Here is a 72,089-nt window from a genome sequence, read left to right as displayed (position 1 = left end):
AAGATATTTTATTACTACTATCAAATCAAAAGCAAATCAATGACACTCACTTCCCTGCTTTTCAGAGATGTATAAAAGATAACTTATGTAGGAATAAGAAAAATTGACATGTGAAATGAATGGACCCATATTGCAGATCAAAAAGGATAGTTAAGGCATTTGTAAATCTCAACTATTAGATCTTGGAAATCTACAATTATTGTTGTCTTGCATGTTGATTAATATAGTTAAATATAATGTTTTGAAGTCATGGAGAACTATAAATAGTCAATGTCTAATGGTCATCACATGATCGATGGCTAGAAGACATTCAAGAAATGTTAAGTTGCAACTTGGCAATTATAGTAATAGTTAATCTTAAATGGTCATCACATAGTTGCAAGTTAGAAGTACTAGTTAAGTTTAATGTTGTGAATGTGTGATCATAGTTAATATGCAGTTGTAACCAAGTCATTAAAGTTAGTAGAATAAAAACATATTAACCTACAACCTACTAAACAGGATTGGTGTCAATCACATAGTTGCATGGTTAAATGCAGAGTTAAGTTTCAAAGTCGTGATTGAGTGAAAACAAAATGGTCACATCTTCATTGAGGGTTAAGAATGACCTATGGTTAAGGTAATGACTGAGAAAATACATAAATATCACATCATTACATTAAATAAGGATAAACTCAAAACACCATTTTTTGAAACATTTGATACACCCTAGATTCTAAGTATACTAGAAGTGCCAAAGAAAGATGAAGAATTGACAAAATATACGAGGAACTCAAAAGGCCAACTTCCCTATTCTAGGAGATATTTGTAGACAAGGAAGAACACATGCAAGAGAATCTATAGTCAAACAAATCCAAGATTCTCACTTGCCTATAGTTAATCCTAATAGAATAAAGAGAAGTCATTCTTTCTCTCCTCGTATTTCTAGGAATTCTATTCCTCCTATAATTGATGCTTTGTTGTTAGATGGTACTGCACTTCATGTTTTTGTTACTTTTCAAGAAAATTAGAACATTATACAGTAGCTATGGTAGACCCTTGCAGAAATGCTATTGTTCCTCTTATCTTAATAGAAAATAAAGATTTTCCAAGAGCATCAATGAAAAACTTTCCAAAATTTAATGGTGATGGTATTATCTTAGTAGAATAACACCTAAGTGTTTTTCGTCAAGCATGTGGTGTAGTGAATCATCAACATGAGGATGTGGCTGTTAGAATGTTTGTGGATACTCTTGTAGATAATGTTGTTGATTTGTTCCAAGATTTACCTATAGGATGCATCATACATTGGAATAGTATGAAACAAATGTTTGAAGAACATTACAAAAGTATAAAGTATGCATAAGTATTGTTGCTACAATTGGCACAAATAAAGAAAGAACTATTAGATCTATGAGAGATTTTAATGTAAAGTTTAATAAACTCATCAAGAGAATACCTACTACTAGTTCACCAATAGATGATAATAAGAAAACCTTCTACATTAGCTCTATGCCTCTTGATCTGGGATATCAAATGAGAAGATAAAATGTAACAAACTTACAAGTTGCCCAGACACTAGCTATAGAAATGGAGGATGGCATGATAGCCTCTAGAAAATGAAAAGAGAACTTCAATCAGGAACCATGGGAAATATAGTTAGTACTACAATAAATATAGAAGCCATGCTTCAAAATTTGTCCAACAAGTTCATTTCATTAAAGAAACAAATCAATAGGCCTACTCACTCTTTTCATCAACCTCATCAAGAAAACTCTAGATACTCAAATAGAGGTAAAGCATTGCAAATACCATCTATTCAATATAGATCAGCAATTGAAGGTGTCCCAAAAAGACAAAATATGTGTGTTTTTCACTTGAGGGTAGATCATGATGGAGATACATGTGTTGATATGATTAGATATAGACATATGGTGGATAATAAAGAACAAACAATTGAATATCCTAAAAGTGAGGATGATCATGCTCTTCATGGTGACTTTGAAAACCCTTTTTTTTGGAGAATGAATCAAATTCAAAGATAAGAGATGACTACTTTGAAACTATAGAAGGACCTCAGTTGATGGTAATGACTAGAAGTCAGAAGAATAGAAATTAAATCAACAATTCAGTCCTTGTCAAAAATAATACACCATCAAACAAAAATGATAAAGACAATAACTTGGTACCTTCAACTTCACAAAAGGATCACAATGGTAAGTCATCTAATTCTTTTGACATAATACAATGTTGTGAAGAGACAAGAATTTAGATATCTCCACTAGATTACTTGAAAGCTAATCCTGATCAATTGAAAAGGTTAGTTGATCATTGTAATAACAAAGATAGAGGACAAGTTATTATTAATGCTATTGTTGATTATCTTAGTAAAGCTAGCTGTAGTGGAAATTCTTTGACTTATGAAGATTTGGCACTTCTTAAGTTGTTTCAAGAAAAAGAACCCCTTGTCTTGGCCACTTATCCAAATCAAAACCTAGATCCTTTTTATATTTATTTGTTTATCAATGGGAATAGATTGAGTAATTGCATCATAGATTCAGGAGCTTTTAATAATGTAATGCCTACATCTATAGCTAAAGTTCTAGGTCTTCCACTGACTAAAACTTTGGTAGATGCAAAACAAGTACCCTTGCTAGGACAAATAAAATATGTTGAAGTTTCCCTAGCTACCTATCCTTCAAAAATACTCAAACTCACCATATATGAGTAGAAATACCTACAAGCTATGGAATTCTCCTAAGAAGAAGTTTTCATAAAGACATGAGGGGAGAGATAAAACTAGATTGGTCATGTGCTACTATCAAAGTTAAAGATAAAAAAGTGAAGTTATAACTAGAGGAAAAGGTAAAGTTTACTGTCTTAAAATCAGATGATCCTAGATCTCAAATTTTATATCATGAGATGTAGTTTGGTAATTATATGCTATTCTCTAATACACTTGATATTTAAGAAGAATCAGAACAAAATAAAGATAATCAATTGTGGACTTTAGAATTTGATGGAAGTTGTGCTAATGTTGGTTCAAGTGCAAGGGTGGTGCTGACATCACCTAGTAGGGAGATGACTTGGTTGACATATAAATTAGATTTCAAGAATACTAATAATACTAAAAAGTATGAATCCCCTCTCCTTGGTATAATGAAAAACCAAAAAAAAAACAAAAAGTGGTCAAGTTACTCAAGGCTCAAGAAGATGCAGAATTGGTGATAAGACAAGTCAGAAATCAATATGCAGTAAAGAACTCAAAATTGAGGAATTACCATAACATATTGTGGAATGAAATTGATATTTTGGATTCTTTCTCAATTGCATCAGTACTAAGGGAATTTAATTCAAGAGTTGATTCTTTAGCAGTCTCTAGATCATTACTTTTACCACACCCTAATTTTAAAGATATGATCTACAAAGTACAAGTTCTTTTCAGACCAAATTTTCCTAATAATGAAAAGTATTTCTAGGTGTTTGAGGATGAAAAACACATATGGCAATTCATTTAAGGGGAAGAAACTTTTGAAGGATTGTATTGTAAAGGAAGCACTAATTCAAGTGGTGATCCAGTGATAGATGATAAAAAGAAAATAGAGCCTGATATGATTCAATTGATATGTGATAAGATTCCAACTCATCTAATTTCTTTAGAAAATATTTTTGATAGGCATGATTCCTACATTAAGAAAGAAAGAGATAAAAAAGGAAAAAGCCCATGGTAAATATGACGGAATAAATATAGGGACAAAGATCAGTCCAAAAATCATAAGCATAGGAAAGTGTTTTACACAAGAGGAGAGGATAGAGATCATGAAATTACACATTGAATTTCAAGATGTATTTTCTTGGATCCATGAAGACCTAAAAAAATTCATGGGTGGGAAATTCAAACATGAAATCGCTCTTAAGCAAGAAGAAACACCATTCAGATAGAAAAAAAGGAATTGTAATCCTATAGTTGAAGGGGCAATCTTCAAGGAGATTAATAAAATGTTGTAGGCTAAGATTATATATCCTATACATCGTTCTACTTATGTTGCTAATATTGTGCTAGTAAGGAAGAAAAATGGAGAGATAAGGATTTTTTTAGATTTTAGAAATCTAAATTAGGTCCCACTCAAAGATAATTTTGCTCTTCCCAATATGGATCATCTCTTACAAACTATTGTAGAGTCAAAGATGATGTGTATTCTAGATGGCTTTATAGGATATAATCAGATTCAAGTGAATTAAGAAAATCAATTCAAAATTGCATTTACCATACCATGGGGTACTTTTGCTTACAATAGGATACCTTTTGGCTTAAATAATGTAGGTGCAACCTTTGAGTGTGATATGAATTTAGCTTTTGGTGATTTGAAAGATAAAATTATCATCATATATCTTGATGATTTGATAGTCTTTTCCAAGAAGAGAAAAGATCATTTTAAAGATCTAGAAAGTGTGCTACAAAGATATCGAGATCATGGTATCTCACTGAACCTAAAGAAATCAGTGTTTTGTGTGAAAGAATGTAAATTACTTGGTCATATTGTATTCCAAGGCATTAAGATTGATCCAAATAGGGTTAAATCCATTCAGCAATTAAGTCTACCATTGAGAAAAACTAGAGTGAAGTATTTCTTTGGTCAAGTCAATTTCTTGAGGAGATTTGTTCTTGATCTCTCTAAAATAGTCAAATGTATAGTTGATATGGTGAAAGGTAATAAGAATTTCAAATGGAATGATATTGGGAAGAAGGATTTTGAAGATATCAAAAGTTCCATTGCTAAAGCCCCTGTTTTGGTCCATCTAGATTACACTAAAGAATTCATCATATATTGTTATGCCTCAAAACATACTATGTCAGCTATATCAATGCAAGAAAACAAAGAAGGAATACAAGCTCCAATTGTTTTCATGAGCATACCTTTGAAGAATCAAGAATTGAAATACTCATTGATGGAAAAACATACATATGCATCAGTGAGAGCCCTAAAGAATTTTAGGTTTTATGTGTTGCATTCTCATTCAGTGATATATGTGTCAGATCCTATAGTAAAAAGTATTTTGACTCAACATGAGATTGGTTGTAATAATAGAGTTTGGATAGCAAGAGATCAAGAATATGATATATAAATTAAAACAACCAGACTTATAAGAGGTAATGCACTCTATAAAGCTTTGGCATAGGATGCCCAATTCAAGGAAGAAGATGCTCCAAGAGCTCTTATGGTAATTATTCAAGATCCCTAGTTTTCAAATATTGCTTATTTTTTGACATATGGTGAATGCCCTAATGGATTGACTACCAAGCAAAGGATGGATCTTAAAATAAAGGCCTTGAAGTATGTGATTCATGACGATGTCTTGTATGAGAGAGAAATTGATGGAACATGTTTAAGATGTGTGGATAGAGAGTAGCAAGTAAAGTTGTTAATATCTTTTCATAATTATACATGTGAAGTACACTTCTCTTCTATTGTCACTGCTTTTAAAATTTTAAGGCAATGTTATTATTGGCCTAGCATGTTTAAAGATACATATAAATGGGTTTCTAACTATAAGAAATGTAAGATTTTTATTGGTAAACCTCATCTTTCTATCCTACCTCTCTGACTAGTGGTAATTGAAGCCTCTTTTCATCAATGGGGTTTAGATTTTATAGGCCCAGTTAATCCTCCTTCTAGTCAAAGTCATTCTTATATACAAATTACCACAGATTATTTCAAAAAATGGGTTAAAGCCAAGCCAATGAGTAAGACTTCATTAGAGGTAGTATGTGAATTTCTCAAAGAGCATATATTGGTTAGGTTTGGAGTTCCTATGAAGTTGATAATGGATAACGTATCTTATTTTTCTTATTTAGAAATTTTTAAATTTTTCTATGATAATGGTATACAAATTGGGCATTCTTTTGATTATTTTCCCCAAGGAAATGGGTAGGCTAAATCTAGTAATTTAAGAATTTGATTAATATTCTAAAGAAATTATTCTCAAATAATCATTAAAGTTTGCATAAGAAAATACATGATGCTTTATGGGTTGATAGAACGACACCCAAAAGAGCCATAGGTATTTCACTTTGTGAATTGGTATGTGGATTGGAAGCTAATTTTCCATTACCTCTAGAACTTGTTGCAAGTAAATTAAAGACTATCATTAAAGAAGATGTTTTCAAAGATGGATTAGGGAGGAGAATCATGTATCTCACCAAGCTACAAGAAGAAAGGGAAAAAATGGTTGATAAAATCAATGAACACCAAGGAAGAGTAAAGAAGTTGTTTGACAAAAGGGCAAGGCCTAGAAGATTCATGGAAGGTGATTTGGTATTGCTATGGGATTAGAGAGATGAACCAAGAGGTATGCATTCAGAGTTTCGATCGTTTTGGATAGAACAATTTCAAATCATAAAAGAAAACTAGAATAATTCTTTCAATTGGCATATCCCACTAGAGAAACTTTGCCATGTTCTTATAATGGGCAAGATTTGAAAATGTATCAAATGTAAAATTGAAAGCAGGTAACCCCTACATAGTAGTAAGATAGGTAGGTTTTCCTTTATGAAATTTTCTTTAACTTAGTTGCTTGCTTTCCTAGGTAGTTTGTTGTTGTTTTGCTAGTTTAGTTTGTTCTTTTTGTTTCCAAGTTGTCACCTTTTGTGTGAAACTAGATATTGCTAGAGTTCCTTCAAGCATTATCATGCTTAAATCCCTAGATAGAGCCATCTGTTGCCCAAGTTTCAGTTCATATCATTTTTCTCTAGGATTATCGATAGGATGGCCATTCTTCTCATCATACCTTTGAGCTAACCTGATGTGGGAAATCATATAAGAAATGCATTAGTCCAATGGCTGGGTGTTTAGGGTTTGGAGGATTTTTTATGCATTCCTCTAATGAGAATAAAGTCTTGATATCTTCATGATTCATCTTTCTCTATTCTTAATCATGTTGGACATAAATATTTATGTTATGCTATAGTTTTCATGGAAGACATTGTAGGTGATCAAGATAGAATGTAGGAGAAGCAAATAAATCATCAATAATGGTGAAATAGCCTAGTCAAATGTCTCTATATAAAGGAAGGACACATTTAAAAGAGATCATAGGCATATTCAGAGAAAATAGTAGTGGAGAACATCGAAGACCAAAGCTAAAAGATTATATACAAATCATGAGAACTATCTAGAAATAGTATTAGATGAATTTGATGTACAGTAAACATAGAAAGATGTAGAAATGATGAAGAACATAGTCAAATTTTTCAAGAGCTAAGTTGCAATCAAATTGATAGTCAAAAAAACATCTAAACATCCATGTCATCGAGTTGAATAGTGAAGTAACCTTAGATATAAACCTTTTCCATGATCGTTAGATCTTAAACAACCTATGCTCATCACTGTGTCACTTTCCCAAGTTGCACAATGAATAATTACAGTGACATAGAGATGAGTTGACATCTATCTATGGGCCCCAACTAAAGGTAAGATCGTCAGAAGAATTATCACTATAGATCAAACTTGAAATCAACACTTATTGTTATATTTCTATGGAAAGTTGCTTGATTATTAATTATAGTGACATAATGAAAGTTCACACATTTCCTAATGAGCCCATCATACTCCACAAGATATAGTTAGAACCTAGTCATGAAGTGCCATGAAGAAAAGAAGTCCAATATCAGATTCTCCAAGTAATGGAATAATGCCACCTGTCTACCACGATGTACATAGTTGGAAATTGGACTTGCACTACACTATAAATAGAGAATTACGATATTTTATCACCATCATCAAATCAAAAGTAGATTAATGATGCTTTATTTCCCACTTTTTAGAGATGCATGAATACGAGAACTAGATATGTGGAATGAATAAATCCACACTAAAAAATCAAAGGATAGTTAAGGAATTTATAAATCTTAGCCATTAGATCTAGGAAATCTACTATTATCACTATCAGAATGGGGTTTCATTTGCATGAAAAGACCAATCTATCAATGCCCAATATAGCCACTCAAATTATAGTACACAAGAGGTGGTTTAGCCCTTGTCATGAATCCTAAGGGAAGCACTAAAAATATTTCTAACAATCTCCCCTTTAGTGTTACCCAAGGGTCTAAGGGTTCAAACCTATGACCAAGCTTTGATACCACTCATTAGAGTGAGGTTATCATTGCACCAAAAGGCTGATCTTTCAATGCCTGATATAACCACTCAACTTATAGTATGTAGGAGGTAGTTAAGCCCTTATCACAAATCTCGAGGGGGAGTCATTGTATCACATGTAGATTAATATAGATAAATATAATGTTGCAAACTCATGAAGAACAGTAAATAGTCAATATCAAATGGTCATCACATGATTGTAGGCTAGAAGACATTCAAGAAATATTAATTTGCAACCTGGTAACTATAGTAACTGTTAATCTCAAATGGTCATCGCATAATCGCAAGTTAGAAGTAATAGTTAGGTTTAATGTTGCAAAAGCATGATCATATTTAATGTGTAGTTGTCACCAAGTCACTACAGTTAGTAGAATAAAAACATATTGAGATATGACCAAATGAAAGAATTAGATTCAATTGCATGGTTGTAGGGTGAAATAAAGAGTTAAGTTTCAAAGTCATGACTGAGTAAAAAAAAAATGGTTACATCTATGCAAAGGGTTAAGAATAACCTATGGTTAAGACAACATCTAAGAAAATGCAAAAATATCATATCATTGCATCAAATAAAGGAGTAACAATTTAAAGATGAGATAACATATTATGTTTTAATCATGATCATTGAATAACAAATTGACGGTGAGAATTCAAAATTGTAGTAACTTTTGGAATATAAACTATATAGACTTGGCACCAAAGGAAAAATATAGAAGAAATGAATATTTTTATAGGGTTTCCCAAAGTCACATGAAGATGAACAGTCATCATGTGCTTTCAAAAGTTTTTATGAAGCCAAAATCATCAATAGAAAACATGCCACGTGTTCCTACCATGTTCCAAATTAGATATTTTCATATTTTCTTCCTAATGAATGATTGTTGGTTTGCTAGAAATGAGAAATGATAGAAAATTATAAATGTAATTTCTTTTGATACTACAAAGGTTGGAAAACTTCATGGTGAATTGGTCTTTAATTCCATTTACCCTATTTGCTTGTCATGTTTTGTTGCCCATTTTTAGATTAGTTTTGTATTAATTGTTGAAGGACAATGATGTATGATCCTATGATAATCAGGTGGATTCCATTTCACTTTGATATATGCAGTATAGTTAATTATGTTTACTTTTTCATGTATGATTCTACTTTAACTTCATTGGAAATTGAAGGATAGATGTGTATGAATCTATTAGTAACTTATTGAATTCCATTTCATTCAAGTCTAGTAGTCAATGAAATTTTATTTTCCCTCAAGTATATTTCCTCTTCCATTCCTCTTTGCATTTAAATAATTTAAATCTACATTTAAAATAGGAGTAAGAGTCAGAAATCTCAAGATAATCTCCATAGTCATTCCATTTAGTGTGATAGGTTATTCAAATCCAGCTTGCCTAAATTATTTGTGTCTACAAGAAATTTGATTATCCTTTACTGCTCTTAGGTCAAGACATTAATTCTATCAAAATGTCTAATCTAATAAAGACATATTCATTGCACATCATTGAAATTCTTTGGGGAGTTGTACCTTGTAATTTAGAAGGAATTGATAGAGCACATAGATGGACCCATTTGTTGGTAGCATCCTTTTGTATCTCTAAAACATTGGGTAATAAAAAGTCAAGATTATAAATCTAATATGAAAATAAACTATCAACCAACACTATGTTAGAAGAAATAAGGACTGTTAAGTCCACCTTGTTAAAAGATTGACAAACATATAATGAAGTAGGCATTTAGTTAAGAGATTTAGAAAAGATTGTTAATTCTACCCTAGTAGAGTATTTAACTAATACACCTATTAGGATGAACCAGTGGTTGATCTATGATCTGCAACTCTTATTTGCTAGTTGAGATTCCTTATAATGCAATGATCACTTGATATTGGTAGATAAATATATGTTGTCCCTTATACTAATTTTAGCCTTCTTTAATTTGTACTTCTACTCATCATGTTCACTTTTCATTCATAGTTGGATATAATACAATGTATTACATATATACAAATCCAAATCATAACTTACTAGATTTAGCTAAATACAAATTTCATCAAAATTCACAAAGTCGGTCCAACTACTATAACTCAGGTTTTGAAGACAAAATTGGTGATGTTTTGATACTCGAAAATCACTATCAACTCTCAATAATCTTTAACACTTGGTTGAAATTAAAGCTTGCTCCATAATAATCACTTCCAAGTATCTTGAACTTGGTCAACACTGTATGAATCAGTGAACTTTGAGAAACTCGATAGAAACTAGAACACTCGGTTGACACTATATGACTCACTCAACACTAGATCCATTTTTTAGCCTTGTGAGCTTGGTAGACATTTTTGGAATTGGTTAACACTATGATCTTCTTCACTTCAACTGACTACCTCAGTAGCCTTTGCTACACTTAGTTTTCACTATGCCTTGTCTCTGATGCTGGATAAACACTCTATAGCTTAGTAGACACTACAAATTGACTTAGGTGCTTGGTAGATACTGTATTCTAACTACTTGGATCAGAAGAAACTAAATTACTTGGTTAACACTAAAAATGAATGATAAGCTCGGTAGCAACTGTAACCAATTGACTAAGTGTTGAGTCACTTATAGACAAATTGACATAGTCATCACATTGGAAAAAGGTTTAGATAGTTGAGTATATTAAAAATTAAGATTAAATATAGAGGCAAAAGTAGCTATACCTCTAGATGAAGTAGCCACTTGACCATCAACTATATTTGTAGACATGATTTTGATGAAATTGTTAGGTATAGAGAACTTGTTTGAATTTTTAGTGGAATCACTCTTATCACTAGAAAAAGGATCCATCAAAGTATATCTATGAAGTTGAATCACTTGTAACTAGTAGTTGTGAATTACTACACATAGGTGTGAAAAGGAGGTATACTTGTTGGTATGTTTGTCATTGGGCCAAAAGCTTAAGCTATCACTGAACATCACAAACACCAGGCTTACCTATATCCATGAGAGGTAGTTAAACCATGTCATGAACCATAAAGGAGGTACTAACCACCAAGTCAACAATCTCCCACTTAGCACCAACTCAGGGTTCTGCACCAATGGAATCAAGGAGAAATCCTGAGATTCAAACCTTTGATCCAAGGTTCTCATACCAATTGTTGGTATATTTCTATTGTGCCAAAACCTCAAGCTATTAATGAATTTTACAAACACAAGGCTTCCACACATCCAAAAAAGGTAGTTAATCCATGTCACAAAACCTAAAGGAGGTGTTGACCACCAAGTCAACAATACTAACTAAGGATAATATTATCCCTAATTTCCCTTTTTAAATTATAAATAAAGATACATTGAATAGCATGATGAGGCACATTATAAGATATCATAGTGTAAAAATATTTAAATCTTCCAATAAATTTAGTAACTTTCTCTTTAGCATTCTTATTATAATGCATTAAATCAAATAAAGAAATTTGAGGACCAATATTATTCTAAAGTTTTTGAATGAAAGAATTAGCAAGAGTTTAAAAAGAATCAATAGAATAAGGAGGTAGAGAAAAATACTTTTGCATGGCTCTATCCCTAAAAGTACATGGGAAAAACATATCCATAAGCCTATAGTCATGAGAAAAATCACTATATATAGTCTAGAGAGTTTTAACATGAATCACACAATCTTCTGTATCATTACAAGTTGCAAGACAAGATACCTCAACATGTTGCGAAATAACATCACAAAGGATATCTAGGAAAAAGGGATTAGAAAGATCACATGTAGGAATATTGTACTTGGATTGACTTGATTAAACAATTTTTTTTTGAAAATGGACCATTTGAACCAATGTACTAATGATAGGATAAGAAGAAACAGTAGTAGGTGTAGGTATGCTACATGAATGAGGAATGTTATAAGAGGAAGAATGAACATGTAAATTTGTTGGTGAAGGATCAAATAGAATAGGTAAATGGTTCAAATAAGTAAAATAAACTACATTATATGAAGGTAATGAAGAAGGAATGGAAGTAGGAGAAACACTCATGGGAAGTAAAAGTCTAGGAAGATTAACACTTAAAGAAATGGAGAATTGGTTAGAAGTAGTCATGAGAGTTATGTTACAAAGAGTGGTTTAATTTTGGATAGAGGGTTTGACCATTGTAGAAGGAGGAGAAAATTTCATCTATTGAACACATTTTGTAAAAGAATAAGCATGAGCACTAATAAGGTGAGATTATTTTCATCATGATTAAGAATACTTTTAAAATTTTCAAATAAAACAACACTATCAAGATTTTAATTTTCTTGAGCAAGCCAAGTTTCCAATTTATCAAATTCACTAGAAATCTTATCAACTTACAAAGAAGTAACTCTTACAAAATCATCATCATCATGGGATGAGTGACAAGAGTTATGCTCCATTATAGGATTAAGATCATGATAAAAAATGTGAGTGTCATCATGAGTGCTAGAAATAAAAGAGGAAGCATGATTAAACAAGCCCATGAGTCTATGACTTTTCCTAACAAGAATGCTATAGGTTGGACTTTGTACAAGTAAGCTCATAAAAGAGGAGATCAAAAAAGGAAGCCCTAATGAGATCTAATCATGAAAATATAACAAAGAGATAAAAGAGAGATTTAACCACAAGATAGAAAAATTGAACTCTAAATAGAAAAGGGCACAACTCGGGTTCACAAAAAAAGCATAAACACCTAGAATAATCCAACACCAAAAGAAGGGGAGACTAGTCATGTTCACCAAAATTAATAGTGGTAAAATAGAAGCATTTTAATAGGATGTAGGCCTCCACTTTACAGGGTCACTAATCCATTCAAACATGTCTATGACGGAAAGAGGGAAATTTCTAGGTATGATTCCACTTATTATCCAAATTAGATTAGCTAGGACCCAAAGGAATAAGGGAGTTAATACTAAATTTAAATTATAAAGAAGAACACAATACAAGTAAATGTACTCTCTTTGACCCTTAATAGGATAATGTGCATGTGGAATTAAAAAATTTCTTAAATAATGTAAATCCAGATACTATGTAAACCCAATTAGCCCAATTGAGATGTAAATCTAGGGTAAAGATATGAAAGGAAATTAAATATAAAAGAATTACCTTGAAATATGTAGAGGAAGATGTATTTTTTCTCCAAAAATCATAGATATGAACTATATCTAATTATCCCTTTGCATACCTTTGAATGAAATGACAAAAGGAACAAAACCCATAAATATCTGCAGAATCTAAGACTAAAGGACTAAGTCAACTTAGGACAATTTCTTATGACTAGGTTGACATATTTTGGTGATCTGCAACTAATGACTCCAAAAATATTGTGAACAAAAGGTTCCAAATCGATAATCCTTTTCACTACCAACCTACAAACCAACATAGAAAATAAAGGTTTGGGGGTTGAGGTGTGATTAGGGATTGCTTTGGTAAAGGTTAAGGATTTAACCATAATTGAGAAATGTAAATGTAAATGACTAAAAGGAAAGATAAATTTTAAGATTCACCTTTATTTTAGGTATGTAAATGTGATTTAGATCTTGAGTTATGAATGTAGGGTATGTCTACTCTTTGCAAAAAATCTACCATAATCCCATTATTGTGCAAAAGATATAATAGTGCATCAATGAAGAAAATTATGAATGCTTCGATGTAGATCTCCTCCCTTGATGGGAAATAATAATGTAGACTTTGAATAGGAAATTCTCACAAATGATTCTTCAATTCTAGATAGAAATTGCCTTGCTTAGATGCTTGAAAAACTTGAATACTTGAGCTCCTTGAATGCAAAAGGAAGAAATCTTCACTTGAGAGAAAGAGCTCAAGTGTATGAATGAATGAGATAAGATTGATATGATAATAAAGCCTCCAAGCCTCCTTATATATGAGTTTTTGGGTGGGAAAAAATAGAGGCCACCTAGAAATAGAAAATAACTATTTAAATGCCCAAGGCCTTTCAAAGCCTAAGCTCTAGAACTACCAAGGACTAGTTCAACCTTATCTAGGACTAGGTCAACCTGAGTCAACCTAGTCCATACTAGATCGACCTAAGTTGATCTGGTCCTAGGGGTCAATTTCTAGATGCCATACAAAAAGGGGTAGGTGCTAGAAAGCTAAGGGTGGAAAGAGGAAGAAGATAGGACAAAAAGAAGATCAAGCATAGGCATATTCATGGTCCATACATGAAATTATGAAGAGGGATCTAAAAGGTCTTCAAAGGAAAGTATGTCCATTTTAATATGGTTATAGCCTTTACTGCATTAATACTAGATGTAGGCACCTGAGCATAATAATCTAGAGTAATTGGTCTAGAGTGATCTTGAGATCTTAGTAAATTATGCATTTTGAGTGTACGCCTTTGTAGTATGCCAGGTGTGGAGATGTCAACCTTGATCACATTGTGATTGTTGGAGGACTACACATATATTTTTTGTATCCTAGGAACATTTGAAATGTTAGAGAAGAATTAGTTGGAGCCATAGGAGGCAATGGATTGTTCTTGGTGCATAGATTGGTAGGATTAGGATGTAACCCATGAGGAACACCATCTATAAACTCATCTTTATTATTTTCATATTTTATTCCTCTATAGATTTCTCATAAGATTTAAACAACATAATATTAAATTGTAAAGGATTTTCTATATCTTGTACATGCTGATTTGAACTATCATTATTGCTATACAAATTTGTTGGATACAGTTGATTAATTGTGTATTGTCTTTGATGTTACACAAATGTCATATCATTATCTTTTAGTATATGTTCAGCTCATTCAAGCAGTAAAGATAGTTTTATGTGTCTACCAAGAGTTCATGTGATTGTCTAGTTTACAAGACAGTGTCTATCGAGTTCACTTGAGTGTGGAAGGAAAGTATGCAAAAGATGAGTGTAAAACGAGCTCACTCAGTTAATGAAGGAAAGTTGGAAGGAACCAATGCTAACCAAGATCACTTGGTTACCAAAGGAGTTTCACAAGTTTGCAGTGTTAATCGAGCTTCTATTGGTTGACAAAGGAAATTGTTTTTGAGTTAGTTTCTACTGAGCTGGGTTGGCTAATGAAGGATTTTCTTATTTTGGCATATTAAGCTTAATTGATTTATCTATTGATTCCAGCCAACTAAGGTGATGAATATTAATTATTCTAAGTTATATTTGAGCCGACTTGATAAAGTGAAAGATATAAGTATAAAGTCAATTTGATATTTCAAAGTCTGTATGGATGTGAAAGTATGAAGATGTTATTAAAGATTTAAAGATGAGAAGAGAGTGAATTTGAAGGATAAGCATAATATCCATGTGGAGCAAAAAAGCTATATGTGATCAGGAAGGATCAAGTACAAGCCAGAATAGAGATCTGTAATAAAAAATTAAGTTGCATTCAAATCAGGTCATCTCATTGTTACTCTCTAACCATTCTAGCAGTGATCTAAATATCTTAATAAAGTTGGCTTAATAGCTATTTGCAAATCCTCTAACAAGATAGCAGTTCTATTGAATTGTCTAAAGACCTCTACCAAGGCCACTCCTAATAGGGTGATTAAATCCTCTAATAGGGTCACACCTAACAGTGTGTTTTGTAACCTTTAACAGGGCTCACTTCAAAAGAGTGAAAATAGTAACTAGTTGTAATTGGTGGTTTTCCTAGATTGGGTTTCCACATTAAATATTGGTGTCAAATGTGTTCATGCTATTTTCTTGTATGTTCTTTCAACTAAGTTAAAGTAATGGTAATCATAGATAACATCTATATTTTATATTTTAAGCATTTACTAAGCTCATTTAGTTATTATCGAGTTACAACATTATGTATGTGTTTATCGAGCTTCAGCAATATTTAGTTTTTAGTTTGTATTTTTGTACTAACATCTAATGGATCTAGGATTTTTTTTAGTAGTAATTGATTCACCCCTCCTCTCTCAGTTACTCCTCTTATATTTCCAACAATTAGTATCAGAGCTTTTGGTGCTTGTAGAAGTTTTAAGGACCTAAGCTAAAGATCACGATGTCTTACAGAAGAGAGATTCCCAAGTTGAACAAAGATAATTTTTTAGCATGGAAAGGACTTATGAGGTTACACTTAGCTACCATTAGTGACTCAGGATGCAAGTATCTTGATGCCAAATACAAAACTCCCACTGTAACATTATTAGTTGAAGATATTGCTGAAAAGAAGAATCATAACATCATAATGATTGATATCACATCTGCTCTTAGTTATGTTAAATTTGATGAAGTCAAAGACTACAAGACATCTCATGAGATGTGGATCAAACTAAAAGACATATATGGAGGAGATGACAATGTAAGGAGAGAAGATGAAAACATTGCAAGATATGTGGAAAGGATAAAAGAAAATGCAAGTGCAATAAAAGCATCTAGAGGAGACATTGAAGAGACAATAGTTTTAAGCAAGGTCCTTATAACTCTTATTCCTATTTATGAAATTATAGTATCTTCTATTCAAGAAATGGGATGTGATCCAAATAATAAAATATGTTTAGATGCTCTAGTTGGAAGATTAATAGCTTTTGAGTTAGATAACATCGATAACTATGTTCCCACTTTAAAGATTATTGAATCTACTTTTAAAGCTAAAACTCTCACTCAGGGAAAAGGGTAAGAAATCAAAATCTAGTCAATTAGGAAGTGAAGAAGAAGGAACATCAGAAGAAAGTTTAGATAATGATCTTGAAGTTGTTGAAGCCCTACTTGCAAGGGAGTATTCCAAAGGAAGAGGAATGTACAAAGGTAAAGTTCCTTTGATTTTTTTTTCTTGTGAAGAAGTTGGTCACTTTGCTGCTAGGTGTCCAATTAAGGAAATCAAAGATGAAAAGAAAAACAATAAGCATAAAGGCAAGAATTATTCCAAGAACTAAAAGAACTACACGGTCAAAGGTAAGAAATCTTGTTTTATAGCTAAAGATTTTGATAACAGTGAAGACGAAATGGAATATATTATTGTGAAAGATGAATCTGATGATGAAGGAGATAAGATAACACTTATCTCTCATGTTAGAAAAAATGATATATGGATTATTGAGAGTGGTTGTTCACATCATATGACTGGAGACAAAAAAAAAATTTGAGCACATGGAATGTAATGATGGAGGTAGTGTGAGATTTGGAAATAATGAACCTTATAACATAAAAGCAAAAGGATGTATTTCATTGACTAAAGAACTTATATGTGACAATGCTTATTGGGTTAAAGGACTAAAGCATAATCTACTAAGTGTGGCATAGTTGAATAACATTGGATTAAGGGTAGAATTCATGAATGGATAGGCCAAACTACTGGATGGAAAAGGAAATTTGGTTGGATCTGGCAAGCAAACAAAAGGTAATCTATTTTATCTTGATCTTACTGATTATTCATGTTTTATTTCTCAAGTAGAAGAAAGCTAGTTATGGCACAAAAGGCCATGTCATGTAAACTTTGATAATCTAGTTAAGATAAGAAAACATAGAAGAGTAAGAGGTATTCCTAGTTTGAACAAGCTTGATATGGGTCTATGCAAGAATTGCCAAATTGGCAAGATGAGAAAGACTAGTTTCAAAAGAAAAAACTATCATATAGAAGAAGTCTTGGAAATTGTTCATAGAGACTTATGTGGACCTATTGGAATAGAGAGTTACTAGTGGAGAATTTTTTTTCATTTTTTTTGTTGACGACTATTCTAGAATGATGACTATAATGTATGTAAATGAAAAATTAGAAGCCTTTCAAAAATTCAAGTGTTATGTGGCAAGAGTAGAAAAAGAAATTGGAAAAAGGTTGAAATGCTTAAGATCAAATAGAGGTGGTGAATTCATCTCCAATGAATTCAATAATTTATGCATTGAAAGAGGAATTAAAAGATAAGTATCAGCTCCTGGTACACCACAACAAAATGGTATAGCTAAAAGAAGAAATAAATCTATCATGGATTGTGCAAGAACCTTAATGATTGAGAAGAATGTTGCTCTCAAATACTAGAAGGAAGAATTATATACTATAGTTCATACCTTGAATAAAGTATAGTTTAAAAAAGACTCAAACAAAACTTCTTATCAGCTATGGTATGGCTACAATCCTAATGTAAGTTACCTGAGAGTAGTTGGTAGCAAATGTTATATCTTGAAAGAGTCTAGAAAAGGAAAATTTGATGTAAAAGGTGATGAAGGCATATTTCTATGGTAATCCTATAGAAATAAAGAATACAAATGTTTGAATTTTTCTACTCATAAAATAATAAAAAGTGCACATATTAGAATTGATGAGTTTGCAGAAAAGAGTGAAGAAGAAAGCAACAAGGAGCTAGAGGATTATAGAATATTTGTTTATGATGAACTTGATACCCTACCAAATCAATTTGAAAGAAAGGAAGCTTCATCTCTCAAGTCCCCAAAATCTCCAATAGTTACTGAGTTGCAAATAGTACAACTTGAGTTATAGTCTGAAGGACCCGAGTCATAGTCAAAGGCTACTGAGTTAGTTCAAATTGAGCCTAATAGACTTGAGCAATAGACAGAAGAACTTGAGCTTGAAACTAAAACTCATGATTAAGATGGTGGAACTCATTCAGAACCCAAAGAACCTATGTTGGCAAGATATGTTAGAAGGCATCATGTACCTAATTAGATCATTGGAGATAAATCAGATGGAACAATGACAAGAAGAAAATTAAAAGCTACATGTTTTCTTGTTGAATTTGAACCTAGAAGTGTCTAGATAATGAAAGTTGGATTGAAGAAATGAATGAAGAGATATAATAGATAAAAAGGAACAACATTTGGACTCTTGTTCCCAGACCCAAGGATAAGAATGTAATTGGTACAAAGTGGGTATTTAGAAATAAGCTTAATGAAGATGGAAAAGTTTCAAGAAACAAAGCAAGATTGGTATGCAAAGGCTATTCTCAAGAAGAAGGTATTATTTATGGTCAGACTTTTTATCCCATGGCAAGACTAGAAGGTGTTAGAACTTTACTAGCATATGCAAAACATATAGGATTTAAAATGTATCAAATGGTTGTCAAATCTGTATTCTTGAATGGAATTCTTGATAAGGAAGTCTACATTGAACAACCAGAAGATTTTGTAGATCGTAGCAAAAAGGACATGGTTTGCAAGTTACACAAAGCACTATATGGTCTATAATAAGCTTGTAGAGCTTGGTATGGAAGACTTTATAATTACTTTGTATAGAGTGGCTTTCAAAGGACAAATGATAATAGTAGTCTGTATATCAAAGAAGGACAAGACAAGAAAATTGTGTTGGCAAAATATTTGTTGATGATAATCTATTTACAAGAAACGATGACTTGTGCAAAATTTCTTTAGAAGAAATGAGTAAAGAATTTGAGATGTCCATGTTTGGTGAAATAAAATTCTTTGTTGGGTTATAGATACAGTAGAACAAAAATGGTATCTACATCATTCAATCTGAGTATATCAAGGAGATTCTAAAAAAGTTTGGAATGGAATATTCAAGACTAGTTGGAACCCCTATGTCTACTAGACATAAGCTCTCCAAAAATAATGATTACAAAGTAGTAGATCAGGCCACATATAGATCAATGATTAGAAAATTGCACTATATAGTACATACAAGGCCTAATATTGCTCTAGTAGTTGGAATAGTGGCAAGATTCTCAGTAAATCCTAAGGAAAATCACATGATGGAAATCAAGAGAATCATGAGATATCTAAAAGGTACTAAAGAATATGGCTTATGGTATAAACTTGGAGGAAATTTGGACTTAAAAGTATTTACTAATGTTGATTGTCAGGAAGTATTGATGACAAAAAAAGCACTAGTGGTGGAGCATTCTTTCTTGGTAAAAGACTAGTGTCTTGCACAAGCAAGAAGAAAAATTGTACATCTCAATTCACAGCAGAGGCAGAATATGTGGCAGTAGTATTTAATTGTTCTAACATTGTTTGGTTCAAATAATTGTTGGAAGGAATGAAGATAGAGATCAAGGATCCAATAGTCATATATTATGATAACACAAGTGCAATCAAAATATCAAAAAATCTAGTGATGCATACCAAAACAAAGCACATTGCCATAAAAACTCACTTCTTCAAAGAATTGGTAGAAGATAAAGAAGTCAAATTGGAATATGTTAATTCAAAAGAACAAATTGTATACATATTCACCAAGCCATTACCCAAGGATGCATTTCTGTGTCTAAGAGGTAAGCTAGGGGTCATTTCCCTATTTGATGTTCCCTAAATAAAGTTTAGTGATGTATCAACAAGAGCTAAGTTGAAGATCAATCAGTTGGTGTAGAATTGGCAAGGGCATATTGCAAATGAGTCAATCCTTAAGGTACATTGGTATTAATAGAATTTTCATCTTTGGCATGTGTTGTGGAAGAGGGAGAAGTTTACTGTCATATCTTTGAGAAATTTTTGGAACAAGAATAAAGTAAGGAACTAAAAGAGGGACAAGTTTACTAAAGAGAAGTTTGCTATAAGAGGGAGGAAGTTCTATGAATGAACTTGGAAGTAGTTATTGTAGACAAAAAATAATTCAGTGAAAGGAAGAGCTCATACTAAAAAATGAAGTTCTCAAGAACAAATACAAAATTTCATTGTGCTATGACATCTTGTGTTGTCATCAATGCCAAAGATGGAGATTTTTTGATACAATTGATTAATTTTGTATTATCTTTGATGTTACACAAATTTAATATCATTATTAGTTAGTATATGTCGAGCTTACTCGGGTAGTGAAGATAGTTTTCTATGTCTACCAAGCATTCTTGTGCTTGCCTAGTTCAGAAGACAGTGTCTATTGAGTTCACTCGGGTGTCAAAGGAAAGTATGTAGAAGATGAGTGTTAACCAAGATCACTTGGTTAATGAAGGAAATTAGGATGGAACCAATGCTAACTGAGGTCACTCAGTTGCCAAAGGATTTTTGCAAGTTTGCAATGTTAACCGAGCTTCTATTGGTCAGCAAAGGAAATCGTTTCTTAGTTAGTTTCTACTAAGCTAGGTCAGCTAAAGAAGGATTTTCTTATTTTGGCATATTAAGCTTAATTGATTTATCTATTGATTCTAGCAAACTAAGGTGATGAATATTAATTATCCTAACAAGGCTTACTTTAGAAGAGTGAAAATAGTAACTAGTTGCAATTGGTCATTTTTCCCAAATTGGGTTTCCATGTTAAATCTTGGTGTCAAATGTGTTGATGCTATTTTATTTTGTGTGCTTGCAACTAAAGTAATGGTAATCACATATAACATCTAAATTTTATATGTTAAGAATTTACCAAGCTCATTCAGTTATTACCAAGTTACAACATTCTGTATGTGCTTACCTAGCTTCAACATTATTCTATTTTCCATTTATACTTTTGTATTGACATCTAAGGAATTTGGGATTTATTTTAGTAGTAACTACTTCACCCCTACCCTCTCAGTTACTCCTCTTATATATCCAACAAAATTCTCATTATGTCTCATACATTTAACATCTACAACATTGACATCAATAGATTCAAAAGAATTCATATTTTTAGTAGGTGAACTAGATTGATAAGGCCTAGTGCTCCAAATTTAGTTTTCATATGGTACTTCAAATTATTTCTTGTAGGAGGGTGTGTTGTTATTATTTGGGGTAATTATTTGGTGCAATAAACTTTTTCTTGTAGCATTAGAAGTTGAATTCAACATCATCCTAATAAGATACTTTGCTAATTCAGACAAATTTATCCTTATGACTTCAAATTCATTAGCTATGTTCTTTTATAGTTCAACTATGGTAGGGCCACTTTCTACTTGAGAAATGTTGTTTTTTACAACTTGTAACCATGCTAGGTAATTTTTAGTGGAGGGTTAATAGTTTGGGAGATGGGCACTAGGTTAAAAAAATGTATTTGATTATTCATTAATTGATTTGTTTCTAAAAATTATCGAGTGAGAAATTTTACCTAAAGTGTATGAAGTTCAAAAATTACCTCCTTAAGGATCTATATTTCATGTGAAAATAATACTTTCATCATAGACATTTTCTAAGGTGTTGATATCTCTAGCTGGAAGTCTTCTTAGAAATATAAATATAAGAGGATAAAGATATTTGAGGTATATTGAAATAATGGTTTCACCTTCTATGTTGTAGGAAGCTTCAAGCCTCTGGTGTAATCTATAGAAATGATTAGTAAACATCATGATAGATTCCTATGAACCCTTCTTTATATTGATAAACTTGTGGTGCAAAGTAGTGAGATACACATTAAGTTTGATTTCATTAAAGAATCTATTTTCAAATCCCCCTAGTTGGAGATGGGACATATGAAAAATTGAGATACCATTTATATGTGAGCTCACCCAAGGGGTATGGAAATACACGATAGAACAAGTTTTGATGTAATTTGCCTATGATTATAGATTTCCTTAAAGATATGAATGTTCTCTTTAGTTGTTCTTGATTCCCCATACACGAATGAGGTAAACATTCTCACAATTTTTGGGTATGATTTGGACATTAGGAAAGAAGTAAATTGGATGTGGTTGTGGTGGTAGGTTATGACTAGCTAGAGTATATGTAGTAGAAGATGATGTTCACCTATGCATATTGTGAAATGGACCTATAGCAAATAAAAGCAGGATTTTGGGTGATCCTGTTGTGAGGGCTCCCTTAGTGTTGTGATTTCAACAAAAGTTGGTAAGTTACGAAAAATCAGCTATTTTAGGTGAAGAATTTAGTACTCACTCAAAATCTCATGGAGGCTATACTTGCATAAGTGCACCAAGATGTTGTACAAAAAGGTGGGTATAAGTGGACACCTTTTTTGTTGAAATTAGGTAAACCCAACCTTGGATGAGATGTTTAAGGGTCATCCACTCAAAATGACATGATGTGTACAAATATAAATTGTAGTACTCTAAATCCACTTTCTAAAATACTAGAATATTTAAAAAACATAAGATAAGGTGGGTCAAACCCTATGCACATAAAAAATAATTCCTAATTTTTTAAGAAAATATAACATAGCCATTTTTCATGTGTACTATGTAAAATATAGTTATATTCAGTATTTTGCAAATCCATTTTTTAAAAGCTATTTTAAAAAGGTAGACATATGTTTTTGAGGACTGTCAATACATTGCTAAAAATAATTAAAGTTTACAATGTTCATGTTGGGTTAAAGCACAGATCTGTGTCATCGTTTACGATACCAAAACCTGTTTTGGTCAAACCTCATTTCTCTATCAAAACTCAATTTTTTTTCAAAAAATAAAAATACCCTTTTATAGATCTCATATTCAATATCATCATTATACAAATTTTGAGTGTGTTGATTACTTATAATATGTTATAATCTCAAAATATTATAAGTCGATATTTCAACATTTTAGAAGATGCTCCCTCAAAAAAGGAAAAAAATAGTAAATCATATCAAAAAAAATTAAAAATCATATTTATCTCTAGAGGACAGAATCCTCTTCATGAATATGTAATTTTTTTTCAAGAAGGTATAGATTTGATAGGGAAGTTTTAACGGGAGGAAAAAACTATTGGATTCTTATAAGGTTGAACTTGAGTACTTATAACAAAGAAAATATACATCAAAAATACTTATTTCTTTTTTTTCCCCTAGCTATACATGTCATCTATAAGATATTTTTAAATCAAAATAAAAAAAGATGATTTTCATATACTTGTTTGACAAGAACTACACCCTATATTTTTTACAGTTAAAAAGGGACTTCAAAATAAAATAAAATGAATAAATTCTTATTCAAAAAATTATTAAAATTATAGACATAAAATTCATCTAATTCTACACATTTCATTGGTTCACATCAATTCATATTCTAAACACAAATACCATTTTTTGTCATTAATGTTGAACTGTCGCATTCTGATATCTCATTTCTTTATAAAAGATAAGAAGATATGTAAGATTATGATGGTTATTTTAGAGGTGCCCACTTCACCATTAGCAAAAGTGATGAAGGAAAATATGAGAATTTATCTTACAAATTGAACAAACATCTAAAGAAAAAATGATGGAGGGAAAATGGTCTCCCAAGCCTTTGGGTCATTTCCCTAGGCTATTACCTAGCCATAACTTGATTGGGTGTCTAGGATGTAAATTACTCAAAAGGGTTATGAAAAGAAAAATGTGCATTCAAAACCCTATTGGGTTACGAATTCTAATTGGGTTATGAAACCCGATCAGATTTTGAAGAAGTAAAATTTTACTTATTCAAAAAGAGATATAACTAGTCTATACTTTAGAGGCCATAACTTTCACATCCTAAGTCCAATTGACTCTATACAAAATGTGTTAGAAATATACTGAAGAGTTATACAACATTAAGTATAAAAAACAAGCCACAACATCAAAATTCTATTTTCCATCTATTTTAATTAAGCACGGTTTGAAATAGGTAGTCATTATTTTCCAAATATGAAACCAATAGGTAAACATGAATGGTAACATCTCTCTCTCTCTCTCTCTCTCTCTCTCTCTCTCTCTCTCTCTCTCTCTCTCTCTCTCTCTCTCACAAATAGACACACATACTTACAAACTAAATCACTCCTAATACCTCTTTGTTTCTAAATCTTAACCTCTCTCATTCTCTCACTAACTCATAACCTCTTACTCTAACTTGTTTCCCTTAAAATTTGTCTCTCTTTGAAAATACCTGCATCCCCCCTCCCCCCCCCGCCCCCCACCGCCCCCCCCCCCACCTCTCTCTCTCTCTCTCTCACACATACAGATTCAAAATAAATTTCTATATGTAATGGGGATAGATTCATTTATTTAAAGAAGAGTTCCTATCAATTTATTTAGAAGTTGGATTAAGTTTTAATGACTGTTCTGATGTTCAACATGGATATAGTTAATTAACTCCATCAAGTGGGTCCTATTGTAATCAAAGATGATAACTTAAAGTTCAAAATTTATCCTTGATAAATAGATCTACACATGAAATAAAATAATCCATTATGCCTAAAAATCTATTAGTTTCAGGAAGAATTCAGACAGGCAAATTGGTTACATTTTTTTGGCCTATAAGTTTTTCAAAGCTGGATCACTTGTCTGGTATCATTTATTGCAACAAAGATTCATATTATAATTTACCTATTTTCTGGATAATGTTTCAAGAACTTCATTATTTCATGCAGATTACAGTTAAACCACATTTTTTCACAACAAGAACCATTGCAAAATAATTAGAACACTTGATCTCTTGTAGGCTCTTTGTGAGCCTTTCAACTTCACCAATAGACCAAGGCCCATTTGACATGTTCTCTCTATTATGCTAAACATATACAATGCAATTTTATATTTGGGGAAGTCAATATTGAAAATGAGTCAACTTACATTTTTTTGAACAATTTATTTTCAAGTTTTTATCATTTGGTTTAACTTTTTTCAAGCTTCTATATAGTATATCTGATTTTGATGATATTTAATTGCTTATAGATATCATTGTATTTCCTAAGTAGTATAGGTGAATATGATTTTTTTTGGTTTGAAAGCGTAAAAAATTGACCATTTCAAAGTGTTGTCGATATTTGTTTTGCAAAACCAGAAAAAGTGTACAATTGATCCAATACTTAAATTGAACTATTACAATAATTGTATATTGTTAGAATCAAAGTTACATAATTGAGCTAATTAATAAACTTTTAGAAAGAGAAAGTAATTTTTCACTTAGTAAATAATTTCTAAATAAAATTTTAATTAATAAATGAAGAACTCATAAAAAAACAAGTAATAATCAAAAAATCATATTTTCCTTATTTCTACATTCTTTTTGCAAAAAAATCTAGGTATGTGAAGTTACTTTCTCAACTCGACAATTCCAAGTTTTTGGCCTTTATTCATAGCTAGCTTCTCTTATCAATTAAACTATTATTTTTATTTTCTTAAAATCCATTGTTTCCTTTTCACAAAGAGCATTAAAATAACAATAATGTTTACATATACAATATTGAGTTTACTTTTCATAGATTTCAAACTAAATATGGAATTAAGATGATAAGGTTATGCCAAAAAAGATATAGAGATCAACTTAATAAAATAGACCATAAAAAGACGTGGAAAAGATATCAAAATAAAACTATCATATCCAAAAAAAAAAGTCCATATATCATAAATATGACAAAATATTTTAAATATTAGACTTATAAGAAAAAAAGAAAATAATTTAAACTTATCTGATGTGTGGTGTGAGCATGTCAAAACATACAAACGCAAGCTTAATAGATTTGTGAAGTGGGCATATCAAAACATGCAATCTCAAAGCTCATAGAAGAGGCAAAATGCTAACAAGCGGATAAATAGTGAAATCTCATCTAAAACAAGTCATCTAATTGCATGTTATTTGGAATTGATTAAAGAGACCATGTGGTAGTGAATATTTCGATATAGAATGGTATTTATGTTTATTTATGTTTTGTTTGAACATATTAGCACAAATTCATTTTTTTTAAAAAATGGGAAACATTAGAAATAGAAGAAATGGGGAACAAAAAACATACTCCTCTTTATTTATGATCTCCCCAATATTGTATGAAACCCTTTTGATGGCCTTCTTCCACTCTTCAATATTTTCTGAGCTATAATAACACTTCTTTTTGTGTAGGGAGAACACATCAACATGACAAGGGAATGGGTATGACAAAGAAATTGTAGAGAAAGGGCATGACGTAGATCACACTAGCATCTTTAAAAAAATTTCGCAACTTTCCACACTCTTTCACAGCTCTCCATACTCAATTTGTAGCTCTTGACACTAAGTTCATAGCTCTCCACAATAAATCAAATGGGGAATGATTAATGTCATGTTTTCATTTCTATTTTATTTTTAATCATGCAAGTATTGCAATTAAAACACCAATTTTGATATTACCATGGTGTCATGGACATTCATAAAAAACCATAAAATCACACACAGATCACATTCTCATCACAAATTACTATGCAATTTTACCCCAAATATTGTAGTGTACTCTTGGATTCTCCATCACAGGTAGATAAATAAATTATATTTTCCATTTACAATTAAAATTTACTAAATTTCATATTCATATTCATCTCTAATGTAAAAAAATTACTTTCTTGTGCAGGTAAATTAGGATATTGCAAATTACTCAAAATTAATTCAAAATCAACCCACACCTTAAGCTTGCAATTGTTGCTTGCTATTTTTTTATATACATGATGCAGTGAGAATCTATGGGTACCCCTACTGAAGGTAGTCTGGATCCTTGTAAATAACCACATAGTGCAAACACAATGCAAATTGCAAGATATGATACCAAATGCAATGCTTTATTCAAAAGTAATTATTTATATGCAATGTGCTTGGCTATAAGGCCTTTTGGGTTAGGCCCAAATACAAAAGCAATTGAAAACAATCCTACAAGATCCAACTCAGAATCCTAATCCTAGCTAGTCTAGATCCACACTCTAGTTGAAAACCCCAAGGAAATCTCAACCTTTTCTCGCAAGCCATAAAACAATCTCCTTGTTTACCAAGCCTCAGCTATGAACCCTTCAAAGTTTTCTCCTACACTTCATCCTCTTCTCCAAGCTAGATGATCTACAAACTATGACTTAAGCCTTCACAAAAAAACCCTAGTTATACCCAACTAAGCCACAAGTCAGCATACCCCATAACAAATTTAGATAAACCCTTACAGTAAATTCCCATGCAAAGCACACATTGGCTGGAATAAAAATTAAATACCCATATGTAAATTAAATGCCAAAAGCTAGCTCACTTTTAACTCGAGCACTACATGAACCAAGACCAAACCAAGTGTTAGAGAAAACCATGCCCAAGTGTCAACATTCCACTAGAAATAATGGAGTTCCTTCACTAACCATGCACAAGCATGTGCTGAGTTGTTCATAAAAAACTGAGCCACATCATCATCCCATCTCCTCAAGAAACACTATCATCAAGCTCCCAGAGAAAATTGATTTTCTAGTATCCACTAAGTACCCCAACCATCATCGAGCATCTTCATTAACCAAATCACTCAATTAACACAACAATCAAAACCAACTCAGTGTCAACTAAGTCCCCTTCATAATTTGACTAAGTCCTCCAACTCCAAGGTCAAACCACATCAACATGCATGATTTCTAGACAACCAAGGATGCTCCTGCATAAGACACCCTAGGTTTGAAAAGATGTTCTTAATAGCTGGAAGAACATCTTCTAGGATTCAACACATAAATTTGAAATTGGTTCTTCACATACATATCTTCCAAGTCCTTAATTTGTACATTCTTTCTGTTGATGTTATTCTACTTCTTCACATCCATCCTCAGTGTACTATAGGTCTACTTTCCATGCTGACCCTCTCAAAATCCTTCAACTGAACTCAGTGCCCAATACTTAGGTTCCTCCTACAAAGCTCTTCATTCTACAAAGGAATCAAGGAATGCTTCCTACCACCTTTCACAATTGAAAACACATTCTTGACACACTCAATCATAGCCCTACAATCATATTACCAAGGTCTACTAGACAACACATGACAATTTTTCATGTCCACAACATCACACAACACTTGATCCTTATATTGCCCAATCTAGAAATCAACAAGGCAATGATCCCTTACTTGTAAAGCATGCTCATCTTGCAACCAACCAATCCTATATGGATAAGGATATCTATTCTCTTCAAACCAAGATTCTAATCCATCTCCTTAGGAACAAGGTTATCAGTACTACCACCATACAAAATCACATTGTAGACTTTACCACCAAACTTACAATGAGTCCTGAATAAACTAGTACTCTGACAAGATTTCATTTTCCTCTGACCAATTAGTACTCGTCGAGCTAGCAAAGTTTCTCCTTTCTTAGGTTGGCTTCCATGATTTTCAGCCTCATTTACAACAACAACTCTCTTGCCATGAAGACATTACAAAGATCTATGCCCTGCTTCACCATATTTGTAGCAAGTACCTTTAAACTCACCTATACCTTTCCTTCTTTTTTGATCAATAGGTTTTGGTTTATCTTCATCACTCGATTTAGCTTTCATTGTCCTCTTCAACTTATCTTCTACCTTTAGGGCATACTGATAAGAAACCTCAACCAAATTAGTCTTCAAAATACCAACCTCATGAATCTCAAACCATTAATGTACCATGCTACCTTCTCTATTGACAATTCACTATGCCCAGATCGAATAGTCAACTTGTAGAACTCCTCCATATAATCTTTCACAGTCATATCTTTCTATTTTAAATTATGCAACCTTTTCAACAACTCAAGTTTATGATCAATAGGAAAAAACTTAGCCTTCAACTTGGTGACCACCAACCTCCATCTAGAGCTCTTCATTTCACCTTCCTCATCTTTGTCTCATTATAGTTCTTTCCACCAAAGAGCATCATGTCTTTTTAACTTACTTTGTACCAACCTTTCTCTAAGTAGTTCTTCAATATCCACAAGCTCAAAGTAGTCTTCCAATTCACCAATCTAATCAATCAGGTCTTAGGAGTCAAAGTACCTAAGAAATTAGAAACTTCCATCTTATGCTTCAACTTTAACTGAGATCTAGGCCTAACAAACAGATTAGCCCTAGTTCTAATAGGTCTCTCCACATGATCAATTCTATCCTCACCACTTGATCTAGCAACTTCACTATCTTAAACAACCTCTTCATAACCATTTTAAGTACTTGCATCCTTAGGTACACCACCTAAACCACTAACAATTTTAGTAATCATGTCTAATGTAGGAGGATCTTGGGTGTAAGGGCAATCTTACATCAGCCAAAAATATTTTATTTTCAATCTTTTAGATATTTTAATAAGGATTAGTAGATAGGGTGGTTACTATTAATGGGAACTTGCTATTTTTAGTAAGTTTGTCATATGAGCTTACAATGTTCTCATTTTCTATAAGAAGGTTCATCTTAGAGATATAAGTCCACCATAAAAATCTCATTACTCCAACTTAAGTATCAAAGAAGTTATTGCAAATTTTCGGTAGAAAAAATTATAGAAAAAATATTTAGGTTCACCGTTGGAGGCCTTAGATTGCCTAGATGACATCTAAAAACTTGATGGAAGAGTGCTAGTGTGGTTCTAAGCCTATAGATCAAGAGCTAGCATTTTTGAAAAGTGGTTATAATAGCCACATGGAGCAGTGGTTCATGAGTTATGGCCTTTCGAAGTTGGGTTACTTGAAACTTCTAAAATAATTGCCAAAGATGTATTTAGCTAACTCTATATATTTTGTTAGGGTCTGTTGGCCCTAGGTATTAAGTCTAAGCATCTAGAACCTTGCTAAGTAGCATAAAAAAGCCTATTTAAGAAAGGTCCAAACTGTAATCACCTAAAAATGGTCATCTAGACTATTAGCCCCCTTTTCAACATTTTGGCTAAATTAATTTAATCATTTACCTAGACCAAATTGCTAATAATCAATTTATTTGATTATAACCTATAGTTTGACTATGCTATCCTAAGTTCATTATTTGATTAAAAGAACATGTCCCATTTTAATTAAATAAAAGACCCCATTCTTCTAACCCACTTAAAGTGCACACATAAAGTCCTTTTTCTATTTTACAATTAGAAGAAAAGGCTTGTGAGACTTTTGTCTTATGTGACAAGTCAACTTATATTCTATTGGTTGACTTGTGTGTGCACATGGATCACACCTATTTTTGAATTCCATCGTTGATCATCCACCATCTTCATCTTGATCTCTATCTTCCGTATGACTTTAAAAGGGAGAGAGCTTTCCCCTCAAAGGATCCACCCTCATTTGAATATTGTTATGCTGCAAGTTTTCTAATAGATTTCTTTGGAGCTTTGTGGAGAACTTCTCTTTCTTGTCTACATTCTCTCATCCATGGCATTCTAGCTTAGCTTAGCTTTCATTTTTACATGTAGCTTAATCTCACATAGCTTAATAATGGTATTGTAACACTCTCATACATGTTTTAGCATAGCTCCAATTTGCATCTCATTCTAGTTTAATCTTTAGTTGCATTGCATTCTTGAGGAACTCCTTGGGACATTTGCATTCTTGCATCTTGTCTTTAGAACCTCCCATTGCATTGTTTAATAGCAAGAAGATTATCTCTAAGGCTCATCTAAGAGCCTTCTTATTCTTGAAATATACTCTCTTGCACTCTGTGGATAGGGAGCTCTAAGTCGGCATCCAAGCATTCCGAACTCATGGAATCGTTTGGATAGAAGGGTTTAGAGTGGGACACTTTTGAGTGTACATTTTTGGCACCCATCGTGGGGCATGAATTAATTTTATAGCTCCATTTGTTTTCATTTCTTATCTCTAGTTTTTTTATAGCAGCATATTGGATCTAATCAAGTGCTTTTGTAGAATTATCACTTTGGTTTTAAGGCCAACCCATAAGTAGATTGGTTTGAAGACCAAAAATCTAGTTGGTTTAAATATTTGATCATATCTTTTAAAAATCTTTGAGTTTAGTTTCAAAATTTTTCTTAAAAGTTGAGTATGTGTTCAAAATGTCTCAGTCCAATTTTTAGAGCATTTTGACATGAGTTATAGGAGTTATGATTTTTTCTTTGTTTTTCATAAAAATCCATTTTTGATTACAAATCAGCACATTTTTCAGAAAAACTTATTTTTTTGAAATATTTTTTAATTCTAAGAGGGGTACTCTCTTTGTGTTTTTACTTTTGAGGTCATATTAGGGATCAAAAACCCGATTTGATAAATCTGGCCTATTTTGACAAAATTGGTCTCTAGGGCGCAAATGAAGAGATTTTTTTGAATTTCTTGCATTTTTTGGAAAGCTCTCTAATTTTCAGTAGTGGTCTCTTCTTTTTATTTCTATTTTTGGATCCAAAATAATAGCAAAAAGGTCTAATCTTGTTGACTAGGTCAAAAGCAAAGAGTAAAAATGAGAGCATTTATGATTAGTTTACACTTTCTTTGCATACACTTGATTGGAATATAACTTGGATATTTGAGGCAACTAACCACTTTTTATTGCAGTGTTTTATATTATTTCACACTAACTTGTGGTGCTAACAAGTTGTGATTGCAGGTTGTCATTCTTGTGAAAAAAAATCAAAACATTGCATAAAAGGAACACATGTCAAACTTTGAATGCACAAGGGCTACTAATGATTGTTTTTAGGGTTGCCCAATTAATAAAAACCCAATTTTTCTTGTTATTTACTTTTACATGTGTGACATATACTAGTTTTTTATTTTTAGGCATATTAAAACTAACAATTGGGATCTTTTGGTGATAGGAGAGTATGCTCTTCACCCTTGTGGTGAATCAGAAATCTTGACTTACCATTTGGTTTCAAGAGTAAGAGGCAACTAAATCTTCCTAGCGTGTTTGGGAGAAAATGATTGAAATAGGAGAGTATGCTCTTCACTCTTGTGGTGAATCAGAAATATTGACTTCTGAAAGTTGATCCACTCTTTGTGTAGTTAGAATCCTTTAGAGGGCCTGCTCTCGGACAACCTGAGAGGAACGACCCAAGTGGGGACAAGTAGATTACCCGACTCTTCCAACCCACTATAAAATCAAGGCTATCAAGGACACAAAACCTTGGTAGACATAGTGTTTTTCTTCGCCTAGTGTGATCACTTATGGGATTTCAACCATAGGGAGATCACTAGGCAAGAATGCTTAAGGTACTCTTGTGGTCGCGAGATCGATTACTCATCGCACGGTGAGGTGTCCCATAATTGGGAGCAAGAGGAACACTATGAACGAAAGCCCTATCTAAACATCCTAAGTTAGTAACTACCCTTTTTAGCCGCTCAACTTCTTGGTGCAAGGATCGATCCTAGTGGACTACTCGAATCACCCCAAGATTTTACACTCACCATCTGTGTTCCCTTGGTTATGCTTATGGTATTTCCATGACAAAGCCAATATCTCTTGTGGGAAACCACTTGGTGTGAGCAAAAGGAGCATCAAGCATGGGCCAAGTTGTTGAGTAATGAACCATGTCCTTTAGGTAGATATTGCTTGATGTGTTCTTGAATGTGGTATACCTATGAAAATCTTTTGAACATACACATGACGATAATTCTAGGGAATTCTTTTGAGACCTTAGATATGCTTGTATCATGTAAGGTTGCTTTGTCCTTTGCTTTATTGTTTGAAGACTACTTCATGTGTCACTATCTTGCTTGGAAATAAATTATTTTTGAACATAAAACTTGATATGCTATCAACTATTGTCAAACTTTGTCAACCAAGTCAAAGCATCAAGTCTTAACATTTTTCTTGTGTTTCTTGCTAAGGGGAGACTCATCATTTGACTTTGATTTGCTATGTCTCTAGTTTTTGAACATGCTTAAAGTGACTTTTTGGTCTTAGTGCTCTTGGTCTTTCTTACTTCATGGTCTATGTCCACTTGCTAGTTATCTTTTTTCTGAAATGGTTGCCTTCATTCTTGACTACACTCTTGGGTTGGAGAGTTGTTCACTTGTCACCCCGCTTGCTCTATCTATTTGGCTATTTGGGAATCTTGCCTAGCTATTGACTTGATTCATTCATGTCATAAGTTTCTTGGACATATTGTTTGACAAGTTGCTTTAATCTCTCTCTACTATCTTGGCAAGTGAACACTCTACCTCCTATAGTTTCAACATCAAGTTATCTTGTAGGCTCTTTTATGCTTGGCTTTGCATCTAAAACTATGGGATCTAAACCTTGTGCTACCAAACTTCAACCGAATCTAGATGATCATGATATCCTCCATGTCACTAAAGAGTTTCAAGATCTATATGCACAATACAAAGAACTAGAAGAGACAACTAATCTTTCTTACCTTCATCTCTCTGAGCGCATGACAAAAATGAAGTCTAAACTTGAGAAAAAGTTAGGGGAAGATTGCATCATTACATGAATCTTCCTTAAGGTCTTTACATGCATGTGATTCACCTTCTTTGAGGTCATCCTCTTCTTCTAGGTCTACATGCTCTACTTCAAGACATCAAATGTCTTCATCTTGTAGATCTAAAGACCTCTTTAGAGGACAAGCAAGTGATACCTCCTTTGAGCCTAGGCCAAAATATCATGATAAACCTATCTTTGACCAAGAAAATGATGAAGAAATGAATGCATTATATTCACTTGAGAAACAAAAAGAAGATCCTAGACATGTTTCTAATAGAACTTTTACTCCCTTGGAAAATTCTTATGATGACACTTTGCAAAAACTTCTTGGCAATAAGATCATCATGTTGCCAAAGTCTAGCTCCTATGGAAATCCTTTCTTGGATGATTATTGTGCTTATCATCAATCTAATAACCATGCTACTTTTGATTTCATTGAGCTAAAACATAAAATCCAAGATCTTATTGATAATGGAATTATGGATACCTCTAATGATTCATGCGATGAGGATACTTTTCTTGAGCAAGATTACATTAATAAACCTATGTCTAGTAGCGGCTCTATTACATCTTCCACTTCTTCCAACACTCGTGCATCTCCCAACACTTCAAATCTTTCCAACATGCCTCCATCAAATAAATAATCTAATTCTTTCCACATTGACTACGTGTATCCTCAAGGGCTATCTCTAAAAGAAACTCAAGCTAACCTTCACCTGGTTGCAAACCTTTTCTATGCTACTAATCCTAAACATCCTCAACCTTCATGCACTACTATACCTAATCCAAGCACTACTCCATTCACTCTTCATTCTCCCTTGTCCTTAGAAGTGGCTCCATGTCAAGAGGACTCTCAAAAAGAAAAAGCTATAAATGTCAAGAAAGATCAAGATCAAGCACCCTTTCATCTCTTTCAAGATTTTTCCCCTCCATATCCTATAACTTGTCCACCTCCTAAGTATGATGAAGATACCACTTCCATTATCTCCCTTGAGCTTACTGAAAATTATGAGAAAAGTTCTCTTCATATGCTATCCAAGGCTACTTGTCAAGATCAAAGCATCCCCTAATGTTCTACTTCTCCATATCCACTTCAAAATTGTGCTCAAGCTTCAAGTGCTACTGTTAAAAATGTTGTTCCTATCAAAGGTACTCATGAGTCTATTGATGGCTTTGACCATGTTGCTCATTCTAAAGATGTTGATACCCCTTCCCACTATCCCTTTGCATCTTCTAAATCTATCCTTGGTCCTTATCCATTTAAGCTAAAGCATTCAAACCTTCCATCCATTTTGGGGCCTTATGTTCCTCCATCTCCTACATTCACTCCTAGCTCATTCCCTAGCTCTCCCATCCTACCTCAAGATCAACAAAGACACTCATCCTTGATGACTTTTCACCCATCTATACATCTAAATTAGTCATATCATCCTTATTCATCCACAAATCCCAATTCCTTTGAAAGTGAGAATAAACATAAGAATCCATTGAAAAAGAAAGATCACTATGTCCCATCTATTCGACATGTGAATGCTAAGAAGGAGAATGCACAAAAGAGACCGCAAAGGTCCACTACTCAAAGAGCTAAACCAAAGAAAATATGGGTTCCTAAATCCATCATTATACAAAGGCACTCTCAAGCACCCAAAGAACGAGGAAAATCTAAAGCTATGTGGATTCCCAAGTCTCTTTTAAAAGACTTGAATATTGAAAATATTTCAAAGTTGACATTCAAGCTTCCAAAGGCTTCCATTCCATCTTCTTCCAAAAATCTTCCTAAAATTATTCCAAAGCCTTCCACTCCACTTTTTTCCAAATCTCTTCTACCACCTCATACATCTAAACCTTAAGCTACTTCATCCATGATTCCTCCATCATTCCAATACCCTTCAAGGTGTGTGTCAATGTTGATCTTGTACAATATTTCAACTACCCTCATGAAATCCTCTAAAGCTTACACTAACTTTCTATACATGAACTATTATCCTCCATATACTCTTCCTACTACCATTTCTCTTTCATCACCCTATCAACATCTTTAAGCATACCTTTCTATGGTCTTGGCTTATCATGACTTATCTTTTCTATAGGAGCACTATCTAAATTCAAAAAGCTTGAGCTCTTTCTAAAAATTCAAAAAAAAAAATGAAGAAAAAATAGAAAAAATGAAAACAATGAAAATGTGCCTTAGTGAAAACCACATCTTGTGGCACCTTGGTAGAAAAAGTAAAGAGAAATAAATTTATCCTATGGTGAAAACTACTTCTTTTGGCACCTTAGATAAGTACCATGATGAAAACCTGGCAAACAGGCATCATACGTAATTCTTGCATCATCCATCTATCCCCTCTTCTCTCTTTGATCTTCACAATGTTAAGCTATCTTTGCATATTGGCTATCTTATCCATGAGATTCTCTATTTGTGCTTTCTCATTCCCTCATAGCCTCCATCTTGAGCTTTATTTTTATTGCTTTATCCCATCGCTATCCTATCTAGTTGACCCCTTGGTCTTGATCATAATAAATCAAACATGGTTCTCATAGGCCTCTTGACATGTCTACTCTCTTGGATTGTACGCTTTCATGTTATCTCTCTCATTGGCTTCCACTGCTTATCCTACATGCTATCTTACTCATTGGCTTCCATCGCTTATCTTATATGTTATCACACTTATTGGCTTCACCACTTATCCTACATGCTATCTTGCTCATTTCGTCCATTGCTTATCCAAAACCTACTTTATATGGCTATCTTTCCCTAGCTTGGGTACTCTTGAGGAGTGCATCCTTGAGGATCAATTTCACTTGCTTCATACTCCTTTCTTATCCATCTTTGTCTATCCACCAACTTTCTGCTCCATCATGTCCTACACCTTGCTAGACATTGGGAGAAAATGATGTGATCTTGCTTGAGAACTAGTGATCTCTAAAACCTTCTTAAAAATCCAAAAAATCATATATGATGCTGAAAAAATCCTAAAAATTAAAAAAATGTCCGGAAAAAAGATCATCTTAGTGAAAACCTAGCAATAGGCACTTTGATGTATCACCAAAAAAAAAAAAAATCTGTCAAGTTGTGAAAACCTGAAAACAGGTGCTACTTGAAACCCTCGCACCTATGTCTATCAGTCTCAATCATCCACTTCACTACACATTTCCTAGCTTGGAATTGTTTCTTGTCCTCGTCTTGGGGTCAAAATTGCTTAAGCCCATTGAGGTATTCTTGTGCATTAGGGTTTCTTTGACAACTCACAAAATAGTGTTTCTCAACACTTCCCCCACCTTGACATCAAGTGTTTTTCAACACTTTTTAGATAGTTTACCTACGGTCTCTGATGTCACGATATTTCTCACTATTAGAATCAAGTCTTGAAGAAATGGCCAAGTGACTTACACACACACACTTTAACACTTAAACATCTAAGCTATGCTGATCTTTATCTACTTTTTGTGATGTCTATGATGATTTCTTTACTATATGTTCCATCCCTAATAGTCTTTCAAGGATGTCATTGACTAGAAGACTGGGGGCATGGGACATATTTTCTTGATTTCTGCTTGTGGGTATACTTTGTTTGTCTATAGTGTTGTAAGCATTTATGCTTGACCTATTCAACATTTTGACTTACAAATGTATCATCCTTGACTGCTTCACAAGATTGCACTCGGGGTTTATCCTAGCGCTTATGCCTTGATACAGGTGTAATCTTGCTAAATTAAACTTAGGGAATCTAATCACGTAGTTATCTTGACTTACATGTCTCTGATGCTTAGATTGGATTTCCACATACCTATCTAATATTGATCATATTCATATCCTCATAGTTATACTAATGATGGTTGTATGATCTCATGATGTCCCTAATCAATCCTCAATGATGAAATTAAGAGTCTAAATGCTATGCGCTTCTTGCTGGTAAACCACTTTGCATATTACCTTGCATTTTAGGTTTCTTCTTGTTCATGTCTTTTCACCTTCTTAATCTTTTGCTTCATCTCTTTTCTATCTTATCATCACATTATATAAATTTTTGACCTCTTAAATAATTTCAATGTCCTAGATTCATTTTTAGGATCAAAATCCAAATTCGAGTTCATCTTGATGGTCAAAATTGTCTTTTAAAATTCTACTTTCTTCTAAGTAGTTAGCTGACCTTTTGAGGTCTAATCTCTGAATCATCACTGGGGCATCTTCATTTCTTCATGTCTTCATCATTTCCATACTTCATATCTACTTCAATTCACTATTTCATGTCTAAAATCACCTTTCTACTCATTTGGACCTAATTTTTGTGCTATATCCTTCAAGGTCAACTCTAGTCAAACTAAGGCATTTTATCAGTTTCTTATAGTCATTCTTGGGTTCTAATCATCTATCTGTCATCTTAGACATTGCTATATTCTAATTTTCTCATGTCTAGCTAGTTTCTGTATCCCCTTACCTCATTTCAATTTTGATCTCGAGGGGGCAAAAATACTCTATCACTGCTTAGGAGCATTTGTTTTTTCACTTGCTCTCACTCTATCTACTTTGCTAAGTGTTAGCATTCTTCTTGAATTCTGACATCATCTTTTTCTAGTGTTCAATACTACCACTATCAGGCTGTACATTCAGGACTTGCTATCTATTTCTGCATTTCACTCTTCAGAATCAGACATCTATATCTATCACTGCCTACTTGGCTTTCTATTTTCTTTGACATAATGTGTTCCCAGATCGATCACACATTAGTCAAAGAGGGGCAAATGTAATCACCTAGAAATGGTCATCTAGACTATTAACCCCCTTTTCAACATTTTGGCTAAATTAATTTAATCATTTACCTAGACCAAATTGCTAATAATCAATTTATTTGATTATAACCTATAGTTTGACTATGCTATCCTAAGTTCATTATTTGATTAAAAGAACATGTCCCATTTTAATTAAATAAAAGACCCCATTCTTCTAACCCACTTAAAGTGCACACATAAAGTCCTTTTTCTATTTTACAATTAGAAGGAAAGGCTTGTGAGACTTTTGTCTTATGTGACAAGTCAACTTATATTCTATTGGTTGACTTGTGTGTGCACATGGATCACACCTATTTTCAAATTCCACCGTTGATCATCCACCATCTTCATCTTGATCTCTACCGTCCGTACAACTTTAAAAGGGAGAGAGCTTTCCCCCTCAAAGGATCCACCCTCATTTGAATATTGTTATGCTGCAGGTTTTCTAATAGGTTTCTTTGGAGCTTTGTGGAGAACTTCTCTTTCTTGTCTACATTCTCTCATCCATGGCATTCTATCTTAGCTTAGCTTTCATTTTTACATGTAGCTTAATCTCACATAGCTTAATAATGGTATTGTAACACTCTCATACATGTTTTAGCATAGCTCCACTTTGCATCTCATTCCAGTTTAATCTTTAGTTGCATTGCATTCTTGAGGAACTCCTTGGGACATTTGCATTCTTGCATCTTGTCTTTGGAACCTCCCATTGCATGGTTTACTAGCAAGAAGAGTATCTCTAAGGCTCATCTGAGAGCCTTCTTTTTCTTGAAATATACTCTCTTGCACTCCATGGATAGGGAGCTCTAAGCCAGCATCCAAGCATTCTGAACTCATGGAATCATTTGGATAGAAGGGTTTAGAGTGGGACACTTTAGAGTGTACACAAACATTCTCTAGGACAAATCTAGGTGATAGTTTGCAACTTGTATTGGAAATTATTATACTGAAGGCATCCATGCTGGTTAGCATTATGTACATATGAATTCTATAATTCTATATTTTATTGTACAAATAAGAAGTCCATATTTTGTTCTCACATCTGTTTTTGTTTCTTTCTTTCTATTATGAGTTTATGGTATTAAGGGAAGCACGCTACATCAAGTGGTATCAAAGCTAGAGTTATTGAGTGTGTGGAAAGATTGATGATTGTGAGGTAGTTTGCACCAGCACCATGGTTAGGGTTGAGTGTGTAGACAAATCACTAATTGTGAAACAGTTTGCACTAAAGCTTTAGTAGAAGCACAAAAATGCCTCCACGAAGAGAGTGCCGTGAAATAGCTAGAGGTGTTACACCAAAGGCTTTTTGAGCCCTCCAAAGGAAAATGAAAGCATTAGAAGAACAAATACAAAGAGGAATAAATCTTTCTATAAAAAATGAAAGTGAAGATAAGGACAACATAGAAGAAAATGTTGATTGATTGAATCAATGAACTAGAGGAGTACTCTGAGTATTAAGATATATATGATCCTGAAAGGGTCAAGTTTACGAAGGGAAAACTGAAGGGACATGTGAAGATCTAGTGGTAGGAGGTTTAGTTCAAGAAAAATAGAAAGGGAAAGGACAAAATCACTAGATGGGATCAAATGAAAGATAAACTGAAGCGACAGTTCATTAGTGTGGATTATGAGCTTGATCTATTGAAGAAAATGCAAGGGTTAAAGCAAGAAAGGAAATTTGTTCAAGAGTATATTGAAGAGTTATACTAAGTTCTCATTAGAATTGATCATGCAAAAGCTGATAAGGAGAAAGTCGCCCATTATCTTAAAAGATTAAGGCCTAGAATTCAAGCTGAGCTGAGTCTAGTTTGAATGAGTAGTATTGAGGAGGCATACCAGTTTTCCCTAAGGTTCAAGGAGAAACTAAGCAACAAGTTTGACAATAAGAACAGTGGAAGAGGTAATGGTGGAAGATCTGTTGGACAATCTCATGGTGGTTGTAATGATGATCAAAAGAACAAGGATGAGGCTAGAAGTAGCAATCAGAACCAAAAAGGAAATAATTCTAATCATTTCCATGATCAAATAAATAGAGATTACGAAGATGTAGAGGACAAGAATCTAGAAGAGGAGGCTTCCATGGAAAATTTTTTCACTATGGAGAAGAAGGGCATAGAGCATTTGAATGTACCCAGTGCCAAGGAAGCATAGATCAAAGAATAGAAGGCCAAGCCAGAGTTGTACGTGTTGAAAAAGATGCCAAATCCTCATATTCTTAAGAAGCTAAAAGAGGAGAAGTCCTAGTTAACCGAAGAGTTCTGCTAAGTAGTGAGAATGAACATGAGCAAAGAAGGAGCTTGTTTTGCACAAGGTGTAGATGTGAAAATACATGTTGTAATGTGATCATTGATGGTGGAAGTACTGATAATCTAGTGTCAGAAATGATGGTCACCAAGTTAAAGCTGAAGAGGTAGAAACACCTACATCCATATCATATTGCTTGGGTGTAAGATGACCACAAGGTCATGGTCGATGAGCAGTGCTTAGTGAAGTTCAAGATTGGAAGCTACTAGGATGAGGTACTATGTGATATCATACCTATGGACTTATGTCATATTTTTTTGAGTAGGCCATGGCAGTTTGACAAACATGTTGTACATGATGGTTGAGCAAATACCTACACTCTAACTAAGGATGGAGTGAAACATAACTTGAAGTTGTTGAAGGATAAAGAAGTAAAGGTATGTAGTGTTGTCAGAATATGTTTTTTTGATGGAAAAGAGTTTCTTAAGTTATGAAGCATGAGCATATGTGTTTTTCTATAATTCCTAAGGATAGTAAAGAAGAAGTAGAAGAGGTACCTACAAAAGTTGCAGAAATGTTGGGAGAGTTTTCTGATATTGTATTAGATAATGTACATGATGGATTGCCCCCATTCAGGAAGATCAGTCAGTAGATGAATTTGGTTCCACAAGCCAATTTTCCAAACACGGTAGTGTATAGAATGACACTAGCAAAAAGTGAAGAGTTAAATAGGCAAGTTCATGAGTTGTTATAGAAGAGGTTGATTTGAGAGAGTCTGAGTCCATGTGTTGTCCTAGCAGTGTTAGCACCAAAGAAGATTGGAGAATAAAGGATGTTCACAAATTCTCATGCTATCAACAAGATCATCATCAAGTATATATTTCCTCTGCTGAGGATGGATGATATTATGGACTATTTGAGTAGAGCTCAATATTTCACAAAGATAGATCACAAGAGTGGGTACCATCAAATTTGTATTAGATAAGGTGATGAGTGGAAGACTGCTTTTAGGACAAGGGAAGGATTGTATCAATGGTTAGTAATGCCTTTTGGGCTAACCAATGCACCGAGTACTTTGATGAGGCTCATGGATGAGGTATTTTAGGAGTTTCTAGGTAAATTTGTCATTATTTACCTAGATGATATATTGATCTTTACTAAGAGATTGGAGGAGCATTTGATTCATATTTGCAAGGTGTTTGATAAGTTGAGGGAACAAAAGTTGTTGATAAACCTCAAGAAGTGCAATTTTGTAAAGAAAGAGTTGGTGTATCTAGGATTTGTACTCTAAGGAGGTGGTCTAAAAATGGACCAAGAGAAACTGAAGGCTATCCTCGAATGGCCTACTCCAAGGAGTGCAATAGGGGTAAGATATTTTCATGGATTGGCTATATTTTACAAAAAGTTCATAAGAAGTTTTAGCAGTATTTGTGGACCCTTACCTGAAACAATGAGAGGGCATACGAAAGAGTTTAAGTGGACTATAGGAGCAGATAAGAGTTTTAATCTATTGAAACAAAAAGGTACTGAGCAACTTATGTTAACAATTCATGATAGTAACAAGGTGTTTCAAGTAGACCGTGATGCTAGTGGTACTACAATATGAGTTGTTTTGAGTCAAGAAGGTAGACCTATTGCTTATTTAAGTGAGAAGTTGAATGATGCAAAAAGAAAATATTCTATCTATGATTAGTAATTTTATGCTATAGTTCAAGCATTGAAGAAGTGGAGACGCTATCTTCTTCCCAAGGAGTTTGTTTTGTATACTGATTATCAAACTTTTCTATATTTGAATAATCAAGAAAAATTGAACCAAAGGCATCTAAAGTGGGTTGAGTTTTTGCAAAGTTATATTTTTTTTGAAACAAAAGAGTGGGAAGTCTAACAAAGTTGTTGATGCTCCTAGTAGAAGATATCTTTTGCTGACAAAAATGCAGATAGATGTGGTTGTGTTCAAGGAACTCAGTCCTTTGTATCCAGATGATCTTGATTTTAGTGAAGTGTGGAAGGCCTATACAGAACCTATTACACTTGATAGGAAAAAGTGGTTGGATTTTATGATCTAGGATAGTATAGTGTTCAAATGAAACCAGTTGTGCATTTCTAGAAGTTCAATGAGAGAGAACCTCAGCAAGGAGAAGCACAATGTGGGATTGGCTGGACATTTTTCTAGAGATAAAACTATAGCTTTGGTTGCTAAAAATTATTATTGGCCATTGTTATAGAAAGATGTTACAAAGTTTGTACAAATTTGAAGAGTATGTCAGATGACGAAAGGAGTGAAGTAGAATATAGGGTTGTATTAGCCATTACCTATACCAGCAAAGTCATGGGAGGATGTCAACATGGATTTTGTTCTCGGATTATTGAGGACACAACATGGGTATGATTCTATTTTTGTGGTGGTTGATAAGTTTTCAAAGATGGCACATTTTATTCCTTGCAAGAAGACTAGTGATGTTGTCCATGTAGCAGAGTTGTTTTTTAGAGAAGTGGTGAGATTACATGATTTTCCAAAGAGTATAATTTTAGGTCAAGATACCAAATTTTTTGAGTATTTCTAGCATACATTTTGGAAGAAGTTGAAGATAGACTTGAAATTCAGTTCACCACATCATCCATAGACTAATCGATGAATAGAAGCTGTGAACCATAGTTTTGGAAACTTGCTAATATGCTTGGTTGGAGATAAACCAAAAGGATGGGATATGATTTTACCATAGGCAAAATTTGTATATAATAATTATATCAATAGGAGTGCTAGTGAATCACTGTTCTAGGTTGTATACGGGAGTAGTCCTAGAAATGCTTCTGAATTGAGATGATTGGATAAAGGAGAGATAAGTAGTGCTAAAGTAGAAGATTTTGTTGAACATTTGAAGAATGTCCATGAGGAAGTGGGAAGAACATAATAAAGATGAATACATAGTATAAGGCTAAGGTAGATGTGAAAAGGAGATATAAGGAATTTTAGATTGGAGATGAAGATATGGCTCATTTGAGAAAGGAGCATTTTCCAGTGGGTATATATAATAAGATGAAGGTGAAGAAGTTTGGACCGTGCAAGGTAGTGAAAAGGCATTATTCTGGAAATGCATATGAAGTGGAGTTGCCTACTGAATTGAATATTTTCCTACTATTTAATATTTTATATTTGAGAGAGTATTATGAAGGACGTGATGGAGAAGAAGTTGTAGAAGTGCAATGGAGTATTCTAGTAGCTAGTTTGGCTACACAAGATATTGATGAGATACTAGACATTCATATTGGCAAAAATACCAAAAATAGAACTTATGAGGAATATTTGGTCGAATGGAAAGGGAGGCTAGTTGAGGATTCATCATGGCTACCAAAGAGGGAGGTTAACCATCTTGGTTTTCCTCTAAATACTTGAGATGAAATAGGGTCACTTCTCAAATTACCCTGGGCATCTTATGTAGGAGCATCTTGGGTGTAAGGGCAATCTTGTAACACCCAAAAATCTATTATTTTTAGTCTTTTCTATTTTAATAGGTACTAGTAGACAGGGTGGTTACTATTTATGGGAACTTGCTATTTTTAGTGAGTTTTTCATATGAGGTTGGAATGTTCTCATTTTCTATAAGAAGGTTCATTTTAGAGATATAAGCCTCCCATAAAATTCTTATTGCTCCAACTTAAGTATCAGAGAAGTTATTATAGATTTTTGGTGGAACAAATTGTAGAAAAAATCTTTAGTTTCACCATTGAAGGCCTTAGAGTACCTAGATAAGGTCCAAAAACTCGACGGAAGGGTACTAATGTAGTTTCAAGCCTATAGATCAGGAGCTGGCTTTTTCAAAAATTGGTTATAATAGAAAATTGGAGCAATGGTTTGTGAGTTATGTCCTTCCGAAGTTGGGCTACCTAGAACTTATAAAATAAATGTCAAAGATGTATCTGGCAAACTCTATATGTTTTTTTAGGGTCTGTCGGCCATAGCTATTAAGTCTAAGCATCTAGAACCTTCCTAGGTGGCATAAAACTACCTATTTAAGAAAGGCCAGAACATTGTCTAGGACAGCTCTGGGTGATAGATCACAACTTGTCCTCAAATTATTATACTAAAGGTGCCCATGTAGATTAGCATATTGTACTTATGAATTCTAAAATTCTACATTTGTGGCACAAATAAGATCTCCATTTTTTTCTTGCATTTTTTGTTGTTTCTTTTTTTTTGTTATGAGTTTATGGTATTAAGGGGAGCACCCTACATCAAGTGGTATCAAAGATAGAGTTCTTGAGTATGTGGATAGATCATGGATTGTGAGGTAGTTTTCACTAGGACCATGGTTTGGGATGAGTGTGTAGACAAATCATCGATTGTGAGGTAGTTTGCACTAGGGTTTCAGCAGAAGCATGAAAATGCCTCCATGAAAAGAGTGTAGTAGAAGAGTTGTAGTTGTTACACTTGAGGGTTTCTGTGCCCTCCAAAGGAAAATACAAGTTTTGGAAGAACAAATGCAAAGAGGAATAAATCTTCCTATAAGAGATGAAAGTGAGGATTAGGACAAATTAGAAGAAAATGCCAAAGCAGAGGTAGTACTAAATCTAGAGGAAGAAAGGCTTTTTAGGGCCATCTCCAAGATTGGAAAAAGACCTAAGTTTGATGTTCCCACATTCTTGAGAAATCTTAATCCAAAAGAGTTGATCAATTGGATCAATGAACTAGAGGAGTAATTTAAGTATGAAGATATTGATGATCTTGATAAGGTCAAGTTTGCGAAGGCAAAACTGAAGGGACATGCAAAGATTTGGTGGTAGGAGGTTCAGTTGGAGCGAAATAGAAAGAGAAAGGACAAAATCACTAGATGGAATTGAATGAAAGATAAACTAAAGTGACAATTCATTCCCATGGATTATGATCTTGATCTATTGAAGAAGATGTTGTTCAAGAGTATACCAAAGAGTTCTACACAGTTCTCATAGAACTGACCATGTAGAAGTTGGTAAGGAGAAAGTTGTCCATTATCTTCATGGGTGAAGCCCTAGTATTTAGGACAAGTTGAGTCTAGTTTGAATGAGCAATATTGAGGATTCATACTAGTTTGCAATAAGAGTTGAGGAGAAACTGAGCAAGAAGTTATACAATAATAATAATGGAAGAGGTTGTGGTGGAAGATCTAGTGGACAATCTTATGGTGGTCATAATGATGATCAAAAGAATAAGGATGAGGTTGGAAGTAGTAATTAATACTAGAGGGGAAACAATTCTAATCATTTCCATGATCAAAACAATAGAGATTAGAGAGGAAGAGGTAGAGGAAAATGATCTAGAAGACAAGGCTTTCATGGAAAATTTCTTCATTGTGGAGAAGAAGGTCGTAGAGTATTTGAATGTACCCAGTGCCAAGGAAGGACAAATCAAAGAATAGAAGGCTAGGCCAAAGTTGCACATGTTGACAAAGATACCAGATCCTCACATTCTGAAGATGCTAAAATAGGAGAAGTCCTAGATAACTAAAGAGTTCTGCTGAGTGGTGAGAATGAATCTGACCAAAGAAGGAGCTTGTTTCTAACAAGGTGCAAATGTGAAGATAAGTGTTGTGATGTGATTATTGATGGTGGAATTACTAATAATCTAGTGTTAGAAATGATGGTCACCAAGTTAAAGCTAAAGAGGCAGAAGCACTCACATCCATATTGTATTGGTTGGGTGCAAGATGACCACAAGGTCATGGTCAATGAGAAGTGCTCAGTGAAGTTAAAGATTGGAAGCTACATGGATGAGGTACTATGTGATATCATACCTATGGACATATGTCATATGTTGTTGGGTAGTTCATGGTAGTTTGAAAAGCATGTTGTACATGATGGGCAAGCAAATATGTACACTCTAACTAAGGATGGAGTGAAACATAAGTTGAAGCTATTGAAGGATATAGAAGAAAAGGTATGTAGTGCTGCCAAAATATGTTTTGTTGATGGAAAAGAGTTTCTTAAAGGTATGAAGTATGAGTATATGTGTTTTTCTATAATTCCTAAAGATAATAAAGAATAAGTAGAAGAGGTACCTAGTGAAGTTACAAATATGTTGGGAGATTTTTTTGATATTGTATTAGATAATGTACCTAATGGATTGCCCCCATTGAGGAAGATTAGTCACCAGATTGATTTGGTTCCAGGAGCTAGTTTTCCAAGCAAGGTAACACAAAGAATGACACTAGCAAAAAGTGAAGAGTTGAATAGGCAAGTTCATTAGTTGTTGCAGAAGGGGTTGATTCAAGAGAGTCTAAGTCCATGTGTTGTACCAATAGTGTTAACACCAAAGAAGAATGGAGGATGGAGGATGTGCACAGATTCTCATGCTATTGATAAGATCACCATCAATTATAGATTTCCTTTGCCAAGGATGGATGATATTATGGATTGTTTGAGCAGAGCTTAGTATTTCACAAAGATAGATCTGAAGAGTGGGTACCATCAAATTCATATCAATGAAGGTGATGAATGGAAGACTACTTTCAAGAAAAGGGAAGGATTGTATGTGCAGTTAGTCATACATTTTGGGCCAAACAATGCACCAAGCACTTTCATGAGGCTCATGAATGATGTAATTCAGGGAAGAAAAGTTGTTTATAAACCTAAAGAAGTGCAGTTTTGTAAAGAAAGAATTGGTGTATCTAGGATTTATAGTCTAAGGAGAAGGTCTAAAAATGAACCTAGAGAAAGTGAAGGCTATCATCGATTGGCCTAATCCAAGGAGTGTGATAGAGGTAAGATCTATTCATGGACTAGCTGCATTTTACAAAAAGTTCATAAGAAGTTTTAGTAGTATTTGTGGACCCTTGACTGAAACAATGAGAGGGGATATGAAAGAGTTTAAGTGGATTGTAGGAGAAGATAAGAGTTTTAATCTATTGAAACAAAAAGTTATTGAGTAACTTGCTTTAGCACTTCCTAATTTTAACAAGGTGTTTCAAGTAGACTATGATGCTAGTTGTACTGCAATAGGAGTTTTTTTGAGTCAAGAAGGTAGTCCTGTTGGTTATTTCAGTGAGAAGTCGAATGATGCAAAAAGAAAATAATATGTCTATGATCAAGAATTGTGTGCTATAGTTCAAGCATTGAAGAAGTAGAGACATTATCTTCTTCCCAAGGAGTTTTTTTGTATAGTGATCATCAAGCTTTGTAATATTTGAATAGTCAAGGAAAATTGAACCAAAGGCATTTAAAGTGGGTTGTGTTTTTGCAAAGTTTATTGGAATAATCAAATGGGAAGAATAATTCTAAGAGGGGTGGTGAATCAGAAGAATCAAACTTTTAACCTGAATTATTTTTAACTAAAAATAAACCCCATGAATGTAAACATATTAAACATCCATAAAGTAAACACATGAATCTCAACACATAACACCAAATTTGGTAACCCAAAAACCCTCCAAAATGAGAAGGTAAAACTCAAGTGGGGATGATAACCCACAAAATCACTGCAACAATAATGTTTGACCACTTCTGATGGTCTGCCCTGTGAAAGGCTTTCCCTATTAAAGGCTTTACACTGCATCAATAGTGACCAGTTTAAAGGATTTACAAACACTTTACATGAAGTTTCACCTTGTTAAAGGATTTTATCACCTTTTCAAAGGAGCTACAAACTAGCTATTAAGCTAACCTATCGACATAGGATTTTCCTTCTAATACAATTTCTAGAGAGTATTAGACTAATAAACCTGATAGATCAAAATCTTTGACTGCTGAATTCAAGCACTTGATATACTCTCTCTAATCTTGATCATCTGAGATCTGATATCTATTTGATGTCCTTGTTCTATTCTAATCAACTAAATATTGCAATGTTGCTCTATTCCTCTAAGTCTTATCACACTTCTCTCTGAATTTCACTATAGTTTACCCTTACAATGCTCTCATCCACACATACAATGGGTTTTTGACCTCCTTTTAAAGATATCAAAGACTTTAGGGTTAGGTATGGATCTACGATCCATATTGAATGTTTATTTCCCACTCGTTCCTTGCACTTTTCTTATTGGTTGCATGTCTTCTCCATTTTTCTTATTGGGTGCATGATGATTTCATAGAAAATATAAAAGATTTTCTCTTATCAGCACCTACATATCACTTGGCTCATATAGTTCACTCGACACTTGAAGTCACTTGGCACCTGTATCATGCTCGACACTTGATCTTCACCTGGCACCTAAAGATCACTCGGCACCTATTGAAATTCTAGCTTGATACATACTATAGCTCGACATATATAATGTACTCAGCTTCTATGTGAAAATTGGTTAAGTGTGTTGAGACTCAATCATCAAAACCAATATGAGACCAACAATCTCCCCCTTTGACATGAGTGTCAAAAACACTTAACTAAGCATTATACTTGGTCTTATGAGTACATTGTCAAATTTTTTCGACATATATACAAAATTTCAAAAACTTGTTCAAAATTTTTGTAAGGAACAATATACCTCAAAATCATTAAAACTCCTCCTGAGTTTATGTGCCATTTCTATTCCTATAACCAAAATTTTGTGCTAAATTTGTCTCATACTGATGTATCTGATGCTCTTTGCCTTTGCCTTGTTTCTATTTCCTATGCCTACTTGTTGACCTATTCTATTTGCTCTATTTTCACTTGTTCTGCACTTGCAAAGTTTTATTCATATCTCCCCCTTTTACACGTCTCCCCCTTTTTGCCACCATGGGATATGTACAATCATTCCCCTCTTTATTCTCCAAAAGAATGAAAGAATGTAATTACTTATTATCCCCTTTTATTTCATATCTCCCCCTTTATTATATCTCCCCCTTTTTGACACTTATGTCAAAGGGTGCTAGGGGTTAAGACCATACTTTGCCAAAAATGTACTATTTACCTCCATAATCATCTTAAGAGTTGCATCCTAGTTCGCTAAAGCAATTTCTAATGACTTGTGCTAGATGGCAGTCTCTGCAGCAAGATGTACAAGCCCACCCATAGTAGAAAGATTAGGATCTTACTTTAGCACATTCTCAGCATAGGCTTGTTCTTTATGGAGTACTTCCAAGTGTGGGGTTATGGAAGACTATATCTTCATTAGTTTTGCCTTGATATTGGCCTCTTTAGTTGTTAGTGTAGCTAGTTCCTTCTATCTATGAAGCGTTTGAGAAAAATGATTCTCACTCTAAGCTGGGTCCTTTGGGAGTTGAGTGCTAGAAATTTTTAATTTTCTCTCCAAGCTTAGGATTCTTTGACTTGTCTCTTGTGTGAAATAGGAAAAATCACACAACTTTTTGTACAATGAGAATATATTCTCAAGTACAATTTTTACCTTTTCAATCATTTTAGCCAATGCAACTTGGGATAGTGCTATTTCACTAGCTATTTTCTCATTGACCTTTCCTTGAAATTTCTTCTCAAACCATTCCATAAGTTTTACATTTGTTTCTTGGTCTTCATTTTTCACCCGGTCTACAATTTTTGACAATTGTTCCATTATTGGCTTTGTCTAATCAGGTGTTTGCAAGCTAAATGCATCCAAAAAGATATCCTTAATTTCATATAATTCTTTCTTATGTTTATACTCCTTCATGAGTATTTCTTGCATCTTTCTTTTGTTTAATGCATCCTGCATTTCAATTTTTTGCTCAATGCTTATTGTCTTGGAGTCATAACTAGGTATGACTATTTCTTCATCTAACTTAGGGTCTCCATATTGAAGTACCCTTGTCACTTTTTTTGAGCTTGATCTTGGTGTTGATATTTCCAATGGAATTGCATCAATGCTCAACTTCTGAAGGACTTGTGTAGGAGTTCCAGTAGTCAGTAGATTTTTGTAGGAGTGTCAGTAGTTAGTAGATTAACCTATGTCTATATGGAAACCTGCTCCTCTTCCTTTGATGTGTCTTTTTTCTCATCTAATTTTCTTGAATTAATTACAACAATTTGAGGTGTACCTTGTGTCTATACTATAGGATCAGATGTAGCAATCTATCTTATTTCTCTTGTTGATGTATCTTTCTCTAATCCTCAACTCCACTTTTGCTACATAGTATCATCTATTCCAAATGTGTCAACTACTAGAAATGGTGGTGGCAGCATTAGGAGTTGACCACTAGTAGCTATAGAGATGGTAGAAGGTGGTTCGTGTGGTTTCACCTTGTCTCTAATTGGTTTTACTATAGCCTTTTTCAACTCATCCACACTCACCAGTATTAAATTTGTGCATAATTGTGCTTGTAGAGTCGATTAGTGAAGGATCTTCTTGAGATCCTCTACAGTTAGTGGATTGATGTTGTGACAAGATTTGTCAGTAACATCCTTCACAATTATAGTGTATGTAGATGTGGTGATGACATGAGGAGGGCTGGGGGTGGCAATTGTGTGTCTTGCACACTCTAATCTATTTGTTTCTCATTAGTTGTTGCCATGTCATCTTGTTTCTCTTTCTACTCCTCTTTACATTTCTCTTTCTCCTCTTCCTCTTTCTTATCTTCCTCTTTCTTCTCTTCTTCTCTCTTCTCTTTTTCTCTCTTTTCTTTTTCCTTTCCCTCCTTTTTTTTTTTTCTTCCTTCTTCTTCTCACTAGCCTCAACCTTATTTGTTTCAACATCCTTCTCTTTTTCTCCATCCTTGTCATTTATTATGTTATATATTGATTTCCACAATCTTATTTATTTCTAGACAACTTCCTCAATTTTATTTTGTAAAATGTTGAAGGCTCTATACTTTGGTGCAAACTTGCCCCCATGTTTCTTATTAGCCTTAGCAATTTGACCTCTAGTCAAGTCTAGCATCACTTGTGCCAAAGTGGATTCTCTTATCTCCTTTTCCATTTTCAAGCAATAATGCCACTTATTTTATATAATTCCATATAAATATTTGGGCATAGTGTTATCTAACTCAAGAGGTTTGAATTCTTCTATCTTATCCTAATCTTCTCTATTTATTTTATTGAAATTAACACTTTTCAAACTAGAGAAGTCTGAATTCTTAACACTTTCACAAATTTTATCAATATGTGACTTGGGAGGATGACTTACCACTTTAAATGAGTTGATGTCCTCTGATTTTGTCCTTTCTTCATCATCAAATTCTAGTTGTGCTACATATTTCCTGCTTTGCCTCTTATGCACTGGACCAATCTCCTCAATAGCCTTCTTCTTCTCTTTCACTTGCTCCTTGGCCTTTTGAGTTGAGGCCCTTGTAGTGGCTCTTGTTACTGGTGCTAGCTTGGCTTGAGTTGTTTCTATAGCCTTATTTTCTTTAGGCTAGGTTGTAGGTTGACCTTTGGCTTTTCTCTTTTTGGGCTCGGCTTGAGCTGATGCTTCCTTGGCTTCTTCTTCCCCTACACCTTATTCCTCTTCTTTATCCTCTCCCAAGCCTTGAGTTATTTTCAATGGGCCTTTCCCCTATTCATCTTCTTCATCATCTTCTTCTTCTTCTTCTGCACCTTCTTCCTCAACTACCCTTTCAATGCCTTCACCAAATTTCTTCTTTAGTATCGTTACCAATTCATCTTTCTTCTTCAAGGTAGAAGTAGTTTTTAGTTCCATATCTACCTTGGAACACACAATATCATATGTTCCAAAATGGGGTGTCTCCTTATCAATCTCTTTTGTAAGCAATGTTGTGATTTTTTTTTAGGCTTCATCAATGTTTATCTCATAACCTAATAGCGTTAGCCATCTAACCCTTGGAGCTTCTGCTTGGATGTAAGTGTAATCAATGTCAACTAAGAAGCATATATCATTGATGTGTTGTTCCACTAGGGAAACTGGTATCCTAATTCTTTGTTTCATGGATTTCTTAAAATCCTCAAAATAGCTTATCATAAGAGAGTCAAAGTTATCTCCCATTTGCTCAATATACTCATTAATTTGAGTAATGGCTAACTTATCTAATCTCCAGTTAACTTTACCAAAAGAAGGAAATTCTTCCAAAACATAGAAAAATATGCAGACAAGGGCTAATCCAAACTTACATTGAGCACCTTTAGATCTTTTGATTTCTCCCATTTCTCCATGATTTGCTACAACATCAACTCTGACAGATCATATGTATGATCTTTCTTGACAAGTTTATATGCCACATCCACAATAACACATGGCACAGTATTCAATCTGCTAGATTGATAGAACTTGTGAGAAATCACTCTTACTACAAAATCCAAAAGGGGATCTATGGTTGTGTCAATGGTCATGCCCCTTTTATTCCATTTAGTCCTAGTGTTCTTTCCAATAGCTTCCTTTGAATCACTACGTAGGGTCTTATGCCGATCTAGGATTGGAAAACCTGTAACTCTATACACTATTCTCTTCATTTTCTTCATGGGCCCTCCTAACCAAAAACATCCATTATGTATTCTACTAAGAACAATTCTGGTCCACTCAATTTTAAAACCTATGGGATAAACTAGGACATGGGTTAAACCCTTTTTCTCAACAATTTGAAATTCATCCTTCAATATATTGTTATCATAGAGTTTATCATATGCATGAAATATCTCCAACTCTCCTATTGCACCTATCTTTCAGTTGCAACACTTCCTAACATCCTCCACCATTACAACTTTAGGTGGAATAATGGAGAGTGCACCGACAAGGTCATTTTTATAAGTGACCTCTAGAATTGGCCTAAACTCTGGTTGTTTGACTTAATTACTAACCAACTGAACCTCATGACCTTCCTTTTCCTTAGGGTTTTTGGAATTGGATGCCATTTTGTAAATCTAGGGTTTCAAAAGATAACAAACTTTAAAACTGCACAACTCAGCACTTGAAGAATACCTTAAATTGACAAAATCTATGCTTGATCTATATTGAAATACATGCAAAAGGCTTCAATATTGTTTTTCAATCACTTATGTGCTCTTCTCATTCTTTCTTTGCATTTGAATGACGAGAAATGATTGATATTTTGACCTTATACCCTTTCTAAACCTAGCATTAAATGCTTAGTGCATGTATAGTTGTACACTTGGCTCTTGAAGATTTCAACATAAGTTAGCTTCCATTGGTTTTCCCTCACTCGGCTCCAACTAGATTTATTCTCCACTTGACTTCCATTGAAATTCCCAACTCGACATCAACTATCAACTTGGTCACAACTAACTACTTGGCATCCACTAGCAATTTACTCTGTAGCTAAGGACAGCTCGGCAATACTTGCAAAAATTTTAAGTTTTAACTTGGCATATTTTCTCATGTTTCTTTCTCCTTTGTAGAGCTTGTTTGTCTTGGGACTGATGTTTGATATAGCTTTGCATATCAGTCCCATACACTTATTCATGCTTAGTTGGATGAAGTGTGACCACTTGACCTATTAGGTGAAGTGATCCCTTCATTTGATGAGCTACATTCATCTTTTTTCTTCCAAGTCCTATTCCTTTGTTCTCTGAGTTGTTCAACATCTACCTTCTCTTTTCCTTTGTTGACTTCTGACTTGGGTGCCTTGACTTTGTTGGGTAATTCTTACTAATGTGACTAGTTTTCAAGCAACTAAAACATGTAGTTTGACTTAACCATCTATTTTAGTTCCCTCTAAAATGTGTCTTTATGCAATTTTTAGGAATGTGTCCATATTCATGATAGTAGTGATAGTTATACCTTGTGTTATATTCCCAATTGTGGTAATGACTATGGTTACCTTCTCTTGTTGACTGATTTGATGTCTACATAGGCTTTTATCTATACTCAAAAGCTCTATGTCCATACTTCTTACAATTGTAGTAGTGTCCTTCAAATTTTGGTGTTCTGATAGTCCTAGTCTTGCATTCATGTGCTTGATGTCCTTACTTCTTGCACTTGTGACAATAGCTTGCATTATTGGGCTTAACATGTTGATTGGTCTTCTTGCTCTTGCATACATTAGTAGTGAGTCCCTTTTTACCATAGAAATGACAAGTAGGTTTAGTGTTCTTACCTTTGTTACTCCTTTCTTCTATAGTCTTGGAAGACTCTCCTTGTTCAATGCTGGTGTAACCAAGTCATGAACTATCATTGCTAGCCCTTGGTGATTTTAGTAGCTACTTGAAGTACTTGATAGCTTCATTTGGTTTGTTTAAACTTTCTGCAACTTCCTTCTCTCTTTTTAGGTCATTTTTTAGTTGTTCATTCTGTATCTTTAGTGTAGAGATCTCAATGTCTTTCATATTTAACTCATGATGTGCATTCATCATCTAGCTTAAGGTGTCTAGTTACATGTTTGAGATTCTTTCAAACTCAATTGTCTTTTCCTACAATTTATTGGTAAGATTTCTCTTGTCATCTTCTATCATGGCCTTGTCTTCAATAGCTCTTTTCTTCTATTCAATTCCCTCACAAAGCATTATGTCTTATGATTCTTGTTCAAGCTTGAGTATTCTAATTTCTTCTGCTTGAGCTCTATTCTTCTCCATTAATTCTTCTATTGCTACATCAAACTCTTTGGAATCTCCATTGGCAAACACTTTTTTGATATCAATCTCATTGTAGTTTATGTCATTTTCAACTATGGCTATGTCCTTCCTTCTTTTCAAGGATTTTCTCAATTCTTCTTTGGCTTCCTCAAAGTTGTGTAGGGAAAGGTGTACATCAATCACTTGATTCTCTATAATTTTTCCCAGTTTGAAGACTTCCATCTTTAGATCTGTTCTCTAAGCTATTAGGCTTCTCCTTGTGAGAACTAGGCTCTGATACCAATTGTTGGAATAATCAAATGGGAAGAATACTTTTGAGAGTGGGGGTTGAATCAAAACTATCACACTTTTAACCTTAAAAACTTTTAATTGAAAATAAACTCCATGCATGTAAACATATTAAACAACCATAAAGTAAACACATGCATCACAACACATAACACCAAATTTGGTAACCCAAAAACCCTCCAAAATGAGAAGGTAAAACTCAAGTGGGGATGATACCCACAAAATCACTGTAGCAATAATGTTTGACCACTTATGATGGTCTAACCTGTGAAAGGCCTACCCTATTAAAGGCTTTACACTATATCAATAGTGACCTGTTTAAAGGATTTACAAACACTTTATATGAAGTGTCACCCTGTTAAAGGATTTTATCACCTTTTCAAAGGATCTACAAACTAGTTGTTAAGCTAACCTATCTACATAGGATTTTTCTTCTAATACAATTGCTAGAGAGTATTAGACTAATAAACCTGATAGCTTACAATCCTTGATTTCTAAGTTGAGGCACTTGATCTACTCTCTCTAATCTTGATCCTCTGAGATCTAATATCTATTCAATGTCCTTGTTTTGTTCTGATCAATTGAATACTGCAATGCTACTCTGTTCCTCTAAGTCTTATCACAGTTCTCTTTGAATTTTGTTATAGTTTACCCATACACTTCTCTCATCCACACATACAATGGGTTTTTGACCTCCTTTTAAAGATATCAAATACTTTAGGGTTAGGTATGGATCTATGATCCATATTGAATCTTTATTTCTCGCTCATTCCTTGCACTTTTCTTATTGGTTGTATGTCTTCTCAATTTTTCTTATTGGTTGCATGTTGATTTCATATGAAATATCGCTCTTATCTTTTTTATCCTTCAAGATTCTTTTATGTCAGCTAAAAAAACAATTTACATCTTAATTTGTGAAGGCACAAACTCGTATGTTGATTCTGTGTTACTCGGCACATATTGGATTACTGGTGCTCGACACATATAATTCTAGTTTGCTCGGCATCAACTGTGACTCAACACCTACATATCACTTGGCTCATATAGTTCACTCATCACCTGAAGTCACTTGGCACCTGTTACATGCTCAGCACTTGATCTTCACTCAACACCTATTGAAATTCTAGCTTAGCACATACTGTAGCTTGCCATATATAATGTACTTGGCTTCTATGCGAAAATTGGTTAAGTGTGTTGACACTCAATTTTCAAAACCAATCTAAGTCCAAAAAAGTTGTACTTTTATTTTGAAACATAAGAGTGGGAAGTCTAACAAAGTTGCAAATGCTCTCAGTAGAAAATAACTTTTGCTAACAGAAATGCAGATAGAGGTGGTCGGGTTCAATAAACTCAATACTTTGTATCCAGATTATCTTGATTTTGGTAAAGTGTGGAAGGCTTTTATAGAACCTATTACACTTGATAGGACAAAATGGTTGGATTTTATGATCCAAGATAGTATGTTGTTCAAAAGAAGCCAATTGTGCATTCATAGAAGTTCAATGAGAGAGAACCTCATCAAGGAGAAGCATAGTGGAGGATTGGCTAGATATTTTTGTAGAGATAAAACTATAGCTTTGGTTGCTGAAAATTATTACTGGTCATAATTACAGCAAGATGTGACAAAGTTTGTACAAAGTTAAAGAGTATGTCAGATGGCAAAAGGAGTGAAGCAGAATATAGGGTTATATCAGCCATTACCTATACCAAAGAATCCACAGGAGGATGTTAGCATGGATTTGGTTTTTAGATTACCTAGGACATACCATGGGTGTGAATCTATTTTTGTGGTGATTGACAAGTTTTCAAAGATGACACATTTTATTCCTTGCAGCTAGACTAGTGATGTTGTTCATGTAGCAAAGTTGTTTTTCAGAGAAGTGGTGAGATTACATGGTCTGCCAAAGAGTATAGTTTTCGATCAAGATACCAAATTTTTTGGGTGTTTCTAGCATACATTGTGGAAGAATTTAAAGACAGACTTGAAGTTCATTTCACCACATCATCCATAAACTGATGGACAGATAGAAGTAGTGAATCGAAGTTTGGAAAGCTTGCTAAGATACTTGGTTAGAGATAAACCAAAAGGACAGGATATGCTTTTACCATAGGTAGAATTTGCATATAATAATTCTATCAATAGGAGTACTAGTAAATCACCATTCTAGATTGTATATGGGAGTAGTCCCAAAAGTGCTTCTGAATTGAGGCAGCTCAATAAAGGAGAGATAAGTAGTGCTAAAGAAAAAGATTTTGTTGACCCTTTGAAGAATGTCCATGAGGAGGTAAGGAAGCACATCATAAAGCTGAATACATAGTATAAGGCTAATGTATATGTGAAAAAGAGATATAAGGAATTTTAGATTGGAGATGAAGTCATGTTTCATTTGAGAAAGGAGCATTTTCCAATGGGTACATATAATAAGTTGAAGATAAAGAAGTTTGGACTATGCAAGATAGTGAAAAGGCATGATTCTAGAAATGCATATGAAGTGGAGTTGCCTACTGAATTGAATATTTCCCTAGTATTTAATATTTTAGATTTGACAGAGTATTATGAAGGAGGTGATGGAGATGAAGTTGTAGAAGCGTAGTGGAGTATTCCAACAACTAGTTGGGCTATACAGGAGATTAAGGAGATACTAGATAGTCGTATTGGCAAAAGTACCAGAAACAAAACTTATGAAGAATATCTGGTCAAATGGAAAGGGAGGCTAGTTGACAATTCATCATGGCTAGCAAAGAGGGAGGTTAACTATCTTGGTTTTCCTATGAACACCTAAGACATGATAGGTTCACTTCTCAAATTACCTCGAGTGTCTTATGCAGGAGCATTTTGGGTGTAAGGACTATCTTGAATCACCCAAAAATATTTTTCTTTTAGTCTTTTCTATTTTAATAAGGACCAGTAGACATGGTGGTTACTATTTATGGGAACTTACTATTTTTAGCAAATTTTTCATATGAGCTCGAAATGTTCTCATTTTCTATAGGAAGGCTCATTTTAGATATATAAGCCTACCATAAAAATCTCATTGCTCTAGCTTAAGTATCAGAGAAGTTATTGCAGATTTTCTATGAAAAAAATTGCAGAAAAATCTTTAGGCTCACCATTGGAGGCCTTAGACTAGCTGGATAAGGTCTGAAAACTCATGTGAAGGGCACTAACACAATTTTGAGCCTACAAATCACAAGCTGGCATTTCCAAAAAGTGGTTATAATAGCCATCAGAGCAATGGTTTGTGAGTTATGAACTTTTGAAGGTGGGCTACCCGAAACTTCTAAAACAATTGTCAAAGATGTATTTGGCTGACTCTATATGTTTTGTTTGGTTTTTTCAGCCCTAGCTATTAAGTCTGAGCATCTAGAACCTTCCCGGGTGGCATAAAACTGCCTATTTAAGAAAGGCCTGACTATTGTCTAGGACAGCTCTAGGTGATAGTTCACAACTTGTCTTGTAAATTATTGTCATGAAGGCGCCCATGTGGGTTAACATATTGTACTTATAAATTCTATAATTTTGCATTTGTGGCACAAATAAGAAGTCCATTTTTTTTCTTGTATTTTCTATTGTTTCTTTGTTTCTATTATGAGTTTATGGTATTAAGGGGAGCACCCTATACCAAGTGGTATTAGAGCTAGAGTTCTTGAGTGTGTGGATAGATCACCAATTGTGAGGTAGTTTGCACTAAGAATGTGGTTTGGGTTGAGTGTGTAGACAAATCACCAATTGTGAGGTAGTTTTGACTAGGGTTTTAGCAGAAGCATAAAAATGCCTCCATGAAGAGAGCGTGGTAGAAGAGTTGTAGGTGTTACACCTAAGGGTTTTTGAGCCCTCCAAAGGCAAATGCAAGCATTGGAAGAACAAATACAAAGAGGAATAAATCTTCCTGTAAGAGATGAAAGCAAGGATTAGGATGAAGTAGAAGAGAATGCTAAGGCAAAGGCAGTTCTAAATCCAAAGGAAGACAAGCTTTTAAGGGCCATCTCCAAGAATGAAAAAACAATTAAGTTTGAGGTTCCCACATTTTTGGAAAATCTAAATCTAGAGGAGTTGATCAATCATATCAATGAACTAGAGGAGTAATTTGAGTATGAAGATATTAATGATTCTGATAGGGTCAAGTTTGCAAAGGTAGAACTAAAGGGACATGCAAAGATCTAGTGGTAGGAGGTTTAGTTGGAGTGAAATAGAAAGGGAAAGGACAAAATCACAAGATGAAATTAGATGAACAATAAACTAAAGTGACAATTCATTCCCATAGGTTATGAGCTTGATATGTTGAAGAAGATGCAAGGGTTGAAGGAAGCTAAAAAAATTGTTCAAGAGTATACCAAAGAGCTCTACCAAATTCTCGTTAGAATCGACCATGTAGAAGCCAATAAGGAGAAAGTCGCTCATTATCTTAATGGGTCAAGCCCTAGCATTTAGGACATGTTGAGTCTAGTTTGAATGAGCAATATTGAGGAGGCATAACAATTTGCCCCAAGAGTCAAGGAGAAACTAAGCAAGAAGTTTGACAATAAGAACAATGGAAGAGGTCATGGTGGAAGATCTGGTGGATGATCTTATGGTGGTCATAATGATGATCAAAAGAACAAAGATGAGGCTATAAATAGCAATTAGAACCAAAGGGGACACAATTCCAACTATTTCCATGATTAGAACAATAGAGATCAGAGAGGAAGAGGCAAAGGAAAAGGATCTGGAAGAGGAGGCTTCCATGGAAAATGTTTCCACTATGGAGAAGAAGGGCATAGAGCATTTGAATGTACCTAGTGCAAAGGAAGGATAGATCGAAGAACAAAAGGCTAGGCTAGAGATGCACATGTTGACAAAGATGCCCAATCCTCACATTCTGAAGATGTTGAAAGAGGAGAAGTCCTAGTTAACCAAAGAGTTTTGCTGAGTGGTGAGAATGAACCTGAGAAAAGAGGGATCTTGTTTCACACAACATGCAAATGTGAAGCTAAGTATTGTGATTTGATCATTGATGGTGGAAGTACTAACAATTTTGCGTCAAAATCAATGGTCACCAAGTTAAAGTTGAAGAGGTAGAAACACTCACATTCATATCATATTGCTTGGGTGCAAGATGACCACAAAGTCATGGTCAATGAGCAGTGCTTAGTGAAGTTCAAGATTGGAAGGTACCAAGATGAGGTACTATGTGATATCATACCTATGGAAATTTTTCATATGTTGTTGGGTAGGTCATGGCAGTTTGACAGGCACGCTGTACATGATGGGCGAGCAAATACCTACACTCTAACTAAGGATGGAGTGAAACATAAGTTGAAGCCATTGAAGGATGAAGAAGAAAATGTATTTAGTGCTTCCATAGTATGTTTTGTTGATGGAAAAGAGTTTCTTAAAGGTATGAAGCATGAGCATATGTGTTTTACTATAATTCCTAAATATAGTAAAGAAGAAGTAGAAGAGGTACCTGCAGAAGTTGCAGATATGTTGGGAGAGTTTTTTGATATTGTATCAGATAATGTACCTAATGGATTGGCCCAAATGAGGAATATTAGACACTAGATGGATTTGGTTCCAGAAGCCAATTTTCCAATCAAGGTAGTGCACAAAATGATACCACCAGAAAGTGAAGAGTTAAACAAGCAAGTTCATGAGTCATTGCAGAAGGGGTTGATTCGTGAGAGTCTGAGTCCATGTGATATACCAAAAATGTTAGCAGCAAAGAAGAATGGAGAATGGAGGATGTGCATAGATTCTCATGCTATCAATAAGATCACCATCAAATATAGATTTCCTTTGCCAAGGATGGATGATATTATGGACTATTTGAGCAGAGTTTGGTATTTCACAAAGATAGATTTGAGGAGTGGATACCATCAAATTCATATCAGAGAAGGTGATGAGAAGAAGATTGCTTTCAAGACAAGGGAGAGTCTATCTGAGTGGTTAGTCATGCCTTTTGGGCTAACCAATGCACCAATAACTTTCACAAGGCTCATGAATAAGGTACTAAAGGAGTTTCTAGGTAAGTTTGTCATTGTTTACCTAGATGATATATTGATCTTTAGTAAGAGATTGGAGGAGCATTTGATTCATATTTGCAAGGTGTTTGATAAGTTGAGGGAAGAAAAGTCATTGATAAACCTGAAGAAGTGTAGTTTTGTAAACAAAGGGTTGGTGTATCTAGAATTTGTAATCTCAGGAGAAGGTTTGAAAATGGACCTAGAGAAAGTGGAGGCTATCCTCAAATGGCCTACTCTGAGGAGCACAATAAAGGTAAGATCTTTTCATGGACTGGCTACATTTTACAGAAAGTTCATAAGATATTTTAGCAACATTTGTGGACTCTTGAATGAAACAATGAGAGGGGATAGGTTAAGAGTTTAAGTGGACTGTAGGAGAAAATAAGAGTTTTAATTTGTTGAAACAAAAAGTTACTGAGCAGCCTATTTTGGGACTTCCTGATTTTAAAAAGGTGCTTCAAGTAGACTATGATGCTAGTGGTACTAGAATAGGAGTTTTTTTGAGTCAAGAGGGTAGACCTGTTGCTTACTTCAATGAGAAGTTGAATGATGCAAAATGAAAATATTATGTCTATGAAAATATTATGTCTATATCAAGAATTTTATGCTATAGTTCACAAATTGAAGAAGTAGAGACACTATCTTCTTCCCATGGAGTTTGTTTTGTATATTGATCATCAAGCTTTGCAATATTTGAATAGTCAAGGAAAATTGAACCAAAGGCATTTAAAGTGGGTTGAGGTTTTGAAAAGTTATAAATTTTTTTTGAATCACAAGAGTGGGACATCTAAAAAAGATGCAGATGCTCTTAGTAGAAGACAACTTTTGCTAACAAAAATGAAGATAGAGGTGGTTGGGTTCAAGGAACTTAGTACTTTGTATCCAGATGATCCTGATTTTGGTGAAGCATGGAAGGCTTGTACAGAACCTGTTACACTTGATAGGACAAAGTGGTTGGATTTTATGATCCAAGATAGTATGTTGTTCAAACGAAACAAATTGAACTTTTCTACAAGTTCAATGAGAGAGAACCTCATCAAGGAGAAGCATAGTGGAGGATTGGCTGGACATTTTCATAGAGATATACTATAGCTTTGGTTGCTGAAAATTATTACTAGCCACATTTACAGCAAGATTTGACAAAGTTTGTACCAAGTTATAGAGTATTTCAAATGGAAAAAGGAGTGAAGCAAATTATAGGGTTGTATCAATCATTACCTATACCAAAGAAGCAATGGGAGGATGTCAGCATGGATTTTGTTCTTGGATTATTGATGACATAACGTGGGTATGGTTCTATTTTTGTGGTGGTTGAAAAGTTTGCAAAGATGACACATTTTATTCCTTGCAAGAAGACTAGTCATGTTGTTCATGTAGTAGAGTTATTTTTTAGAGAAGTGGTGAGATTACATGGTTTTCCAAAGAGTATAGTTTTAAATTGAGATACTAAACTTGTTGGGTATCTTTAGTATACATTGTGGAAGAAGTTGAAGATAGGCTTGAAGTTTCGTTCATCACATCATCCACAGACTGATGGACAAACAGAAGCTATGAATCACAATTTGAAAAACTTGCTAAGATGCTTGGTTGGAGATAAACCAAAAGTATGGGATATAATTTCACCACATGCAAAATTTTCATATAATAATTTTGTCAATAGGATTACTAGTAAATCACCATTCTAGATTGTATATGGGAGTAGTCCTAGAAATGATTCTAAATTATGGCAGTTGGATAAAGGAGAGATAAGTAGTGTTGAAGCAGAAGATTTTGTTGAACATTTGAAGAAAGTCCATGAGGAGGTAAGGAAGCACATCATAAAGATGAATAGATAGTATAAGGCTAAGGCAGATGTGAAAAGGATATATAAGAAATTTTAGATTGGAGATGAAGTCATGGTTCATTTGAGAAAGGAGCATTTTTGAGTGGGTACATATAATAAGTTGAAGATGAAGAAGTTTGGACCATTCAAGATAGCGAAAAGACATGATTTTAGAAATGTGTATGAAGTGGATTTTCCTGCTGAATTGAATATGTCCCTGGTATTTAATATTTTAGATTTGATAAAGTATTATGAAGGAGGCCATGGAGATGAAGTTGCAAAAGTGTTGTGGAGTATTCCAACTACTAGTTTGGCTACACAAGAGATTGAGGAGATACTAGACAGTTGTATTGGAAAAAGTACCAGAAATAGAACTTATGAGGAATATCTAGTCAAATGGAAAGGGATGCCAGTTGAGGATTCATCACAGCTAGCAAAAATGGAGGTTAACCATCTTGGTTTTCCTCTAAACACCTGAGATGTGACAGGGTCACTTCTCAAATTACCCTGGGTGTCTGATGTAGGAGCATCCTAGGTGTAAGGACAATCTTGCATCGCCCAAAAATATTTTATTTTCAGCCTTTTATATTTTAATAAGGACTAGTACATAGGGTGGTTACTATTTATGGGAACTTGCTATTTTTAGTAAGTTTATCATATGAGCTTGGAATGTTCTCATTTTCTATAGGAAGGGTTTTTAGAGATATAAGCCTACCATAAAAATCTCATTGCTCTAGCTTAAGTATCGAAGAAGTTATTGCAAATTTTCAGTGGAAAAAATTGCAAAAAAATATTTAGGCTCACCTTTGGAGTCCTTAGAGTGCCTAGATAAGGTCCAAAAACTCAATGGAAGGGTGCTAGTGTAGTTTTGAGTTTGTATATTAGGAATTGCCATTTCTGAAAAATGGTTATAATAGCTAGTCGGAGCAACGGTTCATGAGTTATGGTCTTTCAAAGTTGGGCTACTAAAAATCTTAAAATAATTGTCAAAGATGTATTTGGCCAACTCTATATGTTTTGTTAGGGTATGTTGGTCCTAGGTATTAAGTCTAAGCATCTATAACCTTCCCAGGTGGCATAAAATTTCCTATTTAATAAAGGTCCAAACATTGTCTATGACAGCTCTGGGTGATAGTTCACAAGTTGTCTTGCAAATTATTGTACTAAAGGTGCCCATGTGGGTTAGCATATTGTACTTATGAATTTTTTAATTCCGCATTTGTAGCTCAAATAAGAAGTCCATATTTTGTTATCACATTTGTTGTTGTTTCTTTGTTTCTATTATGAGTTTATGGTATTAAGGAAAGCACCCTGCATCAATGTCACTCTTCATCAATGTCATCGTAGATCTGAAATTGGATTTAACTTACTCCATTTTAGATCTAAAATATGCTTTATCCTTTTCTAAGATCCTTTCTTCCCTACCATCACTAAGATCATCAATTCTCCAAGAGTCCAATCTTCTTGGAGGCATCTTCTAAGATTTTCACAAAACCAAGGCAATAAATCTAGAAGATCAATCAGCTCCACAATATCAACCTTCTCTTCTAGCCTTCACCCAAATTTTGGTGCAAACTGCCTTATCTTCGATGCTTGATCTACACACTCAGGAACAACTGTGCTCTAATACCACATGATGCAGTGAGAATTTGAGGGTACCCCTACTGAAGGTAATTTGGATCCCTACAAATAACTGCACATTAGAAACACAACACAAAATGTAAGATCTAATACCAAACACAACTCTTTCTTCAAAAGACAACTATTTACATGCAATGTGCATAGCTGTAAGGCCTTCCAAGTTAGGGCCAAATACAGAAGTAATTGCATAAAAGTTCTACAAGATCCCTAAAGATCTAGCTCACAATCCTAATCCTAGCTAGTCACATCCACACTCTAGTAGAAAACCCCAAGGAAATCTTAAATTATGCTCGCAAGACCACCAAGCAATCTTTTGGTTTACCAAGCCTCAACTACTAGCCCTTCAAAGTTTTCTCCTACAATTCATCCTCTTCTCCAAGCACAATGATCTACAAAATGTGACTTATGCCTTCACAAAAAACCTCAACTTATACCCAACTTAAGCCACAATTTGGCCTAACCCATTACAAATTAAAATAAACCCTTACATTGAATGCCCATGCAAGATACAAGTTGGCTGCAACACAACTTAAATACCCATACATAAATTAAATGCAAAAAGTCAGCTCATTGAAAACTTATTCACCACAAGAACCAAGACAAAACTTAGTATCAAAGAAAACTATGTCAAGTATCATCATTCCATCAGACATAACTGAGTTCCTTCACTAACTGAGCACAAGCATGTGTCGAGTCCTTTTGAAGCAACCCAATCCCATCATCGATGGAGTTGCTCAAGAAACACTATTGCCTAGCTCCTAGTGTTAACTAAGCTCCCAGTATCTGCCGAGTACCCCAAGCATCATCGAGCATCTTCATTAATTGAGTCACTCAGTTAACATAGCAACCAAACCAACTTAGTATCGATTGAGTTCCCTTCATTATTTGACCGAGTCCTCTAACTCCATGGTCAAACCACACCAACATGTAGGATTTCTATCCAACCAAGTACTCTCATGCATCAATACAACTTATGTTACTCTATTTACATTAGGTTTTTGGTCCCTATAAAACCAAATAAAATTACACTCTTATTGATATTGGGTTTTTGGTCCCTATGAAACCAAATATACATTACGCTCTTATTTACATTGGGTTTTTAGTCCCTGTAACCCGAATTTACATTACACTCAAAATAATATAATATATCTTCCTCTACTCACTCTTATATAAAGACATATTTTATTGGACACTATATTATTTTTTAATTTTCATATATTTAATGGTATTTTATTCATATTTTATTGCACACTACATTACTTTTCATAATCAATATGCTAAGTTAATTAATGTCATATAATATATTTCAAGTTGTGGACCAAATATACGTTACACTCAAAATAATATAGTGCATCTTACATCTTATATCTTCATGCACTTAGTCTTCTATCATCTTACATTGCACACTATATTACTTTTTACTATGGATACATCTTATGCGAGATTATTCATATTTTAATACACACTACATGACTATTCATTATTAATATGCAAAGTTAATTAATGCCATGTAATACATTTTATGTGTGGGTTATTTCATATGCATAGTTGTTTCAATGTCTAACCAATGAAAACTTAAACAAATAAATTATACAATTATACATTATGACCACACTTATATATTATAAATATCCATTTAAAATGACAAGTCCACTCCACTACATGGCACTTGTTTCTATTGGTTTAGTTGTAATTTTTTTAAATTGTAAGGACATTTTTAAAATTAAAATTAAAAGAATATAATTCTTCTTTTTTTTTAAATTCATTTAGAATAACTAAATCAATTGCAAAGATATAAAATATGCAATTGAGGGATTTTTTTAGATTTTATAAATTTTATTATTAAAATATTTTTCTTAATTAGCATTTTTTCACTAACCATGTGATCCATTTTCAAATATATGATTTTTTTAATCTAGTTCAATATTGTGATGCTTTACTTTTATATATATTTTTTATATTAAGTATAAGGAGATCAAAAGTACATTGAAATCTCAAAGTATCTGAGAACCCAAGAACAAGCCTCGCACCAAAAAAGGAGGATTACACATACATAAGAAGGATGCTGAGCAAAAGAAGAAAATCAGTGGAGCACATCTTTGATGGTGTCAAACCAAGCTGTCGACCCAAATGGGCTTTCCATCCAAACTAGATTCTTCTGATCTTGGATTTGCTACATCATGTTGATCAATAATATTATATTATATTTATAAATTTAAGTAAAGAAAACTAATTTGTAAATATTATTTTTTAGCATTTCAAACACAATTCTAATTTTTAAATATTTTAATTGTCACACAATTTAAATTTAAAAAATTAATTTTATAGATTAGATGTAATTAAATTTATATTCATTCTAAAAATGACATTATATTATTTGTTTTCTTCTCTTATCTAGGTCTAGTGTGCATATTCCTTATCTAATCACTCATCCTCTCTTTCCCTCTATATATATTCATCCTCTTAATATTTATTTTTGTAACTAGATAGACAAATAAATATAATGAAAATTTGCAACTATATTTCTGCATAAGAATGTGTATTAAAGAAGGCAAGAGCCTACAATGCAACAGTAAATTGTGAGCCTCTTATGTGGGAGGTCTTGGGTTTGAATCCACTCGTGTTAAATGAATAATATTAATTAATTAAAAAATACATAATAATTAATCTTGGCTTCGGCCTCTTATTGATCCAAAAAAACAAAAAAAGTGTATTAAAGAGAAAAAATAAATTAAAAGAAAATTGGCAAGATGGTATATATATTCTATATAAAGAATTTAAATTATGGTTAAACTCACTTAAGAGTGGAGTTGTGAATTTTGAATTCAGTGACCTATAAGAAAAATTGATTTTTTATTATTTTAATGTTTCTAAATATGGCATGTGCATGTGCATGCATTCTGAATTTATATGGATGTTCTATTGAAAGCATCATTGTTTACATAATCAAACCAATTTTTATCTTTAACAATTTTATTATAATTAGAGCACACATGAATTTTATTCAAAAATATTCAAACTATCAAATATTAATCTAAGTTAAATCCAAAATTATGAAGAATTAAAGAAGATACGATGAGAATATAAATTATAATTAATATTTATGTGCTTATTTTTTAAAATTATAATTATTTTAATAATTAATTTTATACAATATAAGATAAGCATATAATAATATAAAATAATCATATTGAATTAAACTTTGATATTTTTAACCCTCTCATCATATCTTCTATCATTTTTTATTTTCATTTCCATCGTATCTCTCTATTCTCCTTCTTCCCTTATTATTAGCAGGAAGTTATATTTTTAGTCCCACCTATTTATAGGTGGAGACTATAGTTTTCAATCGACTATTTTTCATTAATCTCTATGTTGGTAGTTGTGCAGTTTGCCAAAACTATTGTTTATCCTATGGTCTAAGTAAAATTAAAGTAAAATTTGTCATTAAATGAAATTTTTTAATGTAATTTTCTACAATTCCATTGGCTGTGTCTATTTTTCCAAGTAGTCTTTTTATTTTTACATTAAAGAAATTTAGGTGAAAACAAGGTTGCAATGAAGTTATGACATTTACCAAAGAAAATAGATGTGGAGGTTTTGTATGACACTATGCAGACTATTACACATGTTTCATGTACTTACATGCCTAATGACATATGTCAGCACACTATCTTAAATTTAATCTTTCTCCTTGCCACAAGTATGCATGTAACTTCCACTTTTAGTGAAATGGTTAAATCAACTTTGTGGAAACTGCAAATTTCGGCTCTGCAGAGGATGCAAACTTGGCCTTAGCTTTCTATATCACATATTCAAAAGGATCAATTTTGAAATAGACTCTTGTTATTTGCTTCAAATTCTATAGTGGATATTTGTGCAAGGTAATAGTTTTTTTAGCTTTTTAGTCGGGGTATGATTTTTCTATGATTGATTAAGCCCTCGACAACTTGATGATTTATTTTTTATTGAAATTGTTTAGTGTTATGTGTTGATGGAAGCAATTATTATCATAGAATGGTCATTCTTAATACAAAATGGTAAGTTTGTACATTTCTGTATGAGAATCAAAATTTGTGTCTATTATATATTTTATATTTTATTATTGAAATTTGTATTTTTAGCCATGTTTTCATCCAAAAAATATTAAATTCAGGTATAACAAGAACTTTTTCATTACCCTTTCCATGATTGGAAGTGGGAGGCTTCAATATTGGATAATTTGAGTATTGTATTTTGGGAATTATATTGTATTGTGGTTGTAATTCTATAGTCTCAAATATGTTATATCTATTAAACTTTTTGTTGTTTTCTTTGAATGATGCTTAAGACACCTTAGAGGCCCTTTGTGTTGTTCAATAGAAAATCATGCTTCATGAAGAGAAATATCATACATCATGCCTTTCTGAGTAGCTGAAGGGATCTTTTATAAGATTTGAACTAAATATTTTGATTTGTAGAAGCCATGACGACCTCAATTCCAATTGCCTACTTGAATGCCATATCATCACTAGGCTAGCTTAACAAAGGAGATAAGGTTGATGACAAATTTTAAAAATAGTTTGTTGAATGGAATATGGAAAGGCATGAGCACAAATTTCCTATGGAGTGTATGTCAAGAAATCATCACATCTATCCTTATTACTTTGTTAGAAAAAAGTGCTTCCTAAAGAAAGAAATTGTAAGATCTGAATCAGGCGATCTTTGACTAATTTTATCATTTCATAGATCAAAAACCTCAATGCTGAAATCTGATGCAAAACCCCAAAACTATAGTTTTTTCACATTTGTTTCTCATACTTACAATTTGTTTCTTATATTTTGGATTTGTCTAGAACAACTATCCTGAGAGAGTACATGATTATGACTTCTCCAAAAAATGAGGGACTTATTTCATCAATTAGAAATAATATCATAGAATTTTATGTGTATATAATTGTTGAAATAATTTTGTATCAACTCACCATTGTTCACAAAAAACACCATATTAATATCTTGTCCATTCAATTCAACTTATTCTATTATAAAAAATACTATTAAATCATTAAGGAGCATCCCACTAACATAATAAAAGATAGTATTGACATTGATATTGTAATTACAGTAAAAAATTCAAGTTAGTTATCCCTTAATTAAAAAAAAAATTCAAGTGGGCACATTACAATAAGCTTTTAATTACTGCATCTAGACAACAAGTCAATCATTTGCAATATAAAGAACATTTTATGTCTGCAAAGAACAAGTAACATGTACTTACCTCCAAGTTTTCCTCCTATACACTTTTCTATCATTTGGTATCATTTTATTTACCCAACTCAAGAGCACTCACACCATTTATAGAAAAGTGGCAAAGGGAAGGTTGTGCAGCACCAAGAGCTGATAGCTACAGCATTCACTATGAGATACTTGAGGAACACTTTATTTTACAACACTCGAACAGTGGATACTTGTATGATCATCTAAGGAATTAGATATTCAATTATTATGGTAATAGAAGTGAAAAAAGAGCTAAGACAATATTATTTATATAAAATAAATAAGTATACAAGTATAGCCAAATGTAGCACCAACTGGAGTGTCCAACATATAAGTTTTACTTGATTGTTTTATAATTTAGGCAAAAATTTAGGGCAATATTATTGATTTGTTTTCCAATAAATTATAAAGTTTAGTTGACCATAATAATATTTAGTATTCTAATTTTTACCTTGTATTTGGGAAGGTATTTAATTATGTAGCTATCAAACAAAACAAGCTTTTTGGGCTAGATTAAGGTTATCTTTTTTCATCTATAATTGTTGCAACTTGCAATGGTTAAATGGATGTTTTTATTTGTTGAGAATGATATTATCTAGCATCTATTTATACCCTAACTACATAATTTTGTTAGAGAAAAATAATCTATAGAATTTAGCCATGAGTGCTTAGCATTGCAAAAATATTTTTTGTCAGATTTCTTTCTAATTTATATTTTCATTTGAACACCCTGGTGATAAATTATTATCCATTGAAAAGTCAACAGATATTCAAGACTTGTTTGCATTGATGATTTACAATTCACTATCTTATTTGACTCCATTTTTGAGTCCATGTGCTTGATTGTGGAAACTTAATAGCTTGAATGTCAAAAGATCATGTTAGTTCTAGATATTCCATGATATACAAACAATTGTTTTGCATTAAAAAATAGATTAAAAATATTATAGATCCATAATACTAGGTGTGTTTTACAAGTGCATACAACATGTCTCAACAAAGATGGGAAGTCATCATGTAACAATCCCTCTAGAAACATTATTATGAATCTAGTATGGAAAAATTAATTTTTGCCTATGACTAAATGGGGGCAGTTTAAGAGTTTCTTTGTATTCAAGAATAACATCCTTTACCAAATAGAAAATGGAGGATGAAGTGAAGTATGAAACCCCACTGATAATACTTGTGTAATGTATTTTGGTAGATTATGAATAAAGAAGTTGCAGGTTATTAGCAAATTGTTTAACTCTTATCATTTTTCAAGCAGTTCTATTTTTTTAGCAGTCCTACTCTTTAAATGTTTACTACATAGGCTACAATTTTACATAGAGAATTATGTCTTATTGGCTAATACTAGTAGTCCTTAAAGCATACTTATTAAGAATTTGGGTTCATGGTCTGTGTGCCTATACTTGTATCTTCTGGAAACTATAATATTCTTTAAATGTTTACTATGTAGGCTGCAATTTTACACAAAGACTTATGTCTTATTGTCTAATACTAGTAGTCCTTAAAGCATACTTATTAAGAATTTGGATTCATGGTCCATTTGCCTATACTTGTATCTTCTAGCAACTATAATTCACAATTCCAAGTTATAGTGCATGTAATAAAGCCATAGCCTTATTTATGCTCATATATTGTGTTTATAAAAAAATCTCTCTATTCCTTTAACAAATTTCACAGTTGTAGGTGAGACTATTGTTCTAACATCTAGAATTACAAAAGTAGC

This window comes from Cupressus sempervirens, chromosome 2, assembly GCF_028749045.1.
Source record: "Cupressus sempervirens isolate cs-2001-9-10 chromosome 2, ASM2874904v1, whole genome shotgun sequence".
Classification (NCBI taxonomy): domain Eukaryota; kingdom Viridiplantae; phylum Streptophyta; class Pinopsida; order Cupressales; family Cupressaceae; genus Cupressus; species Cupressus sempervirens.
The sequence above is the reverse complement of the archived record's forward strand: the minus strand, read 5'-3'. Positions refer to the sequence as shown.